This window comes from Malus domestica, chromosome 15, assembly GCF_042453785.1.
Source record: "Malus domestica chromosome 15, GDT2T_hap1".
Taxonomy (NCBI): domain Eukaryota; kingdom Viridiplantae; phylum Streptophyta; class Magnoliopsida; order Rosales; family Rosaceae; genus Malus; species Malus domestica.
In genome coordinates this window covers 49,050,472-49,111,978 of record NC_091675.1, presented here as the reverse complement: position 1 = coordinate 49,111,978, position 61,507 = coordinate 49,050,472, and the positions used below count along the sequence as shown (strand labels likewise).

The 61,507-nt window shown below is 36.7% G+C and overlaps 2 protein-coding genes and 2 long non-coding RNA genes across 13 annotated transcripts; 3 read left to right on the top strand and 1 right to left on the bottom strand.

Moving 5' to 3' along the window:
• The first annotated feature begins 8,252 nt into the window (after positions 1–8,252).
• On the top strand, positions 8,253–8,925 carry LOC139192045 (uncharacterized). The gene is made up of 2 exons (XR_011575825.1): positions 8,253–8,440; positions 8,675–8,925. It is a non-coding gene; the product is annotated as an uncharacterized lncRNA (long non-coding RNA).
• A 1,741-nt stretch (positions 8,926–10,666) lies between these two features.
• LOC103402067 (uncharacterized) lies at positions 10,667–11,459 on the top strand. The gene is made up of 2 exons (XM_029093525.2): positions 10,667–11,000; positions 11,107–11,459. The coding sequence occupies exons 1-2, from the start codon at positions 10,667–10,669 to the stop codon at positions 11,457–11,459; spliced, it is 687 nt and encodes a 228-aa protein (XP_028949358.2).
• A 19,914-nt stretch (positions 11,460–31,373) lies between these two features.
• Positions 31,374–51,767, top strand: LOC103402017 (uncharacterized). Of its 6 annotated transcripts, none has more exons than XR_011576390.1 (8): positions 31,375–32,015; positions 32,227–32,298; positions 38,651–38,710; positions 48,173–48,428; positions 48,568–49,505; positions 50,463–50,512; positions 50,610–50,684; positions 50,785–51,767. It is a non-coding gene; the product is annotated as an uncharacterized lncRNA (long non-coding RNA). The 6 variants fall into 6 exon arrangements; XR_011576387.1 differs by having other exon boundaries at positions 48,173–49,505; positions 50,785–50,952; positions 51,031–51,767; XR_011576388.1 differs by having other exon boundaries at positions 31,374–32,015; positions 48,173–49,505; positions 50,615–50,684.
• LOC103402018 (MADS-box transcription factor 23) lies at positions 38,934–60,879 on the bottom strand. 5 transcript variants are annotated; one of them, XM_070814251.1, is made up of 9 exons: positions 60,663–60,879; positions 60,159–60,347; positions 50,483–50,561; positions 45,239–45,300; positions 39,863–39,962; positions 39,739–39,780; positions 39,611–39,652; positions 39,294–39,448; positions 38,934–39,203 (listed from the first exon to the last, which is right to left on the bottom strand). In XM_070814251.1, exons 2-9 carry the CDS (start codon positions 60,338–60,340, stop codon positions 39,185–39,187), a joined length of 681 nt encoding a protein of 226 aa, XP_070670352.1. In that variant the 5' UTR covers positions 60,341–60,347; positions 60,663–60,879; the 3' UTR covers positions 38,934–39,184. The 5 variants fall into 5 exon arrangements, with proteins under 5 accessions (XP_070670352.1, XP_070670350.1, XP_008338982.1 ...); XM_070814249.1 differs by having other exon boundaries at positions 39,569–39,652; positions 60,159–60,356; positions 60,663–60,873; XM_008340760.4 differs by having other exon boundaries at positions 39,569–39,652; positions 60,663–60,867.
• Positions 60,880–61,507: the final 628 nt, after the last annotated feature.

Genomic DNA, 61,507 nt, shown 5'->3' with positions numbered 1-61,507 from the left:
AAATGGTCCTTGAATTGACCCATCTCATCTAGATAGTTCTTGAAAATATAAAACGATCAATGTAATCCTTGAATATGGGTGCCCTAAATCAATGTTGTCTTCTAGTCAATTTTCGTTAAATATTCTATTAGTGTGCTGACATGGCACATGTATGGTCCCACGTGTCTAATTAAGTAACGCCATATGGAATAAAAATAATAATTTTCTAAACTAATTCAAATTCTAAAAATAGTAACAATGAATAAAAAAGAAATTTTTTTTTTTTAATTTTTGTTTAATCTGCTCATAATTTTTTAATTAAAATTCTAGTAATCCTTATCAATGGAATTTTTTTCTTGATATCAATGGAAAAGCTTGAGATCTCATAGCTGTTTGAAATTTTCCCTTTAGATCCCAGCTAGAGAAAGTTGTTGTGGGATTTAGACAAGAGTAGTTGTCGCATGCGCCAACATATAGAGAAGTCGAGGTGCTCAAGTCGTGATGCGCATATAGAGGAGTCAAGTGGGCCGCCTCTTCTCAGATCTGTAGGAGGTCAGCCTACAAGTAACGGGTTCATGGTTTCATCGTAGGTCTTTTAGCTGTGAGTTTTATCTTCGCATGAAAGAAGTAGAAGATGACATGGCACACCTAGGGGCAAATCCATTAAGAGACCCGAGACCACCCAGAAGCCCGAATAAGTGGTGTGAGTGCCTCCGGGGATCGCCAAAATTTAGGCTTGTGGTGGAGGAGAAGAGTGCAGCGACGGGCCGACGGTTGCAGGTTCTGCAAATGATTAACGAATGAGAAGAAAATTATTCTGTTTTCTAAAGGCTTGGCCAAAACAACATCATTTTAAGCTAAGTCATTTAAAAAAAATTTAAGCAAGTCTTCTTATTAACCCATGTGAAGGATACACTTTTTAATTTAAAAAAAAAAAAAAAAAAAAGTCTATTCTCTTTCTTCCTACTCAAGATCTCCACCCAGTCTCATTTTGCATTAACTTTCCTTAATTGGGTAATTCTCAATTCCAATTCTTTTTTTCCTCTAACCTCACTCAACCGATCCCCAGGCAGCCACCAGCTGCTCTACGCCTCCACTTATCTCTTCTCCATGACCACCACCTTTTTCATTTCTTTCCATATCTCTCAAGACTTGGGTCATTGAATTTCCATTTCAGTTCTTATCCACAGTTCCATGTCTTAACAACTATGAATTGAAGAAGAATTGAGCTATGCTAATGAAGAAAGGAAATAGAAAATGTAGAAAGAAGTCGAAGAAGAAGATGAAATGAAGAGAAAGAAACTAAATATTCTTGTGTTCATTGCTTTGTAACGGTAATGAGCTATTACACATATGTTGTTGTATATAGCATTTCTTACAATTGATGACTCAACACACACACACACACACACTCTCTCTCTCTCTCTCATTCCAGCTCACTTAACAAACTAACTAATTCTTAACAACTCAACTAACTTGTAACAAACTATAGCTGACATGGCATGTAGGTACATACTAAGCTATCATACATCCTCAATCATTATCCCCTCTCGATCTCAGCTAGGGTAACCTAGTTTGATACTGTAGCAATGTCTGAGAAATGCTGGACCATGTAATCTTTTTGTCAAGATATCTGCAGTCTGGTCCTTAATTGGTACATATTGAACTTGTAGATATTTTCTTTGAACATTTTCCCTTACAAAGTGGAAGTCTGTATGTAGATGTTTAATTTGTGTATGAAACACATGATTAGAACATAATGCTAATGCAGACAAATCGTCACAATGCAATAATGGTGGTTCTGAAATAAACTGATGTAGATTTTTAAACAACAACCGAATCCACACTAAATCAGCTGCACAGTGTGCTAATGCCTTGTATTCTGCCTCTGTAGAGCTTCTTGACACTGAAGCTTGCTTCTTGGATTGCCAAAATATATAATTTTGTCCCATAAACACAACAAAATCAGTGACAGACCTCCTTGTATTTAGATCTGCAACCCAATCGGAATATGAAAATGCAATTATTGAACTATCCTGAGATGCAGAATATGTAAGATCACACTTCACAGTTCCTTGAACATACCTTAAGATCATCTTTACTAAACCAAAGTGTATATCAGTGGGATTAGTCATATATTGACAAGCCACATTCACAGCAAATGACAAATCTGGTCTAGTGAAGGTTAAGTATTGCAGAGCACCAACTAGACTTCTATAGGTACTTGGATCTTCCAAAACATTACCTTCAGTAGCTAGGAGCCGAGTGTGAGGCTTACATAGGGCTGCAGTAGGTTTGCAACCATTAATTCCAGCTTTGTTTATAAAATCTCTTGCATACTTAGATTGATTTATGAAAATATCACCATTCTCTTTATACTTAATCTGTCATTCCAAAAAATAGGATAATCTTCCCATATCATTCAATTCAAATACATCTCCAAGCTCTTGAATTACTTCCTGGACTTTAGCTTTGTTGGATCCTGTGAGAATTATGTCATCCACATATAATAACAATACAATAACATCTATTCCATCATGTTTGACAAAGAGACTTGTATTAGATTGAGACATTTGGAACCCTATTGCAGGCAAATACCCTATGAATTGGGCATTCCAGGCCCTTGGTGCCTGTTTTAATCCATATAGAGATTTAACTAATATGTAGACATACTCAAGATATCTTGAACCCACAAAGCCTTGTGGTTGCTTCATATAAACTTCTTCCTCCCACTCACCATGCAAGAATGCATTCTGGACATCAAGCTATCTTAATTCCTATTTAAACTAAGCTGCAATAGAGATAATCAACCTGACAGTGGTGTGTCTCACAACAAGACTGAATGTTTCAAAGTAATCCAAGCCATGTTCTTGATTATATCCTTGTGCCACTAACCTAGCTTTATATCTTGAAATGGAACCATCAGGATTCTTTTTTCAACTTGTACACCCATTTACTTTAAATGATAGCTTATGTGTAAAGGAAAAATTACCTCTATTTGTGCAGGATTAAGGACAGGTAACATCAAAGCTGTGTTTGGAGGAGATGAGTGAGTTGTTTTATTAGATTGTGATGATGTTGTTGATTAACTGTTGTTGCTTGACCTAATTGCACTTCCATTTGATTCAATAGTAGCTGCACTTGCTAAATTTATAGGACTTATATTCACATAATCATGAACTACATTTCCGTCTACTGAATTACTTGAATTATGCTACACTAGAAGTGTAACAATGATTGGAGTAGTTAGAGAATTCCCTATTTAAGATTCACCTTGAGATTGAGTCTTGGTTTCACAAACTTTAAACTTGTAAGGAAATAAACTCTCATCATATATAACATGTCTGGATATAACTAATTTCTGAGACTGCACATGGTAACATAAAACCCCCTTATAACTCTCTGCATAACCAACAAAAATACATTGAATAGCCCTTGGCTGCAACTTGTTTTCATTATATGGTCTAATATATGGATACACTGCTATTCCAAATATCTTGACATTTTGCAACTGAGGATTAGTACCAAAAACCAACTGATAACGTGATTTTTATTCCTAAAGTTTTACTTGCCTTTCTATTTATTAGAAACACAGAGTGTGCACAAGCATGAAACCACAAATTCTGAGGAAATGAGCAGTAGTCATTAAAGTGATTGCAGTCTCTATGATTTGTCTATGCTTCCTCGCAGCCATCGAGGAGTGTATCGACATGAAATCTTATGAATTACACTTTTAAGTTTCAAAAAATCATCAAATTGTTTACTCATGAACTCTCCATCTCCATCAGTTTGCAAGCATTTTATTCCCACATTAAACTGATTGAGAACAAAATTGAAAATCTTTCGAAACACACCAAAGACTTCTGATTTATTTATCAAAGGAAATATCTAACACACCCCGATCCCAATGTCCCTAAATACCAGGATAGACACATGCTGGCCGACATCCGAGAGTGACGAAGCCATTTTAAACATGTATACAAATAAAATACTTAATTAGAAAGAAACATGTCAATGCAAAAACATGTTCAGAACATACAACTAATCAAGAATGATGTGAAATAATTATTATAAAATGATACGAACAAAGGAATGGGTCCTACACAGAGATTACTCGAAGATACTTATGTAGAGATGTCCTAACGTCGAGATCAGATGCCTCGATTCAAACACCTGAAGGGGGTCGCAAAACAAAAGGTGAGTAGACCAAAGTTTATAATACTAATACTAATAATAAGAAAACCATTTTCTTTCTAAACATACTAACCCCTTGTTTTGAAAACACATATAGTACTACATAGTAAGTTTTCTGAAAACTCTAACTTGCCATGAAAAACATTCGTAAAACATGTGCGTATAAACCCAAGCTCAATAATGGTAATATAGCCACTCGAAGGCAAATCCGTAAAACATCCGTAAATCAAGTCAATGATGTACTCAACTAAAGGTATCATAGTAGCCCGAAGGCAGTACCTGTCCATCACCTAAAGGTTAAGTTGTACGACACTAGGTTACTCCTGTGAAGAAACATATAACATAACACACTGACACTAGCCATGGCTAGTGAAGCTGTCCGAAACTGGTTTCGCTAGTGAAGATGGGGGTATGTCATAAATATCATCAACTGTGTCCTATGGCCATAGACTTCTATATAACCGTGTTGTGTGTATGTGATGTATGATAACCCACTAGATAAGCATCGAAACATATCTCAAAAATCTCATATCAAATCCGGAGCTCAAAAACTCAAAGCCTCATCTCATAAATCCATGATAATTCATATTCGTAAATCCATATAATTTCATATATGAAAATACAATAATTTATAACCTTTTGTAAAACGTAAATTCGATAAATCATAAATATTTGTAAAAGAAATTTAAATAGGGAAGTGTTATCCACACAATCATAATTTCTCCATAAACCATAAGTATAGAAGTTCGTAAAACATAAAATAAAACATACTCAATTAGTGAAATATGAAATGCATGCAAGCCTAATATTTAATAAAAACCTGCAATTTGAGAAGAGGTCTACTCATAGTATTCCATTGCTAGGGAGCCGCTCGAACTAGGGAGGACGGAGTCACTTCCAATCAACGCAATTATACACCAATAGAGGCCATTTGATAAAACTCTACTAAAACAATAGAATTTGGAAAAACGGACATTGGATTCGGATTCGAATTCGGCATGTCGAAAAACCTAAGGAATGACCTTGGGTTCCCCCACGCGCAGCCATAGGGTGGCGGCCCAGGAGGGTACGTGCCGAGATAGGTCACCAGAAAAGTCACCAGCACTGCCATGGAGGCACTTGTGCACCACGCGCCACGATTACAAGCATACTTGCCTTCCTCGTGAGGCCAAGGATTGCAAATTTTCTTCCCAACTTTCAGAGATAATTTCTAGTTCGATACTTAACCAAATTCAATGACTCGAAAGCCAAAGTAAAGTTAAGAACGTAGGGAACAAGACTATACCTAATAGAAGCCCAGTAGTGGCTCGAGTTAGCCAAGAAAATGGTCTGAAAGTGGACAGATGAACACGTTTTCAAATTCCAGAAAAATGCATCGTGCTCCCTCCTAAGATTTCTTTGTATCCACACGCGTGATTAACTCATAAACTACCATAATCCAATACTAAACATGATCTACGGGGTCCCAAGGGTATACCTTGATCAAAGATTCAAGAAGTTTTGTCAGAGAAGAAGATGAACAGTGGCGGTAGCCACTGATAGTGCAAGGTCCATGATTGGGTTAAGTTAGCAGGCCAGGATCCAAGTTTCTAAGTTGAAGAGCTCGTAAATCATGTCGGGGTAACAAGGTTAGCGACAGTGATAATGTTGTTGGACCACCGAGTAAGTGTTTACAGAGAAAATAGGGAGTGAGAGATTAGATAGTGAGGTTAAAGGCATGAGTTTGGTGTGATTCGACTTGTTGCAGATGTGGATGTCGGTGGTGAAGGCTGGAGTTCGCTTGAGTTGATGGCAGGTGGTGTATGGCTTCTAGTTCTTTGTGTTTACAGAGTGAATGATGTGTTTACAGAGTGAAGGAAATGAGATAAATGAGAGATAAAATATGATAAGGAAGAGAATGATGAGGGATAGGGTTTTAGAGAGTCAGAGAGTACTGGGGGGAAAAGAAAGACACAGGGAAGAAAGGGAAGTCAGATGTGGGCCCCACGCCTCACAACACAGCACGCACACACAAAATATCTCTCAACTTAAAATTACCAAATTGTCCTCAAGTTCTTAAGTTCGTAAAATCTCCATCTTAACTTCAAATTCGATTCCGCTCACGCATTTATAACGACAAGTACTACAAGGATACGCCAAGGAAACGGATCTTACGTGACATGACAATGCGGTCAACAAAAGTTAACGTTTTTTCCTCGAAGGGCATTTTCATAAATTCACGCTTTAAAATTATAAAAACTGTAAAATTTGGGGACGGGTCGTTTCAATCTACTCATTTTAAGAAAATTTCGTCCCCGAAATTTGAAATAACTTGCTATATGTAAAATATTCGAAAATAAGGAGAATATATATATATATATACAAGGAAGAAATCAAGTTAGAGCGTCTATATAAAAGAGAATGCCATTCCATCGTGATTGGATTGCAATGATTCCTTTTTCATGCCTCAAAGCTCATACTTTCTTCCTTCCGCAATAATATAGTATAGTATAATACATATAAAAATATAAGGTTGAAAATACATATTATTATGTAATAACATAAGGTCCAAAATATATGCGTATAATAAAATAACGTCAAAAATAGATGTAGGATTCAAATACGTGTACTGAGTTCAACACTGAAGGTGGGAATAACTCACCCAAAATTTGTAATAACAAAAATACATATATAAATAAAATATTGTAGGTTAAAATATTTGCACGGAAAAATTCAAAACCAAAAATAAAAATGGGCCTTGCTTAAACATTCATAACATCACGTACTGAGAATAGGTGTGTCTTGAGTCGAGTCCAAACCAAAGCTAATTAATAACTATTGTTGTAAACAAGCCGACTTGCCCACTTGCTTAGCGAACCCAACAAATAAGCCATGATATTACAATCTGCAACCTATAATGCCGATAACTCATTGTTGTCTCAGTAAGCAAGTAAAAAGTCCCTGAGGATGCAAAAATACCATTTTGCCCCTCAATGTGAGAATGTGCATAAAATCATTCGATCCACACCTCAATCACGCTCATGTACTACCCCAAAGCGCACCAATCACAGCTGCTAAAAGTGCTTCAACATCCACATGCACACGAACAATAAAGTTCTGGAGTGAAGTAGTTGAAAGATGCGTAGAGATGAACACTTGTCGTAAAACATTTCTTTCCTGACTAACTACAATGATCGCTCTCCTGATCAAGAGGTATAAGAGTCTAAACCTATATTTGAAGAACTATCACTCTGTCCACTTCCTTCGAATTATGGTTGTCGTTTCAAACATTCACAGAAAATGTCCAAACAATCACCAAGCTCGGAACCTACAGTTCTACTTTCACCAATTCCTTACTAAAAGACTGCTAAATCTTCAAGACCACTTGGAATTCTTCCTGGTAAATCTGGTAAGCTTGCGAAAAGGTTATGCTCCTAATGTTTCTGTTATAATCGATATGGAACTGGGCGCACATTTCATTCGGGTCGATCCATTGTGAATTCTTCACGGATTTAGCGAGAAATCATGCCGAAGAGGCTAAAAGAACACTCAAGAGTTTAAGGGTCAAAACAAGTCCATCAATACTAGAGTACAAGATATCTGGATTGAATATACAACTCTGATGCTTAAATACGTGTAAATACTTAACTTGATTATGTGATAGCTATTGAAATGGTCAAACGATAACTCAACTTGAATGATAGTTTAATGGAAACTGACGAACAGAAATTTAGATTTTTCCTCAACCCAAAATTCACAAAAATTCGTTACAACGGTAGCTCCAAGAATATTAAACAGTTTTCTAAAAAACGGCCTAGGCAACGCCTAAGCGCTGGGCGGAGGGTGGTCAAGGCTTGTTCGTGCAAAACGGTGGAAAAAAATGGCTGGGCTCTAGGCGGTTTTTTTTTTTTTTTTTTGAAATTGAAATTGAAAAAAAAAATCCTATCTTTATTGAAGTTTATTCTAACTTTGTAAGTCCCTGTGCCCTGCAGCTACCCTAATTTCATTTCAGAAACCAAGTCCTTTGTTTCTTCTGCCTTCTTCAAGTGCAGTGCACTCACAGACTCACCTGCTGGCTACTGCGACTTTGAGAGGTTTTCTGGGTCTTCGACTCATCGTCATCAATTATCTTTTCCAATTTCCACAATCTCCACTCTCCACCTGCTCTCGCATCTTGATTCTCCATAGCTTGGCTGCGACTTCGAGTCGAGGAACTCGTCGATTACGAAGAAGAGGAGGAGAAGGCCCCTGACTCTGCAGCTAAAGTAAACGGCGAAGCCCCCAAAAAGTGAGTTTTTGGTCTACGGATTTGCTTGCTTATTTTTTTTTCAGTTCGTTGTTTAGTCGATCAGAATTAAAAATTCAACCTTTTTGTTATTCTAATTGCTTATTATCTGTTGCTTTGCTTGCATATGATTGTTGTAAGTCAAAATCCGATCGTAATGCAGAAGAGAAGTATTCTGATTGCAATTGAATATTATTTAGGTCTAATTTGGTTATCTTTGTCATTGTATTTTTGCAGGGGATACGTTGGAATTCACAGTTCAAGGTTCAGAGATTTCCTTTTCAAGCCTGAGCTTCTTCGGTCTATTGTCGACTGTGAATTTGAGCATCATTTTGAAGGTAAACTCTTAGACTTTTTTTTCAATTGTTATTTTGTAGCTGAACTGCCGAAGTCAAACCATGTTATCTTGATTTTTTTTTCCTGTTTCATAGGTGAAGTTTATGATTATGTTTTTGGTCATATATGAATATATAAGTATATTTGAATCCCCATTATGTTATTTTTATCAATCCATTTCTTTGTCGGTTAAATATTTAACTTCTCGGGCCTCTTCTGAACTTCTGATTTGTTTTCTTTTATGTGCTTACTTAGTTCTAAGCTTCATATATATTAGCAAGTATATATATAATTATAATACATGTAAGTGGGATTTCATCCCAATGTTTATGTAGCTACTGTTTGGGATATTAGCAAGTATATATATAATATATGTAAGTTCTTTGTAATGTTTATTTTATATGAACTTTAGGATTGTTTCTTGTGTGATACTGATGACTAGTACCTCATCATCTGGATCATCTAATGCAATGTTGTCCTCCTCCCAAACTGAAAATGTGTTGAAGCGTAGCTCGGAAGATGTGGGATGGGAATATGGGATCTTGGCAAATCCTACAAACTCAAATAAGGTGAAATGTAAGTTGTGTAATAAAATCATTAGTGGTGGAGTGCATAGATTAAAACAACATGTAGCCAACATAAGGGGAAATGTAGCGGCATGCACAAAGTCTTCAGATGAAGATAAAGCCAAATGTAGAGCCGTAATAGAAGAAGCAAAAAATAAGAAGAAACAAAGGGATAAGCACATTGTGGAAGTGAGGGAAGAGGTGCAACTTCAAAAAATTCAAGAAGAAGAAGAAGACATTGAAGTGGTTAGGTCAAGGAAAAGGTCTTGCACTCTTGGACTTATGGATAGGTTTGCATCCCCCATCAATCATGATTCTTCAAGTGAGGGAAGCAAGAAAACTCGGCAACAAAACATCCATGATGCAATTTCGAAGGAAATAGCATATCAAGTGGATCAATATGTGGCTCGATGGGTGTACGAAGACGATATTCCTTTCCATGCTATTGATAATGATAGTTTCAAGCGTGTGATGGAAGGGGTTGGTCAATTTGGCCCGGGTTACCTACCTCCAAGCTAATACGAATTAAGAGAGCCATTATTAAAAGAATAAGTGGAAAGAGTAAAAAAGTCACTCAAGAAACATGAAGAAAAATGGGCTTTGAATGGTTGCTCAATCATGACGGATGCTTGGACCGACCGAAAAAGAAAAAGCATAATGAATTTATGTGTCAATTGTAAGGAGGGCACCATATTTCTTTCTTCTAAGGAATGCTCTAGTGAAGCACATACCGGAGAATATATCTTTGAATATGTTGACAAGTGTATTGAAGAAATTAGGCCTCAAAATGTGATTCAAGTGGTAACCGATAATGCATCTAACAATATGGCGGCGGCAAACATGATGAAGAAAATAAAGGCCGAATATGTTTTGGACATCATATGCCACTCATACTTTGAATCTCATGCTTCAAGGGATTGGTAATCTCCCTAGGTTCAAAGGAGTTATTGACAAGGAAAAAGTTTCCACTGTCTTCCTTTATGCACATCATAAAACTTTGGCATTGATGAGGATGCACACCAAGAAAAGAGACATAATAAGGCCTGGAGTCACTAGATTTGCAACTTCTTTCCTCACATTGCAAAGCTTAATGGATATGAAAAAAGACTTGAAGGTTATGGTTGCTAGTGATGAATGAGAACAATGCAAACATGTCAAGACTACAAAAGGGAAAACGGCATATGCTACCGTAGTGAATGCACATTTTTGGAATGGGGTCTCACTTTGCTTGAAAGTGTTTGATCTTTTATTCAAGATACTTCGAATTGTGGATGGGGATAAAAAGCCATCAATGGGCTTTTTGTATGGAGAGCTACAAAAAGCAAAGATGGAGATTAAGGAGACATTCAAGAACAATGAGGCCAACTATCAACCAATTCTTCAAATTATTGACGAAAAAGTTTATGAGCGGCTTGATAGTCCATTGCATTTGGCGGGCTACCTCTTGAACCCTTATTTCTTCAAAGATCAAAGCATACAACATGATCCATTTGTCATGGAGGGGATTTTTACTTATGTTGAGAAGTTCTTCCCCAATAATTATGAGATTCAAAACCAAGTGATAAATGTTGAGATGCACAAGTATAGGGTAAAAGAAGGTGGATTTGGAAGACATTTGGCCGAAATTGGATGCATTGAGAATGATGAAAACTATAATCCGGGTATGAATATTCATTTCACATATGCTTATGTTTTAACTTTTATTTATTAAATTTGAGTTTACTACTTATTTTTCATTACTAATTGTGTGCGTTTTTTCTTCATTAGTTGCATGGTGGTATAATTATGGAAATGGTTTGCCTAATTTGCAAAGGATGGCTATAAAGATTCTCTCATTGACTACAAGTTCATCCGGTTGTGAAAGAAATTGGAGTTCCTTTGAAGGCATACATACAAAGAAAAGGAATAGACTAGATACAACAAGATTAAATAATTTGGTCTATGTCCAATTTAATGCAAGGATTATGAACAAGAAGAAAATAGAGAAGGAGAAGAAAGTGGACATACTACTTGCAAGTGAAGCTAGTATGGCTCAAGGTTGGATTGTGGAGGGTGGTGATGAAGAGCTTGAGCTTGGTTCGGGAATTGGAGAGACATCGGAGGTAGGTAGTTCCCTATAGCCTAGGGGAAGTTCCAAAAATGTTGAAGTAAGAGAACTTCATGAAGAAGATTTTCTATCGGATGAGGACACGGAAGAAGAAGGAGATGATGAAGAAGTTGAGTTTGAATCCGACACCGAGAGAGTCTTGGAGGGATATGGTGAAGAAGAGTTTGATGCCTGGTAACTTTCGTAGCTTGATTTTCTTTTCTATGTCTAATTTTGAGAAAGCTCATTCATTTAGATATATACTTGGTGGTATAGTGGTATTAATTAAAATTTAAAAATAAGGTTGACAGAAATCCCATCTCTAACTAGTGACTATCCAATTTCACATATATGATTGGATAAAGTTGCATGAAAAGGGCATTGGGAAAAAAAAAGTTATGAAAAAGTTCAAAAAATATTGGATATTGGCAGAGAAATAAGCCAATATTGGCAGAGAAATCCATGACACCAAAACCAGCAACGGCATAATATTTCTTTTGTACATTTTCTATGTGTTTTACATACAGGTATAGGTGCTAAACATTTTATGTCTTCTTTTGATTTACAGATGAAAGGAGAATGAAAATTGTGGAGATGGGTGGTGTTCCAGAGCTCGTGAATATGTTGGGGGCCGCTACAGATGACAGCACAAGGAAGACATTTTCATTCACAATTGGTACTACATGCGCCTATGTTTATACCTTGAAATTTTGTTAATTTTATAGAATAGCCGAATAGGTGTGTATCAACTTAAATTCTGGGATGCTAAACATAATTATCTTACATTACTATATTTCTTTATTTTATCTTACATTACTATATTTCTTTATTTTCCTCCTATTTTGCATTTTATGTTGTTTTAAATTGTGAACTTGTTGTACTTGTACATGTGTCATCATAATCCTACAATACTCCTCACTATGGTAGTATGGTTATATGGCATATATGCTTGATGTGTTTTTAAATTTTGGACTTGTTGAATACTCTTTTTGCATTTTATCATTCTTTTATTATCTTATCCATGGATTTCATACAAGTATAATTTTTTGTAAGTATCAATATGCTTTTATTTACAAGATATACAAGAAATTTACCTAAATCCGCCTAGGTGCTAGGTGCTAGCCCGCCACCCGACTAGCGCCTAGCGTTTTTTAGAACCTTGATATTAAATCACTAGTGGTGAAGATTTACTAGATAAGGTGCTGATTGGGTTATTCAAGGACAAACAATCTGACCTAAAAACTTCAATGTTTAAGTGGTCCTCCTGGACAGTCTGTCTACTTCAAGAATGATACGAAGAGCAGTATGGTAACCCAAGATTGACTAAGATATCTTTTAGTACCAGGAGGTGAAAATGAGATTATGAACAGAGCCGATGTAGACCAAAATGTCAGAGAGTTTGAAAAATTCAAGAATAAGGAATTCGGCCAAATGGTTCAAGGTATAGTCTTCATGGACTAATGAACAATACACCGAGTGAGATGGTCGATAAACATCGAATCATTACCAAAGTCTCCACGGAGGGGTGCCATTAGGTTTTCAAGCCAGCATGGTAGTCGTTGACCCCAGGTAGTAGATAGAACGGTCCACTTCATGTTGTTTTAACGTCGAAAGGCATAAACATTACTCAATCTTACTACATCAGCGTATGGCAAATCATTCTGTAAACATCATCGTCGGGTTTAAAATTTATTGGTGTCATCCAAGGGTGTAAGAACAATGGTTGGGTAAGACAACATATCGAACAAAACTAACTTATTCCCTAGAAAAAGATGAGGGTTTAAATTATGGTCAAAGAATCGTTGGCAACTGTCGATAGAAATCGACAAGACCAATGATATTTCATAATTCACGACACTTGAAAGGATTTCGATTCCCAACTGTCACAACCTTGGATTTGGTAAGAATATCTTCTGCTACGTTCATGTCTCCCAAGTAAGGTATGTAATCTAAGCAAGGTCGACATTTGAGCAATTTGGTATAAAGCTGGTTATTGATGTTTAATAAACTGAATTCATGGTTAGAGCAGAAAAGAAAGTTATCAATAAGACAATCACCCAGGAATTTTCCTGAGGGTCCACACGAATTCCTTAAAAGGAAACAATAAGCCTAAAGAAACTGATTTGGTCTACCCCCCCCAATACCTGCTAACTTCGCTTACTACTGGTGTTTTCATAATTTTCTCCAACACGAACTTCGAATGTTTTGAGCATTCTCCCAACAAGTATGACTCTGCCCGCCATTCCTATCGCAGAGGACCAACATCATTTTTGATCTTCAACTGGTCTCAACTAGAATTCATCCCACGATTTCCTCTAATTCACGTCACTTCTATGTAGAACTAACTCTGCCCGCCATTCCTAGGGAACACATGACGCAGAGTATCAGTCCAACATTGAAAGTCATCCATCAATCAATTACGTCAAATTTGAGACAAAATTCCAACATGGTTTTCTTATACTTCAAATAGGATGCGACTATTCAGGCAGAATGAGGATTGCATAACCGTGCCGAATGACATCGATAAACAGAAGCCGTGACATCTAAATGATATCAAGGCCAACATAATACTAAAGTGGGAAAAGATCCTAAGTATGCTATAAACAAACCATGCTCTGATACCAAACTAACACGCCCAGATCCCGATATCCCCAAATACCAGGATAGGCACGTGTTGGCCGACACCCGAAGATGACGAAGCCATTTTAAACATTCATCCAAATAAAATACTTAATTAGAAAGAAACATGCCAATGCAAAAACATGTTCAGAACATACAACTAATCAAGAATAATATGAAAGACTTATTATAAAAATATACAAACAAAGGAATAGGTCCTACACAGAGAAGACTTGAAGATACCTATGCAGAGGTGTCCTCACGCCGGGACCGGATGCCTTGATTCTAATCCCTGAAGGGGGCGCAAAATAAAGGGTGAGAAGACCAAAGTTTATAATACTAATACTAATAATAAGAAAGCCATTTTCTTTCTGAACATATTAACCCCCTATTTTGAAAACACATATAATACTACATAGTAAGTTTTCTGAAAACTCTAACATGCCATGAAAAACATTCGTAAAACATGTGCGCGTAAACCCGTGCTCAATAATGGTAATATAGTCGCCCGAAGGTAAATCCGTAAAACTTCCATAAATAACATTAATGATGTACTCAACTAGGGGTATCATAGTCGCCCAAAGACAGTACCTGTCCATCACCCGAAGGTGAAGCTATACGACACTGGGTTACGCCAGTGAAGAAACATACAACATAACACACCGACACTAGCCATGGCTAGTGAAGCTGTCCGACACTAGTTTCGCCAGTGAAGTTGGGGGTATGTCATAAATATCCTCAACTGTGTCCTTTGGCCATAGACGTCTACATACCCATGTTGTGTGTATGTGCTGTATGATAACCCACTAGATAAGCACCGAAAACATATCTCAAAAATCTCATATCAAATCGGAGCTCAAAAGCTCAAAGCCTCATCTCATAAATCCATGATAATTCATATTCATAAATCCGTAGAATTTCATATACGAAAATCCAATCATTCATAACCTTTAGTAAAACGTAAATTTGATAAATCATAAATATTTTGTAAAAGCAATTTAAATAAATCATAGTTTCTCCGTAAACCGTAAATATAGAAATCCGTAAAACATAATATAAAACATACTCAATTAGTGAAATATGAAATGCATGTAAGCCTAATATTTTATAAAAAAAAACATGCAATTTGAGAAGGGGTCCACTCACAGTATTCCATTGCCGGGGAGCCGCTCGAATTAGGGAGGACAGAGTCACTTCCAATTAACAACCTATACACCAATAGAGGTCGTTTAATAAAACTCTACTAAAATGATAGAATTTGGGAAAACGAACAGCGGATTTGGATTCAGCACATCGAAAAACCTAAGTAAGAAGCTTGGGTTCCCCCACACGCCACCATGGGATGGCAGCCCAGGAGGCCAGGCACGTGCCGCCAAGCGCCAAGATGGGTCACCGAAAAAGTTGTCGGTGTCACCGTGGACGGCTGCAGCTCACAATAGCTCCAACGGAGGCATGTGTGATACACGTGCCGGCCCAAGACATCGCGAGTACAAGCGTACTTGGCTTCCTCGCAAGGCCGAGGATTACAAATTTTCTTCCCAACTTTTAGAGCTAATTTCTAGTTCGATACTTAACCAAATTCGATGATTCTAAAGCCAAAGTAAAGTTAGGAATGTAGGAAACAAGACTATACCCAATGGAAGCCCAGTCATGGCCCGAGTTGGCTGGGAAAATGGTCTGAAAGTGGTCGGATAACCACGTTTTCAAATTCCAAAAAAATGCGTTGTGCTCCCTCCTGAGATTTCTCTGCATCCACATTCGTGATTAACTCCTAAACTACCCTAATCCAATACTAAACACGATCTACGAGGTCCCAAGGGTTTACCTTGATCAAAGATTCAAGAAGTTTTGCATGATAAGAAGATGAACAATGGCGGCGGCCACTGACAGTGCAAGGTCCACAGCTGGGTTGAGTTAGTAGGCCAGGATCCAAGTTTATAAGCTAAAGAGCTCATAAATCATGTCGGGGTAACAAGGTTAGCGATGGTGATGATGTTGCCAGACCACCTAGTAGGTGTTTGCAGAGAAAATAAGGAGTAAGAATTAGATAATAAGGTTAAAGACCAGAATTTGGTGTGATTCAACTTGTTGCAGATGTGGATATCGGTGGTACAGGCTAGAGTTTGCCTAAGTTGATGGCAGGTGGTGTATGGCTTCCAGTTCTCTGTGTTTACAGAGTGAATGAAATAAGAGAAATGAGAGATGAAATATGATAGTGATGAGGAAGAGGGTTCGAGAGAGTCCGAGAGTATTGGAGGAAAAAGAAGACACAAGGAAGTGGGGTATGGGCCCTACGGCTCATAACAAAGCATACATAAAAAATATCTCCCAACTTGAAATTACCAAATTGCCCTTCACGTTCATAAGTCCGTAAAATCTCCACCTTAGCTTCAAATTTGATTCTATTTGTGCCCACGCATTCATAACGACGAGTACTACAAGGATACGCTAAGGAAACAGATTTTACGTGACACGACAAGGCGGTCAACAAAAGTCATCGTTTTTTCCTCGAATGGCATTTTCGTAAATTCACTTTAAAATTATAAAAACCGTAATATTTGGGGATGGGTCATTACAATTTCCATACATGTCTTGTATGCTCATCAACAAAACTAACAGAGTATTTGTACCTTTGTATAAACCTAGTTGGTGAAGTACCCCAGAGATCTGAGTGAACCTTTTGAAATGGAAAACTACATGTATTTGTCCTATCTGGAAACACCTATCTTGACATTTTACCAAAAATACAAAAAGAACATACATGTTGTTGAATATCTTCTGTATTAACTATATTTGACTGCTTCATCATTTCTGAAATAACTTCATTGTTGGGATGTCCAAGCCTTTGGTGCCAAATTGTATACTTCACTTTGTGCCCAAGTAATGCTACTAACTGTTGAACTGAAGAAGATAAAGCCCTTGGAAACATCTTCAGTGGAATCCAAAACAACTCACCATCCTCACTTCTTCCTTGGTATATTACAACTTTGGTTACATTGTCCTGCACATAAAAGTTCAAATCATCACATATGAACCAACAAAAATTATCCTTACGTAATTGTTTGATCGAGAGTAGATTGACAATAATAGTTGGCACATGTAAGAAATTTCTTAGAATCAAAGAGTAAGGCAACGTTTTCAGATGTGTGGAACCAATATATTTGATTGGAAAACCTTCACCATTGCCAATTGTGATTTTGTTATTTCCTTCATATGCAGTAACTTGCTACAGTGAATGTGTCTATAATCAAATAATCATTGGGTAAGAATGTTTATGGAGCTTGAGCTAGCATTACAGTGAAAGAATAAGCATGTGGTGTCCCTTCACAGGCAAAATTATTTATGTGATGACAGTTTAATGCAATGTGTCTTCTCTTGTCACATATCTGACATTCCATTACTTATTCCACTGAGCTTGGTTGAGTAGATCTTTTCCAGCAATTAGGTGTTGTATGTAATCTTTTGGAGTATATTTGACATTCAGGCACTATATTAGGTCTTGTCTCCATGTTACCAAACCAAGATTGCTAGCTTCCTCCATTTGACTTTCCCCCAGAATTACCACCTCTATTGTTTCCATAGTTTGAAGGTCTATAGTTTCCATTCCCATTAGGCTTAGAACCATAGTAAGGTTGAGGACTATTGTTATTGAATTGCCTTGGATTATTGTGTGTCCCAACAAAACCATAAGCATTTGTAACCTTATTATATCCTTGAATCTGAGATTGTGGTAAAGGAAATGAAGAAGGAAACATCACTGGAACCTAAGAAGGAAATTTTATCTGTATTGAACCAGGAACAGGATATGACATATGTGCTGAATTCGAAGATGATGCTCCTTGATTATAATTTCCTCCAAAAGTGGAACCTGCATTTGGTATATGTGTAATAGTTCCTCCAGTAGTAATACATTATCAAAGTTGCTAGAAGACTATTGAACCATTGAAGACTGAGAACTTGAACCAGTAGTCCCTTGCATATACAATCCAGCAATATTTAGAGACAAATTGTTGATAACAGAATCAACTTCTCTTTCTGCACACAACAACTGTTCTCGAAATTCTCTTAGTGACATAATTGCATCTCTTATAAAGATTACAATCCTTATAATAGAATACTCTCTTGGCAAGCCTGACAATGCAGCAACAATGAAATCATTGTCAGTAACTACTTCACCAGCAACAATTAATTGGTCTTAGATATTTCTAAGCATAGACAAGTATTGATCAATTGAACTTTTTCCTTTTTGCATAGTCTGAAATTTTGTCTTGAGAGTATTAACTCTAGCTTTTAAGACATATGCATATCTATCTTGCAAATAGACTCGAGCTTCATTTGCAGTTTTAGACCCTAATACATGCTTAATGGACTCATCTCACAAAGTAGCAATCAACAAACTCAAGAGAGCAAGATCCACAGATTCTCATTCCAAGAATGCATTAGAAATTGTATTAGTGACTTCTTGATTAGGACTAATAACAAAATTTGTTGGACACTTAACAGATCCATCAAAATGACCAAATAACTTATACCATTTAACTATAGAGGTAAACTGAAACACCCACTTTGCAAAATTCTTATCATTCAACTTTATTGTCAACATGCCTAAAAGGCTTTCAAACTTCATAGATGATGATGACATTGTTTCAATATTTATCACAAAAACTTCAAGAATTTTCAACCAAGAAATATAGTAACCAACTATCAAACTCAATACCTCCCAAGAACTGAAAGAAAGCAATCAAGAAATTTGAACCAACAACTGAATCAAGAAATGGCTTTGTGCCCACAACAAACTTTAACTAAGCAATCAGAGATGATTTCGTCCCCACTAAAACATTCTGAGAATCAAGAATCAACTAACAATCGCTTTATGCCTCCAAACAGAAAATTTTTCACAACTATTCTAAAACATTAAAACAAAAGACTACCCAGAACAACTGGAATCACAAATCATATAGATGCTGAAGAAATGCTCAGAAAAACTCTACAACGCAATTAGATCAGGGAGAATTTGGAATATTTCACCTGAATTTTCCAAAAATATCACCAGCACTTCAAAACCTAGAACACCATTGATGCATTAGCAAGAGATCACCAGATGCAAAATCGAGAAATACAATAAACCATCAAACCTCACAGTAGAATCGCTAGCTCGATACCATCTCAACAACTATGAATTGAATAAGAATTGAGCTATGCTAATGAAGAAAGGAAACATAAAATGCAGAAGGAAGTCAAAGAAAAGGATGAAAGGAAGAGAGAGAAACTGAATATTCTTGTGTTTATTGCTTTGTAACGGTAATGAGCTATTACACATAGGTTGCTATATATAGCATTTCTTACAATTGATGACTCAACACTCTCTCTCATTCTAGCTCACTTAACAAACTAACTAATTCTTAACAACTCAACTAACTTGTAACAAACTATAGCTGACATGGCATGAAGATACATACTAAGCTATCATACATCCTCAGTCATTACCATGTTTGCCCTATTCACGTGAATTTTTTTTTCTATTATTTTCTTTAAATAAAACTTAGAATTTCATAGCAAAGATATGGTAGAGATGTACAAAGAGATAAATTCTTTTTTCTTGTGTTTCCCTCCAACCGTTAGCATCCCAAGTGTAAGACATGGAGGCAATAGTCAAGTTGATTCCAAACTATGGTTGGCCGTTTTGCAACTAGTAGTGACAGGGGAGGAAGCTTGTTTGTTAAGTATGGAGCTATCACTAATGGGCTCAACGGAGATTTAATGATAATTATTTTTTTTTTTTGGAAATCATAATATACTTATCCATAAGGGTTTAAATTTGAATTTTTTTTTTCACGGGGTTTACCTTCCAACTATCCTATAACCACAAAGGCCATTTATCCAATTAGGTCTAAATTTCATCTTGAATTAAAATGCAAATGTGATTGGTGCCACATTATTTGGTACAAAAGGTTGGTGTGCCTAGCATTATTTAGAATACATAGGTTTTGGGGTGGATAAATTAGTGGGCTTGAACATGTATAAAATACGTTGGGCCAGCTTAATCATTTTGAGCACTATTTAGTACACCATGCACCAAATAAATGGGTGTGTACTATTTATCATGTTCGATCTCTTATACGAGCTGCTAACGAGGCTTGAAACTTGAAATGATACATTGTTACTATATTTAGTCTACTGGTGTCCCTCCCTTTAATTGTTAATAGGAAGCCTTAGAGTCGATTCCCTTAGATAAAAAATTCAATACTAAATTATGGTTGGTTTATTGTTTGGCTTAGTACAAATTTTAATCCTCTAACGTTATATCAAAACTACCATATATCGATTGTGTATTAAGGTAAAAGTTTACACTGCACGTCTAAATTAACCTTTTTATCAACAAAATTCCACTCATAGAATACGATGGCGTTATTCTACATTATGGGGAGGGGATTGGATTGGGCCATAGAATGATTCAACATTAGGTATCAAACGCAACAAAAATATAAAAGAGTCATCGTCATCCATGTAAGGTAAACCTTATATCTCTCACATATAAATGAAAATAAATAGTACTAGACTACAGTACTAGTTCGTGTCCAAAGTAAGTGTTGAATATACTTAAAAAATTGTTGGGTTCAAATAGTAGATAAAGGAACACAACAACTAAAAGATGGTCTCAACAAACTGATTCATATAGAGAGATTAAATGACAGGATTAGTTTTAAATAAAACTAGAGAGCTGATTTTCAACTTAGTTCCATATTAATAAATCAAAACGCTACGATAATGATAATTAATGCCATGTCAATCGTCTCAAAGCCTTATACAATTTAGGGGTGGGCAACAGCCGGACCAAAATTAGAGGGATATGACCGAACTATTTTGGAAATAAAACAGGGTGGGAGATGCAAACCCGATTGGTGTCCGGATCAAGGCATCGGTATCCTTTAAATTGAGAGTTGCAACCTACAAAAACATATTCTTTGGTACGAGGTTCCAGTTTGTCAGTGGTATAAGCACCTAAGTGCGAGTCACACACACAACCAAATCCAAATGAACGAAGGGAGGACAAATTGGGATGACGACCAAACAACCGAAAATAGGGACTAGACCAACCTAACACCGAGGAGGGGAGAAGATTAATTATAAAGACAATGGTAAGAGCGATTTCAACCCAAAGGGAGGGTGCGAGATTGGCAGTGTTTAGAAGGGGAGAAGTGACAGTGGAGATGTGTTGGTGTTTGTGCTCGGTTAGGTCATTTTGTTCGGGAGTGTAGGACATGAGACACGGTGAACAATCCCAATGTTATACAAAAAGTTTTAAAGGAACTATTGATGTATTTTGTACCACCATCCATTTGTAAAAATCTAATCGATGAATTAAATATATTACATGCCATATTATATAGGGATTCCAAGTGCATGTAAACTTCCAATTTGGCCCACATATGGAAAATCCAAGAGTAAATGCTATAATGATCTGTAAATAAGACACAATAATGAAAACTGGAAATAGACGGAGTAGAGGACATCCAAATATCAGAATGAATCAAATAAAATGAAAGCAGTGCAACACTTTATTGGAATAAAAAGGTAATTTGTGCGACATAGAGGGTGCACATGGCTTACAAAACACCCTATTTAATTGAGACCTAGAACCTAAAGACGACTTAGATAAAGACAAATGACCAAGACCAAGGCGGGAGTGCCACAAGGAGAAAGAGACAACATGGAAAGCAGACTGACGGGATGGAGACACGGGATAAAGATGACCTTCACAACAACCTTGAAACAACAAAGAACTAGTGCAAAAGTCAGAGGTCACTTGACCAAAATGATGAATAGTAACTACAATAGAATTATCTTTAGTAAACTGAGAATGAGAGAAGATTTGCTTTAAGAGAAGAAACATATAAGACATTATTTAACTTGAACTAATGAGAACCTAAAGTAATAGAAAAAGACCCAGTGTGAGTGATAGGAAGAGAACCCTCGCCACCAACGAGAACATATTCGTTACCATTGTAGGAAAATGGGTCATTGAGAGCAGCTTCATTGTTGATCATGTGGTGAGTGGCGCCCATATCAAAGTACCAGGTAGGGTTATTAGCAACACCAGGGGAAGGCACGGTAGCCCGCAGAAGGACGAGCGGGGCAATGCAGGGAAGCAGAGATGTGATGGCCAGGAGATTTGCAAAAATTACACCACAAATCAAGATGTGCATTGAGAATACCAGATTCCCCATTGGTTAGTCTGCCAACCATCACGGCCACCACCACAACCTCCACAACAACTGCCTCGACCTCAGCCACATGGACACTGATTGAAACCATCGTGCCTTTGGTTCATGTGACGTGGTTGTTGCTGCAGCTGCAGAGCAGCCGCAGGTGATCAGGGTCGAGGGCTTGAAAGGCAACAGATTGCTGTTGTCGTGGGGAAAGTGAGGCTCACTACTGCTGTCCACGTTGTAGCCTTTGGGCCCTGGGCTGTTGGGCCTGAACTAGAGCCATGCTACTTGGAACAGTAGCTAGAAGAGCATGGGTCGCTGGCTCTACTTTTGTTTAGGCCTTAAATATCATGAGGCGAGAACACAAGTCGGGGAAGTCTGGCAAATAATGAGAATTAGTTACAGCAGCGACAAATATTGAGTAATCTGGACCAAGACCTTTAAAGACAAAGCTCACCAAATCATTATTAGAGACGGATTGATTAATAGTAGGAAGAGAGTCAGGGAGAAACTTAGCATGTTGAAGGTAGTCTGATATGGAATGGGAGCCCTTCATAAGTGATTGCAGTTGAAACCGGAGATTGATGGCATTAGCAAGCAAAGCCTAAGAAAAATATGCATGGATACATTTACAGATGACCTAAGAGGAGTTTTTACCAATAGTGAGTGACAAAATAGGCTCAAAAAGGGTGGAAGCCAAATAGCTAACAACCGTTTGATCAGTTTGAAACCACGTAGCGAAAGTCGGATTTGGTGTAGTAGGCTCAGTGTCAGAGAAAAAAAGAGTGACGGCAAGGGCCCAATTAGTGATATCCACGTAGCCAAATAAATTGTAACCAAGAAGAAACGACTTCATCTGACCAAACCAAATGAGGTAGTTGGGATTGGTTAGTTTCAAAAAGTGAGCAACATTAGGACTGGAGTGAAAGGGTCGAATGCTGGAAGAGGAGGAAGAAGCTTGAGTGGCCATAAGTGAAAGAAAGATGAGGGTTTATAACAAAAAGGGAAAATTTTTGGAAAAAAATAACTTGGGGGAGGGCTAGGGTTTGAGAAAGAAGGAGAATGGTAGGGTTTGACCAGGAAAGGGAAACCTAAATGAGTGATACCATGTAGAATTGTAATTGTATTGCTTATATTGATCTCACAAAAATACAAATATATATAAGTTAAGTGACTTGGAGTACAAGTAAACCTAGACCTATAGGGATTTATAGAACCTAACCCATGAGAATCTTAATTGGATTCTCCTACACTAACAGTTTTTTGTAGTTGACTTCGCATTAGGCTTGTTCCTTAAATCCATCTAGAGGAGCTCGTCCTCATCAGGTCATCGAGTAGGGAGAGACCTCGAGTTGAGAGGAGATTATGGTGCATGGTGGTCGGAGTAGGGAGAGAGACCTCGAGTTAAGAGAGAAAAGTGAGAGATGGAAACGGAGGAGGTAGCTCGATCGAGTTAGGAGAGAGAGAAAGGGATGAAATCACTGCAATGTGAGTCGCTAAGACTCAAAGAATGTGTAAATCTGGGATGAGAATCAAACGGTGGAGATTTATTCTCAGTTAAGTAAGATTAAGTCAACGGATGTCACAATCCGTCCTGTCCCGTTGTGTCTTTAAATATTTGAACCCAGCTCATATCCGTTTCAAACTGCTTGAATCTGCCTCAACCAGCAGATTCAGGACCCGTTTGCTTAACCTTGATGTAACTTTAGGGTGCGTTTGGTACGTGGGATGGGACGGAACAGAATGGGACGGATGCGTTTCGTCCTATGTTTGGTGCGCTAAAATTATGTGGAACGCGTGTCCCACGGAACGAAAATGGGTTAAATTTTGGTTCTCCCTCCCCCCTTGGAACGGGTTTTTCCATCCCGTGAAACAAAAAAATCATAAAATTTAAGACAAAAATACCCCTTAGCTTTTTATTTACACCTAAATCATACAACAAACCCTATTATTCCTCTTCCTCTTCTTTGCCGCAAGTTCTACATCTTCCTCTTCTCTACCGCAAGTTCTATTATCTTCCTCTTCTCTGCCGCTGAAGTTCTTCATCCCTGCATCTCCCCTTCGCAACCTTCCTCCTCATCCTCTTCTGTGTGCCTCTCCGTGAACTTCTCTGCATCTCTGTTCCAAGTTCGATCCGCATTCAGAGGTATCTCTCTATCTGGATTCATTTTTTTCAGTTCAAGTTTCGATTTTTATATGCTGAAATCTACAAATCTGATGTCTTTGGGTTTTGTTGGTTTGAATTATGTTTTGGATTTTCCTCTGTTGGATTGGGTTATGTTGAATTTTTTTCTGACACACCCCGTCCCGAATGAGGGCATGCTGGTTACGTCACTCTCACGTGACGGCCAGCATGCCCTCATTCGGGACGGGGTGTGTAGAGGTGGTTCCGACATGCCAGTCGTACAGACCATTAGAGGGGTTCCGACTGGTAGGTGACTTTAGATTATGTGCACAGATGATTGATGAGAGAAGCACTAGAGCGTATTATTTCACCATCTTAGTTGTACAGACTACTATAGGTAGTTCCGACTTATGTGCAGTGTAATGCCATACAGGTCACAGTTGGTGACTCCGGCAGGGCCGTACAGGTCACAGTTGGTGACTCCGGCTGGATGAGAGATTGAGCTGTAGAATCAGCCGTACAGGACCACTATAGGGTCTCCGGTTGATTTATTATTTCACCTGATTTATATTGATCTATTCATATTATATTTTGGCATATGGCATGGCATGGCATATTCTTTCTGAAAAGCGTTGAAGGATTGTGATTTGAGCTTTTGATGATATATATATATATGTTTATATACCTTTTTTCTGGGAAAGTATACAGGTTTTACGGCGAGGGATTAGAAATATTTTAAATGAAATGTTTTCGAAAAACTTTGTTTTACTGACCCACTCAATTTTGTTTTGCGCCCCTCCAGGTTCTAGATAGCAGAGCTTTGGTGGCCACGAGGAATCCAACGATGTTCTGACAGAATTCACAAAAGTAGGACTCACCCTCGGGTGTTTCATCTTAGTAATTGTATTTTTTAAAGCTTCCGAACTGTGTAAATGGTTACGTCACTCTCACGTGACGGCCAACATGCCCTCATTCGGGACGGGGTGTGTCATTTTCAGTGTTCAAGTTTCGATTTTTATGTGCTGAAATCTACAAATCTGATGTCTTTGGGTTCTGTTGGATTGGATTCTATTGGATCGATCATGAGTAGCTGAATAAGTGTGTATAGATATAAATGCTTAAGGAGGAAATAGAAGGAAAAATAAAAATTTAGGTTTGTGAAATTGTTAAGTTGGGGTTGGAAGCGTGTCATGCAGTACAATTATGAAACTTTAGGTTTGTGAAATTGTTAATTTTTTTAATCATTACATTTATGTGGGGATTTCAGCTCTAATGTATTAGAAATTTTCTGTTGTGGATATGAATTTTCAATGGGCTATTTGAGTGGGATTAATAAATTCATAACCTATTAAGTTATGGGTAAATTAGGGTTAATTCATTTAATTGTGAGATCTGCTAGTTAATGGTGTGAAGTACTAGTTACTACAGTTGTATTTGTTTGTAGTGATTTGGGTCCAACAAAGTTGACATTTAAACTTAAATCTTGAATGGGAGGTGTCAAACAGTTTTTATAGTGCCAGTTTTGTATCGCTTTAATGATGTTGGGCATAGCAGTAGTCAAGTGCTCTTCACAACCTTGAATCATGGGATGTGTTCATTACAGTTGCCTGAAGTTGGAATGATTCATAGTTTTGTTTGCAATTTGAGATTTGTATATCTCAATGGCTGAAAATTGAATTAGAATGTGAGAAAGATCAAAAATGAATTGTAGAGAGGCGATGAATTCATTGTGCATCTTTTCCTGATCAACAATGAATTTGTTAATGTTCTCTGTTTAAGGTAGATAGTGTTGCCTGTTAAGCATCCATGATTCTACCCTTGTCTCTGTGTGTCCTGTATAATCGATGCATGTGGGGTGACCATGTGGTTCAATGTCTTATTTATGAGATATATTGCTTTTCTTTCATTTGTGACTTGATTAAGTAACTTGGGGATGCATATTTCTCTGTGCATCTCCACTTCCTGGAGCCTTAGCATTAAGTTGTTCTGTTTTAATACATGTTTGCTTATGGCAGGAAAGCTGGAGAAGGCCCAAGGGTATTGATTCACGTGTCAGGCGAAAGTTCAAGGGATATGCATTGATACCCAACATTGGCTATGCGTCAGAATTTTGGGAGAAATTTTATTCAGGATGCTACTTTTGTTTTCGATTTGGTACTGTTGAATTTTATTCAAAATTTTACTAATCTAGTCATCTTAGACGACATGAAGTTCTACCAATTTGTTTGATTTTGCCATTTTACTGCAGTTCCTTGAGTAAATTTTCAGTTTTTATTACTTGTTTTCACTTTTACTATCTAGTGTCGCTTTTGAAGCAGCATATTCTGCCAAACGAAATGAATCCAATCGAATTATCTACGTTTTCCATTGTTGTATCCGTGATTTATGCTATAATTTGGAACATGATTAACTTGGTTGTTCACCTCTCTTGGGACTGCCTTTCTAGGAAGCAATTATGCGCATGAATGCTTATACTATAACTGTAGAAATGCTTATCTCAATATAAGGTTAGTTCATGGGAGAAAAACAAATAATGAATAAGTATATATGTGTTCAAATATGAAAAAGTTAAAAAATAAAATAAAATAAAAAATAAAAAATAAATGTCCCGTCCCATACCACACATAAATGTTGTACCAAACAATAGACGAAACATGAATAATTTTGTCATTTACCTTTTGGTTCTGTTCCGTCCATGCACTTACCAAACGCAGAACGGAACAACAATCTCGTTCCGTTCTGCGAATACCAAACATAACACGGAACATTTGTTCCTCCCCGTCCATTTCCGTCCCGTCCCGTTTTGTACCAAACGGTACCTTATTCTTAGCGCGTGCGTAAACAAGATTAAGGCTTAATAATTTGAATAGTTGTTAGCTTTCTTTCAAAGTTTAGGTACACCGTAATTCAACCAACAAACAAAACATGATAAGACCAACAGCAGATTACAATTTGCACCGCTCAAATACCTTTGTCCTTTTCACAATATTTTACTATCAGAATTCTGGACCGATACGTGTCCACGACAAGTGGGTGGGGCCCCCCAGTCTCATTCGTCCCTTTAATACGTTTTTTTTACAATCTTTATTTCCGGATGCTTCGAAACACGAATAGAATAATACAGCATCATTAGTTTAATCGTGAGGTCTAGAAGGTGGGTACGTGTCCGCTATCGATTTGCCCACACAGGCATGTTATTAAATCATTTTTCGTGTGGTCCTAGGTGATGTGGTAGGGACTTGGATTGTCTGCCATCCCATTTCATACCCTTCTCTTACCATTTTATATAAGACAAAAAGTAATAGGAATATAAAATATTGATGTGGCTTAACCATGACCACAGAAATAAAAAAGTATAAAAGGGGTATGAGGAGGGTATGAGATAAGGAGGACAAACAATCCAAGTCTAGATGCTATTGCTGTCCCAATGTGTCTCTAGTCTCGAGACTCCACACACTAGTCGGCTTGCCTCACCATCAACCGTGTGGGGTTTTTTTTTTTTTTTTTTGAAATTTAACAAAATAATAGGATATACATATTTGAACCCAAAAAAAAAAAATTGATATACATTAAATTTTTATTTAGAATATAAGAGGAGATCGCTTGTATTTTTCTCCCACAACCCTGTTTTCACGGTTTAGGTAGCTTTTATTTTGCACTCTGCTACTACGGGAATTGATTTTGCTTGATTTTCCTCTGGCTACTAAGATGTTTCAATTCATCAGATTGTCTATTTGCCTGCCCATGGATTAAGCAACAGTTCGAAAGGTTAGCTTATTCGGGAATAATATCAATTGGGGGTTATTACTCATTTTTGTACTTGCTATTTTATTTTTCAATTATTTCTTTAATTAAAATAAAAAAGAATAGATAGTAGGAATTCTCTTATCCCTTTCGGAAGTTTATCATCTCATAATTATTTATGGTTGTTTATATCTCTAACATGATCACTTGATAAAATGTGGAGGAAAGTAGGACAAATAGTCGATACTACTGGAAGGATTCCTCTTTGGATAATAGGTACTATAGCTGGTTTTCTTGTGTTTGGTTTAATCGTTATTTTCTTTTATGGTTCCTATTCCGGATTAGGTTCATCCCTTTAATAAACTGAGTTGTAGACATGAAAGCATAATCTTGAATTAGACTAGGAAAGAGGGATAAGTCCCGTTGATTCTTAATAATCATAATATTTTTCTTACAGGTTTATTTTATCATAACCCTTTTTTAGATTTGTTACGTAACATAGTGGTAGTGGACAAATAAATAGTCACTTTATTGAGCAATATAGACCTTTTTGAAACTAAATGTCATAATGATATTTCAAACGACTCACAAATGCTCAAGATGGAGCAATTTTCGGAACATCATCATGTACTGTTACGGTTTTACTTAAGGTGTTATTATTGACACTTCAAAAATTATATTGTACACTCCGTATGAATGTGTTTGTTTTCCAAGTATAGAAAACATAAAGTGCACTATCAAATTTTTAGAGTAACTCTATAAACTATAACATATATATTTGGTTTCTATACTATGATACTCTATAAGTGAGACATGTCATTCATGTCTTCCACACATATTAAAATATGTAGAATTGTACGTTTTACATGACAAGTGTTCTTGTTACATGTAAAAATTTCTTGTCTTGTTTTTACTTCTTTCTCCCCCCATAATGTCTCAAATATAAAATTAAAACTAAAACAAGACATTATCACTTGTATTACGATGTAGTGGTGTTTCTCCCTTTATTGTAAATGTGAGGTCTTAGGGTTGACTGTCACATCCCGGCCCAGGCTCCCATCACATCCCCAGCTTGACTCTGCTGTAGCACGATATTGTTCACTTTGGGCCTCAACCATGCCCTCACGGTTTTGTTTATGGGACCTCACACGAGAACTTCCTAGTAGGTCACCCATCCTGAGATTGCTCTTGCACGAACTCGCTTAACTTTAGAGTTCCGATGGAAACAGAAACAGTGAGCTCCCAAAATGCCTCGTGCTAGGTAAAGATGAGAATATACATATAAGGCATAGAGGATCCACTTCCTAGGGCGATGTGGGATGTTACAATACACCCCTCTTAGGGGCCCGACGTTCTAGTTGGCACACTTTCGGCTAGGGTTTGGCTCTGATACCAAATTGTCACATCCCAGCTCGGGCCCTTACCACATCCCGGGCTCAACTCCGTTGTAGCACGATATTATCCGCTTTGGGCCCCGATCACGCCCTCATGATTTTGTTTCTGGGAACTCACACGAGAACTTCCCAGTAGGTCACCCATCCTGGGATTGCTCTCGCACGAACTTGCTTAACTTTGGAGTTCCGATGGAACCCGAAGCCAGTGAGCTCCCAAAAGGCCTCGTGCTAGGTAAAGATGAGAATATACATATAAGGCTAGAGGATCCACTTCCCTGGACGATGTGAGATGTTACATTGACCCCGTTATATGATAAATTAGATACTAAATTATGACTCGTCCATTGTGTGGGTTAGTTGTTGACCCTAATGTATATAATTGCGTTTTAAGTTAAAAGTTGGCATTGCTCATCCAAAATAAGTGGAAAATTTGTTGACTTCAACTAGAACAATGGAATTGAATACATAATTTGTTTTTTGTAAACTCTCAATCATAGAAATTGGTAAATGACACTTATTTATATAGAATTTAAACTTGGGAATTGGAGATCTCAAATTCCAAACTCTCAATCATAGAAATTGGGAAATGACACTTATTTACATAGAATTTAAACTTGAGAATTGGAGATCTCAAATTCCAAACTCTCAATCATAGAAATTGGGCAATGACACTTATTTACATAGAATTTAAACTTAAGAATTGGAGATCTCAAATTCTAAGTTTTTTTTTTCATGCGGAAATTCTAAATTTCTATGTTTATCAATCCAAACAAGGGAATTAGTGCATGTCAATTTATAAATTCTGACTTTTATCCAAATTTCAAGCTTATTTCTCTCATCCAAACATAATATTAATGAATATTTTGAATTTATTTAATATAATCATTAATATTTAAAAATGACATTATTTGTTCAAAAAAGAAAAATAACGGTATTTATTCTTCTACATATATATTACCCATTGGATAATAAACTGACTACCACTGCCTTCCACTACAACCACTAACCTTATATACCACCACCGCTATTGCCACCACCGTCATCGCCAACCCCAACCCCCACCACTTCCCACTACAACCACTAATCTTATACTAACAACCACCCCCCCCCCCCCAAATTCCCCCTTCATGACATTATATTATTAAATCGAAATAGTCTAAAATATCCATATATCCCGATATTTCAATCGAAATTTCTGTGTTTTTGGACTACCGATATTTCCGATATCATCGATATTTTAGACCTTGCTAAGTCACTCATGTATCTTACCATGCAATGTATAAAGTGTAAAATATTGTACTAATTCATTATATATAAATGATTATGGTGTGTTTAAACTTCTTTCATTAACTACTACATATTTTCTATACTCACAATGTTTGCCAGCTCGCTATATAATCAACTTAAATTAGTTATATCTATCATGCAATGCATTTCCTTCCAATTTTTTGTGATAAACTAATAGATAATTGACTAAATAAACATCCTGCAAAGTTTTAATAAAAATTTCCAAATTTTTCTTACAATTTCCGTGGTTTTTATTTAATTTTTATCGATATCGATAATATCCCGATATTTCCATAGAAATTTCTGTGTTTTTAGACTACCGATATTTCCGATATCATCGATATTTTATACCTTGGTCATGGTTCAACTTTATGAAAGTTGCTCCGAGTTCCCACTACAACCACTAATCTTATACCAACAACGGCCCGCACTTCCCCATTCGTGACATTATATTATTAAACCGAAATAACATGTAGTCATGGTTCAACTTTACGAAAGTTGCTCCGAGTTCAAGGCTGGGCTGAGCCAATAGATTGTAGCTGCTGGTTTTGGTGAAGCGGAAACCGGTGAGTAATACACCTATGCCTCCAAAGGCTCCTCCGGTTTCAGAAAGCAGCTTGGGAGAATTCGAAACCCTAGATTTATCTAATAATATTTAACTAGAGAATCAGCAAATGAAAGAAGTAAATAAAAAAGAAAAGGGCATTACGTGTTAGATCGAGTGGGGGCATCATAGACCTCCATAGCCCCCACCAACACTCTCTTCCTCTCAGGGTCTCCCCCACCATCATTTCCCCTCTCTTTTTTTAATTCGTTTCCCTCTCAGATATTTTTCATCCAACTCTCTCCTCACACGACTCTCACCTTCTTCTTCTTCTTAGTCGTCAGGCATCCGCGCTCTTCCCCTTCCCCTCCATCGAAGCAGATCTCCTCCTCCTCCGTTCGTCCCCTTCCCTCCGTCCGATTCTCCAATGGATTCCACCGACTCGCGATTTCCTCAAATCACCGCGTTTCTCGGCCTGCATTCTCCTTCTTCTGCTCTATTCCATATCCTCCACCTCTTCCGAGCTGTAATTTTTCTGTTTCTTGACGAATATCCGTTCGTCTTCCACGGCGAACCGTCTGTTTGGCTGCCAAGAAAACTATGAGAAAATTCGAGAATAAGCTTAAATGGAACTGAGAAGCGAGTATCGCGTTATAATCAACTTATTGTAAGCCCTACGTCTTCAACTTTTAAGATGATTTATTTGTTACTGTGAATTGCGCATTGAGCTTCTTATATATAAATATGTATGTATGTATGTATATTGCAAAATTTGAGAAAATATATATGTTCACTGCCACTAGTTTGTAATCTATATTTATATCGGTTTATGCGTTGTTTAAATACTTGTATTTTTGCTTTGGAATGTTAATTTTCAGAAAATAATATTCTTATCGAGGAACAGTGGTTTTGTTTTCTAGACAGATACACGCCTTCACTTCGCAATTCAGGTACAAGATTTTACTACTGTTCATGCTTTTATTTGGATCGGCCATCTTTGCTTTTTTATAGCTGCCGTAAATTGTACAGTGTTCACCACTAATTGCTTTTAATTTGGTTTAGTCACTGCTTTGATCACTTTTAACTTTAATTAAACTTTACCTTGTTCAATGCACCTGTATTTTTCCCTTCTCGTAATTATGTTAAATTCATGTCATGTGTTACACGTTTCGGTTTAGATCCTAGCTTTTATTAGGCTGTCTGTGATCCATCATTTCTTGTAAGTGTTATCTTTATGATATATAGGGTCTATAGTTGACAAATCGAGGTAGTAGTTGCTACTGATTTTGTCGACTCGGTCTCTGGTTCCGTTTCTTGGAACATGTAGGCTTCCCAGTTTCTCTTTATTTCATGATATGCCGATGGGTAGCCATTACTGTATGCAATCTTGTACAAGTATACTATAGTAGTACCAATGCTTTATGGGTTAACCCCCGAACCAATTAAAACTCTTGCTATTATGATAACAATTCAAGATTTGTTCGGTTATGTGTGTTTATCAGAAAAACACTCCATTTGTTTGCGTGTTTGTCTGGTGCAGTGCATCGAGTTCATGGTCTAAATTAGGAATGTCTGATGTTCAATCATAGCTTTAAAATACAACTTAATGTTCATCCTTATTAACAGTTGCAATGCATTAGGAACTTATATTAACGATCCATATTAGATGATAACTTTAAAACATTATGAATTTACGTTCTAGATGTGCATCCATTAGTTGAAGTTAGTAGAATACGCCTAAAAATAAGCCCTTTTCTAGCCTTCAGGAGCCATCTAGGCTTTCATATTTTCTTAATAAAGTTTGTCAGATAGTTATCATCAACCATCAGATGAACTAGGTACATGTGGCCAGCAGGCGGTAGTAGTACTGCTGGTGTCAACAATCGCAAGTGGTGATGTTTGTTTCAATTGAATCGTTGTGGTAATGGTGGCGGATTGTATAAGGTGGTGACATGATGATTTTAGTAGTACAATCGCATTAGTTCATTGGTGGAACCTACTAGTGCACTAGTGTCATTGCAGCGGTTATGTTAGTGTCCATACAGTTACAGTTGAGGTGGTGATAAAGTGATGATTTTATAGTTAGATGTACATGGTGCTATGGCCGAAATGTGATGTTTTGTTAGGGCGATGGCATATATTGAGTTGATATCGTGAATAATTCAAAACATCTTCTTACTTAGAAGTGGTTGACCTTGATCTTATATCTGTAAAAGGTCCTTGAGAATAAAAAAAAATTGAATTTTAAATCTTGTAAAGAAACAATTACTGAAAGTAAAGGTTTCTCATGGGAAAAGACTGGTAATTACAGTGATGTGAAAATATCTTTTGTGTTTTGATTTTCTCCTTTTTCTCTTAACGTGTCTTCATTTGACAGATTGTGGATTTTAAGGATCCACAAGTTTCATCAGGGTGGTTATCACCATATGTAGATTAGCATGATAGTTTGTGCAAATGAACCTATAATTTGAATTGAGTTGAGCTTGATTCTGAAAGATATAGATTTGATTCTTATTTGCGCCTAAATTTTGAAGTTAAATACTCAAACTATTCTCATAACTTCAAAAAATTACTCAAGTCTTGCTTAGTATACATTGTTGGCTCATTTCCTATTGCCCTCCTTTCAAGTGTTTGCTGGGAAGTGATAATTTGATAACCAAATACGGCCTATGATTCTTGTTCCAAGGCTCAGTTTGTGAAATAGTAGGACTAAATATTTGCTTAAAATTTCAATAATATTTAACCTTATAAAAAACCAAAATTTTTAAGGGGGAAAATATATTTTTAATCTATTATAAGGGCAGTTTAATCATAAAAAACACAATAAATGCATTTCCGAGGCATGGGAAAAGCATATATTCAAGAGGCCCTAGAGTTTCAGTTTCTCCCCCTAATGGTTAGGGATGCCCATCTAAAAGGCATCACATTCCCAAGGGTCTGCTTACTAAACATATAGGCTTCACAATCTTGCTTTATTTCATGATATGCTCATAAGTAGGCATTAGTGTATGCAATCTTGTACAAGTACCAAAGTAGCTTGTAAAGTATATTAGTACGGATATGCTTTATGGGTTAATCCTCAAACCAATTATAAACCTCTTGTTATTATGATAACGACTCAAGATACTTGTTAAGTGTTTGTCTGACGTAGTGCATCGAGTTCATGGTCTACATTAGGAATGTCTGATGTTCAATCATGGCTTTAAAATACGTTATGTAATGTTCATCCTTATTAACAGTTGCTATGCATTATGAACTTACATTCATGATCTATGTTAGATGATAACTTTAGAACATTACGAGTGTACATTCTAAATGTGCATCCATTAATGAAAGTTATTAGAATACGCCTATAATGAAGCCTTTTTCTAGCCTTCAAGAGGCATCTAGGCTTTCATATTTTCTTGATAACGTTTGTCAGATAGTTATATCAACAATCAGATAAACTAGGTACATGTGGTCTGGCAGGCGGTAGTAGGAGTGCTGCTGTCAATGATGGCACGTGTGATGCTTGTTTCAATTGCATGTTTTTGGTAACAGTGGCGGATTGTATAACCAAGAGGTGGTGGCATGTGATTTTAGTAGTACAATCACATTAGTTCATTGGTGGAACCTAGTATGTACTAGTGTTGTTGCAGTGGTTATGTTAGCGTCCTTACAGACTTATGAGGTGGTGATAAAAATGATGATTTTATAGTTAGATGAACATGGTGCTAATGGCTGAAATGAGGACGTTTTGTTATGGTGATGGCATATATTGAGTTGATATTGTGAAAATTGGAAACATCTTTTTACTTAAAATCGGTCCACCTTGATCTTATATTAAGTCCTTGAGAATAAAAACATTGATATTTTAAATCTTGTGAAGAACTAATTACTGAAAGTGTAGCTTTCACATGGGAGAAGACTCGTAATTATCAGTGATGTGAAAATTTCTTTTTGTGTTTTGATTTGCTCCTTGTTCTCTTTATGTGTCTTCATTTGGCAGCTTGTGGAGTTTAAGGATCCAGAAGTTTTATCAGTTTCAATTAAACTTTATGTGGTGAGTGGTTATCACCATATGTAGATTAGCATGATAGTTTGTGTTAATGACCTTTAAATTGAATTGAGTTGAGCTTGATTCTGAAAGATATAGATTTGATTGTTATTTGCGCCTAAATTTTGAAGTTATCTACTCAAACTATTCTCATAACTTAAAAAAAAAATTGCTTAAAAGTCTTGCTTAATATACATTATTGGCTCATTTCCTGTGGCCCCTTTCAAGTGTTTGTTTGGAAGTGATAATTTGATAGTCAAATAAGGCCTTTGATTCTTGTTCCAAGGCTCGATTTGTGAAATAGGACGACTAAATATTTGTTTAAATTTTCAATAATATTAATACCCTTATAAAAAAAACCAAAAAATTTGAGGGGAAAAAAAGTATTTTTAATCTATTATAAGGGTAGTTTAATCATAAGAAACACAATAAATGCATTTCCAAGACACCTTAGAGGCCTAAGAGTTTCAGTTCTCCCCATAATGGTTATGGATACCCATGTAAGAGCAACTCCACTGTTGCTTATTGCCTTAGGGAAAGGCAACCCAATCCACTCTCCCCTTCCCCAAAACACTCCAGCCCACTTGGGCAATTGGACCCAAGGCGAGCCTAATGGAGAAGTCAGTCAATAATTGCCTATCCCAGCGCTCAGCCTATGTGACGTTATCATGACGTCAATCACAATTTAAATTATTAAAAAATTATAAAAATGAATTATATATTATAAAAAAAACTAATTAAAAATATAAAAAATTATAGTTTTTTTCTATAAATACCTAACCATGCTCTTCCACTTTACACTACATTTCAATATTTTCAAATACTTTTAACCAATCTTTTATTATTATTCCAAATTAAAAATGAAGTTATCTTTTATTATTTATAAAATAAAAAATACTAATATTTTAATACGAATTGCCTTGGCTATTTAGTTTAGGGGTAGAGATGTACTTGGGCAGTTACTTACTGTTCATTAAGGGGTTTGAGTTGCCCTTTGCCCAGTGGGGTCTTCCTACATGGAAGTTCTCTAAAAGGCCTCACATCCCCAAGTATCTGCTTACTAAACATGGGAATTGAATCTTATGCCCACTTTCAAGTCTTTAGTCCCCAAGCAAATGAGACCTATAATTATAAGCTTATGAAGTCCAGGGGTTTAGTGTATCCAAGAAGGTTATTTACTAAAAGAGAAACCGGACAAGCCAAATATGAGCATTCATGTTCAGTCTTGGCCGGGTTCGTGTAGATCGACTCTATGATGATCTTAGGTCTCCAATAATGCATACCACAAGTTGACATTTGGATTCATAGATCATGGTTCAGTATCATATACTTTCCATGTCATACATGAAGTACGATTCAAGATTACCTTCTCCCCAAAAGTTAGGCCTGTGTCCTCACTAAGATAGGAAACGTACACATAACATTTATAAGTGGACGAGCCTATCCGATGTGTGATGCCATTTCTTACCTGCTTATGGATCTCTGTCACCTTTGGTAAAAGGTACCATTTAAGGCCTTCTGAAGCTTAAGTTAACATTGGATTTCATAGGCTTTTCTTGAGTAACTTAGACCTCCTCAACGCATGCATGGCTGATGTAGGATTCAGAGTATCACAATACAAGCTTTCCTCCATGAATAGTTGTAGTTGTTCAAGTTGACATTTGAATTTCATTGCCTTATTTACGTATCCTAAGTCTTCTCAACACATTGCCAATATATGATTACAGATCATCATAATCTCCTCTCCTTTAAGCCTTCATATTTTCGCAAAGAAGTGGATCATATCATAGACAAGTCTTTTGGACCAGATTTTTGAAATTCAAAGGTCAATTTGAGTTAACAGTGTTAGCTTTGCACACTCTTTTCTTGATTTCTGAACCAATTTCAGTGATTGTGAGCATTGAAGAGTCCTTGGCTGACACTACAATGTTACCCTACCTCTGGTAATTTCATTCTTGTTCTATCTGCAGGGCATTGAACAGCTATTTCTTTTGTGGAAGATTTTAGCTTTCAAAGTCCTTTTGACTCTTGCCAAATACAACAGCATATGCTTCAATTTTGTTGAATGCATTATTTTTTTCCTGCTAAAATACTGTCTTATCTTGGAATATTGTTTTGTCCTTCAAAGTACTATTATTGTTTCAGGAAGCAACATGAAATTATACCATTGACTGTTGTATTCTTAAACGTGCATTTTGCGTCTCTTGAAATAGCCATTGAGATATTTGACGCAAAAAAAAAAAAAAAAAAAAAAAAAAAAAAAAAAAAAAAAAGAAAAAGAAAATCCATTGAGATATAGTGGCAAATAAAACATATTGTCAGATGTTCGTGGTTCCTTTTTTATATCTAATTTATTTATTTTTGTTGTTTTAAGAAATAGCATTGAGTTCTGGAGTTATGCTTGAAAATGCTCAAACTGTTATCATACTTTTCCTTTCTCTTTAGAATCCACTGGTCTGACAGGAGTTGAATTGCATATTATTTTACAATAAAATGAAATGGCCCAGAATCATTTGAAGACCAAGAATTTTTATTTTAACATGTTTCTGATCCTTTCCTTGCAAGCTATGCTAGGCAGGCCTTAGTTGTTGATATACCTAATCTCATGAATTGTTATTTTTCCCTACTTTCCAAAAGTTGAATCTCAAATGTGGCATGATTATGCGGTCTTCCCTATCCAATAGGAAGTCTTTCATATGTCTTGGTAGTACTTTAGAATTCCACTATGGGATTTGCATTGCAGTCCATAGATCTCTTGTAACTTTATCCATTTCTGTTGTTTATTATTTGGTGCATGAATCTGTAAACTTGGAAACATGGATCTGGCTATGGTTATTAAGAACTATGTCTATGAAAACAAATACCATAGAGTGGCATGGGATATTCCGAAGTCTCGAACCTGGGCATGTATAGTCTACTAGTCCTAATTTGATATAAGATACTTTTTCATAGTCCCGGAGGCCTAATATTTGTGGATTGCACTGCATTGTACTCACCTGTTTTATGTTGTTTCAATCAGAAATGGTCCAGAATCTACATGTGATCATAACCAGCATTTTTATAATTTTTTCTTCGATTTGACTATGCATGATTTTCTTTCCAACTGGTTTGAATTTATTTAATTAGATGTCCTAGAGGTTTTTTTTATTATTGTATCAGAGAATTCTGTGTACATTTAATGATTGTTTCAGTGAATTTATATATGGCTTGATTTTGCTTACTGTGCTTAACTACCTATTACTTCCTTGCTGAACATTATATTGCAGTCAGGACGGCAAATCATTGTAGATGCCTTCTATGTAATATCAGACTGCGTGGACAAGAAGGTAAACACCGCATACACCATTTTTTGAAATTCAGTACTTAAATGGACTGAACTTTAATGCAGTAAGTCGAATGGTTTTGCTTCTTTCCCTTTATATTTTCATCTTTTTTCAAACCAAGTGCTGGTGTTCACATGTTTTGTGTAGAAAAATTGATGACATGCATATAAACATCGCAATATTTTTCAGAGAAAGTTTGTTTCACAGATGCTGATAGACTTAGAGATTTCTAAAAGTTGAGCTGCACGGGAAGTGCAAGTCAATTATTCTTTATTATATATTGATCTCATCTTTACATATGTAGCTGGTTTCATTGATTGTCACACACACATCAAATCATTGTTTTCAAATCAAGGTCCTTTTGCGGATTGTTCTGCAGCTCTTTTACCACTAGTGTGATAGAACATGAATTTGAATCCATCAGCCTTGTTCTTGAGAAATAAAATAACATTATCCTAATATGATGCATCTTCTTTGCTAGTGTAATTGTAGTCTGCTGTAGTCATCATAAAACAGTTTGATCAATAAATGGAAAATTGAAAGTGGTAATCATAATGGACAGTGTAGTTTTAGGAAGAAGGTATACCCCAGATTTGTTGCCCTTGCTGGTGGCTCGTAGCTTTGCTGCTGTGGCTGGCTAAGCTGGAGACGGACAGGTCCATTTGAGTCCTCTTCAATACCTTGACCATTTGTCAGAAGAGTGTTTCGATTTGCTTCGTTTACATTCCTTGTTCCATAAACCTGGGATGTGAAACTTCTGTTAAGGTGTTGCGGAAAAAATGTTGCAATTTTTTATAGGTTGGATTATAGATTTTTATTACTCTTGGATAGTTGAAGTTTATTTAGTTTCAAAACCAGTACCTTCTTAGATAACTCCATGTTTTCTTGACGAATTAGGTTTACCTTCTTATACAGTTCTATATTTTCTTGGTGAATGAGGTTCCCCTGCACACAGACTTTAACATTTAGCTCCTTAAGTAATAAAGAGGAAAAAACTGAAAAGTAGTACCAAAGTTTTGCAAGATTTTAACCTTTCGGTTTAGTTCTTCTATTTCATCCATTAAAAGTTGGTCCTACAGAAGTCAAAAGTGATTTAGCACCATGGAAGACATTACGTAAATAGATGATTTTCAGAAATTGAGTGACTGCTCGTACCTTTTTTATTCGGACACTCCGAAGACTCATTTCCAATTGGTTCTCTAGATTCTGTAAGTCTTTCACATTTAGACCAGAAAGCTCTTCTCCCATCATTTGCCTGTAGTCATGACAAAAGCATTATTTAGGCCCTAAACATGGACTTTGGACATCTTAAATCCAATAGTGACGTGGATTTATGAGATGCATTGCAATTCTGTTTGATGCCAAACATCCTTATCCTAGATAATCGCTTAATTTTCACCTATACCTAATCCATTATTTAAGCATCGGATTGTCCTCTTCCCGTAGGTTGCAGTGTAGACTATCTTGTATGAGTATAAACAATGTCACTTCGTAGGGAAAATTCTATAGCTTGTTATGAAGATTTCTCAAGCCCTCATAATCTAGCATCTGGTATAAAATCATGGAAAATGCCAATTGGTTCAACGCAGTGCATTCAATGTTAAGAAATGACTGCCGGAGTTCTATGACAACATAAGATCATTCCTTTTTCCCTTTTGAGCTATTTCACGAGTTCCTTAAGTAACAAGATAGATTCTGTACTTGTTTGTCCGAGAATAAAATCATACGCATGGTTATGGTGCCATTGTGTAGGCTCCAGTTTTGGAGGGCCCCCAGCTCCAGTTTTGGAGGGCCCCCAATTTTATTTTTCTCATGTACTTATATAATATATATCATAGCTTGCAGTAGAATAACAAACTATGCCCCTAGCTCCAGCGGTTTGTGACTAGCTTGTTTGTTTTCCTGTAGGGAGTAGGTCCGAGCCCGAGCTCTTGCGCTTTTACTTTTCGCATGTTCTGTTAAATACAGACTATAGAAAAATAGATTCAAAACAACAATTAGGAAGAGCAAAAGCCCTAGCCTCTGTGCTCCAATTCCCTTATTTTAATTTTCTCGTGGGGTTTCTATTTAAACTTAAAAACAAAAGCAATAATTTCAGTTGCCAAAAATTCATTTTGGATTTTGCAAGGGCCTCAATCTAGGTTCGCCCTCTAAGTTTCCAACCAACCAAACTTTCAGGTTCTCATCACTTAAAACTTAACCCACTCTAGTTGGTCAGTCACTATCACCTTACTTAGTACGTCATTTTTGTTAGGATTTGGTTCGTCTTTCGTTATAGTCCTATTTTGTTTAGGATTATAGGAAATCTAAGGTGCACCCATTCTTGTCCTACAAGGATTAGGAGAGAATAAGTTTTCTTGTACAATTAGATTAGAATCCTAAAAGCAGAAATGAAATAGGAATGTAAGTGTGCTTTCCTATCCCAAATAGGTTAGGAGACCTAATCAGATTATAGGAGTGTAAAGCGCACCTTATACTTAAAAATAGAGTGTGGCAAGGGTTGAAAAGCAAGCAGAAAACAGAGAGAGCCGAGAGAAGAGACGGATAATATATGTCATAGCTTGCAGTAGAATAACAAACTATGCCCCTAGCTCTGACTGTTTGTGACTAGCTTGTTTGTTTTCCTGTAGGGAGTAGGTCCGAGCCCGAGCTCTTGCGCTTTTACTTTTCACATGTTCTGTTAAATACAGACTATATAGAAAAAGAGATTCAAAACAACAATTAGGAAGAGCAAAAGCCCTAGCCTGTGTGCTCCAATTCCCTTATTTTAATTTTCTCGTGGGGTTTCTATTTAAACTTAAAAACAAAAGCAATAATTTCAGTTGCCAAAAATTCATTTTGGATTTTGCAAGGGCCTCAATCTAGGTTCGCCCTCAGTTTCCAACCAACCAAACTTTCAGGTTCTCATCACTTAAAACTTAACCCCCTCTAGTTGGTCAGTCACTATCACCTTACTTAGTACGTCATTTTTGTTAGGATTTGGTTCGTCTTTCGTTATAGTCCTATTTTGTTTAGGATTATAGGAAATCTAAGGTGCACCCATTCTTGTCCTACAAGGATTAGGAGAGAATAAGTTTTCTTGTACAATTAGATTAGAATCCTAAAAGCAGAAACGAAACAGGAATGTAAGTGTGCTTTCCTATCCCAAATAGGTTAGGAGACCTAATCAGATTATAGGAGTGTAAAGTGCACCTTATACTTAAAAATAGAGTGTGGCAAGGGTTGAAAAGCAAGTAGAAAATAGAGAGAGCCGAGAGAAGAGACGGATTAGTTTTAGGGTTTGCAACAGTACGGTATACTCTATTTTTAATCAAGGAAACTGCGGTTTCTCTACCTAGAGAAATCACAACTAGGTGTAGGCAAAAGTTCTGCCGAACCAGTATAAATATTGTGTGTTTCTAGTTATTCTCTTTTGCTAAGTTTACTCTATTGCGTTATACATCCAAGAACAAGTTCCATATTCAGAATAACAACAATTGGTATCAAGTGCTTCGTTCAAGGTGTTTTGCGATGGCAAGAGGAAAAAGTTCGTGCTCCTAGGAAGCTTAAGGCATGCGTTAAAACATTTTGATGGCAAGGATAACTTCACAGACTGGCAAAGGATGAGAAGAGCGTACTGATATAGCAGGAGTTGGATGATGCACTCCTTAGTAAGAAGCCTAAGACCATGACAAGCAACATGGACCAAGATTCTCAAGAAGGTCAAAAGTTCTATTAGGATTCATCTCACGAAATCAGTTTGGTCCCACATCATAGAAATGATGACTACTAAAGCATGGGACATGTTGGAGAAGGTTTATATGGGCAAAACAGTGTCCAATAAACTGTTTCTCAAGGATGAACTATTCGGGCTTCGACTTGAAGAAGGCGTAATATTGAACATCATGTATGCAGGTTCCAAAATTGCATAGCCAATCTTCAGAAGGTCGAAGAAACCAACAAAGATGATGATATGGCTATCATCTTGCTAAGGTCTCTACCCTCGTCATTTAAGCACTTTCGAACAACTTTAATGTTTGGAAATAGTTCCTGCGGCTTGAGGACATAATTCAAGCACTTCAGTCATATGTTAAACTGGAGGATATAACTGAAGGCTCTTAAGATCTTTATGCCAAAGGCAAGGAGAAAGGTCGGGAAAAGACGAAGGCAGAGAAGAACAACAACATGAGTAGGTCGAAATCCAAGAAGAAAAAGGAAAAGAAGGAAGTTTTTTTGAATGTGGTTCTACGAATCATTGGAAGAGGAACTGCAAGATTTGAGATTTGGCGGGATGAGAAAGCTAAAATGGAAGGTAGCTCAAGCTTAGTTGGTACTGTCATTGAAGAAGAGAGTTAGGGGGGAGCTTCTTTCAGTAACATCAGGCTCTAGGGTGTTGGGATATGTTGATACCAACTATGCTGAGGACTTAGACAAGAGAAGGTGAACTTTTGGTTATCTCTTTACATGCGCATGAGGACCAATCAGTTGGAGGGCACTACTGCAACCTCTTACAATTTTGTCGACCATTAAAGTAGAATTCAAAAAGGAGGAAATTTGGCTTAGTGGCTTGGTAAGCCAATTGAGGATCACTCAATATTATGTGAAGCTGAAATGTGACAGTCAAAGTACCATTCACTTGTCAAAAAATCAAAATTTTCATAGAAGATCAAAGCACAATGAAGTGAGGTATCACAGAATCCGGTGTTGGGATATGTTGATGCTGACTATGCTGAGGACTTAGAAAAGAGAAGGTCAACTTCTAGTTATCTCTTTACAGGCGCAGGAGGACCAATCAGTTGGAGGGCACTACTACAACCTCTTACAGTTTTGTCGACACTAAAGTAGAGTTAAGAAAGGAGGCAATTTGGCTTTGTGGCTTGGAAAGCCATAATATTACCTGAAGCTGAAATGTGACAGTCAAAGCACCATTCACTTGTAAAAAATCTGGTTTGTCATAGAAGATCAAAGTACAATGAAGTGAGGTATCATAGAATCCGGAATTAGGGGGAGTCCAAGGAGATTTGGGTTAAAAAAGTTAACACGAATGACAATGCCACATATTCCATTACAAAGATAGTGTTGGCCAAGAAATTCAAACATTGCTTGAACTTGATCAATCTTGTTGATTGCTTGGGGTGGAGCACCTTCTCACTTGAGGTGCAATGAGGCAAGAAGAAGTTTGCCAAGGTGAAGGTTCTTGAAGATTTATAAAGTTGCTTAAAGAAGCTTCGAAGATACTCTGGGTTGCAACAGTCAAGACTTGGTTCGACTCACCAAGGTGGAGATTGTTAGGATTTGGTTTGTCTTTTGTTATACTCCTATTTTGATTAGGATTGTATTAGGAAAGCTAAGGTGCACAGATTCTTGTCTTACAAGGATTAAGGATTATGAAAGAATAAATTTTCTTGTACAATTAAATTAGGAATCCTAAAAGAAGAAGCGGAATAGGAATGAAGGGTGCTTTCCTATCCCAAGTAGATTTGGTGACCTAATCAGATTAATAGGAGTGTAAATTGCACCCTATACTTATAAATAAGGTGTAGCAAGGGTTGAAAAGCAAGCAGAAAACAGAGACAGCTTACAGAAGAGAGGGATTAGTTCTAGTGTTTGCAAAAGTACTGTATACTATTATTAATCAAAGAAGCCATGGTTTCTCTACCTAGAGAAATCACAACCGGAGGTAAACAAAAGTTATGCCGAACTAGTATAAATCTTGTGTATTTCTAGCAATGTTTTAAAAGGCATGCCTTAGGGCGCGCCTAGGCGTCCTCTGAGGCTGGGCGTGAGGGTTGCCGCCTCTGTTTTGAGGGAGTGGGCGGAAGGCTTTGCTGGAGCCGCCTAGGCGTGCCTTAGGGGTTTTTTTTTTTTTTCACTCCCAAACCCAAATTTTGGGTAGGGTTTTAACTGCCTCATACCTCTTCCTTGCACCATCGTCTCTCTGCCTTTTTTTTATTTTTTTATAAAATGGATGTATGTGCTGTCTGCGTGCATTGTTATATGTGTGTTCATTGTGCTTTTCATCCTTTATTATATATATATATATATAATATATGTATATATATGTGTATATATTTATAATATATGTGTGTGTCCAGGATGATTATTGATTAATAATATTTTTTTTTCAATATAATATATGTGTACGCTCACTGTATATATTAAAAAATTTAGGTCCCGTGAGGCTTCGCCTCACTCCTCACGCCTAGGCCGGGCTATCCCTCGGATGCCTCACCCACGCCTCACACTTTTAATACATTGATTTCTAGTTCTTCTCTAGTTGCTAAGTTTAGTCTATTGTCGCATAGATTAAAGAACAAGTTCCATAAGGGAGTCAGAAAATGGTGTTTAGACACATGCATGTTAACTTCTCGTATCTAAGGGGCAAGGCCTTGTAGTTATAGTGTACATGGCACAAAATATCCTAATTGCATTGTGAAATTTTAACTTCTTATTTCACTTCTTATTTCTCGTGCATTGTCTTTTGCTAATGATAGTGTGTCTCCGTTATAATATGCTACAACGTTTTTATGATAGAAAGGAAAATCATAATACCTATGGCTTGCTTGCAAGTTTTGAAGTTGTTGCCTCAACGTTGCTGCTTCCCTTTGCCATATCTAGGAAGTAAAAAAGGACTATCTTTAGTCATAACTATTGGAATGAACAAATTTGAATTCGAAACTGAAAATTTCAGTACAATTAAAGCAATAATCTCATTTGTATAATATTACGGGTTGTAACTATCACAAACTTTTGTTCATGTACCAATGATAATGTGCAAGAAAAATTATGAGCTTATATTAACCTACAAGAATATTCTTACTCATAACATCTTTTGATTTCAACCAACAGCTAAAGTTTCTTATATGTAACTCCTATTTGGACGTTATATTATGTAGTTCGGTGAAGTAACCATTTCAGATTTTCACTACCATTTTTCTTGTACGAGACTATTGAATGGATAATTGTGTCCATCTATTGACGTATAGCTTTTTTTATCTGTCTTTCATCTTCTGAGTCAGTTTTATCTTCTTTATTTTCCCCTTTCTTCACTCTTTGCATAATATAGAGAATAAGTCCCATTGTAATGTTTACATGTATTAAGTGGTGCCGAACAAAGAAAAAGGACAATGTATTGAGAAATGACTACATGTAGACTTTCGGATACATTTCATGGTGAAAGGCAGTCTTTCTCAAATCTGGTAAATTAAGGACAAGTTACTTTCTACTCTGTTGGCTAACTAAGTGAAAACCTATTTTGCTAGTATGCAATGATGTTCGTTCGTGTTGTCACTTTGACATGCATTAGAAAAGTATTTGGATATTCCCTTCAAAATTTTAGAATTAAACGTAATTCTTAAAGCCGATTGTAGCGTAATAAATATTTGAATTCTCATTATTCGTCATGTATACATATATGTGTGTGTGTGTGTGTCTCAAATTACCTTTCCAAATTTGAGTTCTTTGTTTTTTTATTTTTTTTCAATCTTATATTCAAGCTCAAGCCTAAACTGGGGTTGTTTAAAAACTCATGAAGTAAAAAAGAGAGCTTGAGCTTTGTCATTTTGGATCAGCTGAGATCCAGCATGAAGTGGGGATCACTTATACGCTTGTCTGAGACCATATCAACTAGTCTTGACTCATTTGCACTCTTCTTGCATGCATCCTTTGTCCTAATGAGTCAAATACCTCGACAAAATAAAAGTTTGTTTCGTATAGGGTGTTTGTAACTATATATTGAGGTTTGCACTTCATATTTACTGTAGGTGTAGTATGGTTCTAGGTGTGAAATTTCCCTTATCCCTCTTGGAACGATGGCTGGACATGTGACAATGTATGGTTTTTTACTTTCTGTAGCTCTGTCCCTCATGCCAAGTCAGGTGCATGATAACATCAACACGTTTGATAAATTTGGGTCGATTAACACTAGGCTGGGGGAGATATGAACTTTGACATTAAACATGTGTAATTTCCTGCACTACAGCTAGCAAATATTAGTTTTATTTGGTACTGAACATATATGAATCCTTATTTATTTGATTTTTTTTTTTTTTAGAATGATAGTTGGAAGCTCAAGATTGCAATCCTACATCACATTGCTTTTTTCACTTTAGAAAATGTTGAGAACATGGACAAAAAGTCTCAAACCTTAATTTTATTGCCCACGGGTGTTGGAGGAGCAATATATCTGAGGTCTTAGGTATTTAGTGGGTATGCTTTGAGTTGGTTAGTGGAGAGACGGGAGAGCCAAGGTGGCTCATTTGGTGAGGGTCTTTCCCTCTGAACCTAAATCGAGAACAGAGATGAAAAGTCTCAAACCTTATATATTTTGGCCCTTGGGTGTTGGAGGAGTAATATTTGTGAGGTCTTATGTATTTAGTAGGTATGCTTTGAGTCGGTTAGTGCAGAGACGTGAGAGCCAAGGTGGCTCGTGGTGAGGGTCTTTCCCTCTTAACCCTAAACCGAGAGTAGGGATGAAAAGTCTCAAACCTGTAATTGTTTTGGCCCTTGGGTGTTGGAGGAGCATTTGTGATGTCTTAGGTATTTAGTGAGTATGCTTTGAGTCGGTTAGTTGAGAGATGAGAGAGCCAAGGTGGTTCATTTCGTGAGGGTCTTTTCCTCTGGACTGTAAACTGAGAACAGGAGCGCAATGTCTCAAACCTTAAATATTTTGGCCGTTGGGTGCTGGAGGAGTATTTTGCAAGGTCTTAGGTATTTAGCTGGTGTGCTTTGAGTCAGTTAATGGAAAGACAAGAGAGCCAAGATGGCTCTTTTGGTGAGGGTCGTTCCCTCTGAACCCTAAATCGAGGACAAGGACGGAGAGTCCCAAACCTTAATATTTTAGCCCTTGGGTGTTGGAGGAGTATTTAAGAGGTCTTAGGTATTTAGTGGGTATGCTTTGAGTCGGCTAGTGGAGAGACAACGGAACCAAGCTGGCTTTTGGTAATGGTCTTTCCCTCTGAAGGTAAGACTGGTTTCTTTAGGGTTGCAATAATGACCAAGAAGTTGAAGAATTACTTTTTGGTAATATTGTTTGGTAGAAGGGAAGAAGAATCTTATTATAAGCTTGAGCCAAAGTGTAGTCCTTACAAATTCCTTTCACATAAAATTGGTTTGAGCAGATGTCCAAAGAGTTCTAGCATATTCCAATGGCCTTACTCAGTGTGGTGCCTATTATAACACAAACCTAGGAGCCTATTTGGAAAGTTGGGAACAGTAATGCAAAGGAGGAAATTTGGCTGATTCAGAAACGAAAGTTTTCACTACATGAATGTCTCTATCGACAAGATTAATCCGGGAATATGAGTCATTGATTGATTAGCATTTTGGCACATGCATGCACATATAATGCCTTTGTATGCACATTGAACTCGATTTATCTGATCAAGGGAAAAAGGGAGCCAGCAATACCTTAATGTTTTCTTGCCCTATATTCTTTCATTGATTTCACATACCTATATGCACTCATTTAAAGAGGAATTTTTGTAGGGAAAAGAAAAGTGGAACTGGAAAAATCCTCGGAGCGAGGTTTTTACTGCCTCTGGGATTAGCCTTACCAATAATTGCATTCGCCCTCGCTCAGAGCTCCATGATTGAATTGAAACACCCCAGAGTAAGAAGAGATGCCCTGTAGATCAGGAACAAATTTCTTATTACTGAAGCAACTTCACTCATATGGGAGCCAGCATATGTGATGCTTTGTCATATCAATAACCTCTTGTCCCATTGTTACTGAACTTGGGAGGTTAGCAATTCAGCCTTTGCTCCTTGGTTCCAATATTGTGTTTGGAATTATTAATGCCTGAGCTTCCAAGATTTTGCAACTTTCTTGCTATGATTTGTCAAGGATAACGAACTATCTTTTAATGGAATAATTTCTAAAGGTGTGCATCTATTGGAACTCCGTCCTTGTGATGCATCAGTTGGTTTCTTTGCCGGTTATTTTCCTCTGCAATTGCAAATGAAGAGCATCACGGCTTTGGCTGATGAAACAACATTAAGTTCTGAACTAACTTTGGCAATCTACTTCTTTCATAGTCTTCCTGCCAATCCTGTTCTTGATTGATCTCTACCTTTAAACGAAGACAAAGTCATTGGAGTTCTTCAAATCCATGAGCTTGACTTTTGGCTCGCGAAACAGACATGCACATTGAATTGGCAATTAGTTATGCAAGGAAGTCCTCTTCTATCACAGTTTTCTTTCTGTGACCAACCCTTAACCATGACTTCGTATGCAAACGAAGGTGGTGAAATTGAGTCGACAGTTTTGAAGGAGTAAGTAGTTTGAAGCTGTATGCTCGCCGTATGTTCTTTCTCGTGATAGCATAGAAGTAAAATCTGGATGTTTGTTTCTAAGGATCCAGAAACAGTGTTTGTTTTCTGTATAAAATGGCTTCTTGGATGAATACTTATTCATATCCTTGAAAGAACCTCAACATATCTATTGAGCAGAATAATTTATATTTTTTCATTTTTACTGGTACCCTGTATTTTTTTTAATAGATTTTGGTACGTTTATACTCATCTGGACTCCCAATCACTTTACATCTCCGTTTTCTCATCTTTTATACTATATTATTAATTTAATATTCAATGCAATGAAGCACTTGTATTGTGATTCAATTTCGGCATTTGTGATTGGAAATGTACTTCTGGATGCTTGAGATTTTGGATGCTTGTATATCAAGGAAGAATATGCAAGGAAGCCTTTTCTAGTATTCTACTAACAAATAAAAGGAATGGTGTTACCGAAACTTAAAGGGAATATGTTTCATTTTAACTAGTCGGACTCTGGACATCTTGGTAGGCTTCACATCATATGGTAAGGATTGGTCCTCTCATGCTATCTATTCTGATTAGAAAGCTGTTATAAATTACTTTTTTTATTCCTTTCTGTTTTGTCGTTCTTGAGATGGATGCAATTCAGTAAATACCTTGTCCCCTATTGTCTAGTTTCTTTGTCTTTGCTACAGAAATATTTGTTTTTCATCAAATAAACATTAATTATCTGCCGACCATATGTTTTTAGAATGTTTATTAATAATATAGGCCATTTATTTCTTAGGATGGGTGAGGGTGCAATCTCACTCGAGCGCATATACAATTTACCAGCAGAAGTTTGTATACCCAGTTTGGGGGGCTGATATGAAATTCAATACCACCAATGGGATGACTTGAACTATTTATATGGAGACTTTATTTCAGATGATTTGTTCCAACTTCTATCTTCCATGATACAACCACGAGTTTAGGTTGTGTATGAAGAATAGTTGTTTCTTCGTTTGCTTTCATTTTTGTGTTTTGTTCGATTGTAGAAAAGTCGACTAGCATAAGTTACAGTTGTGAGTCATTCTGAAATGTGTTTTTCCTGAAAAGCAGCGTCATTGAGATGCTATGCTTTATGTTCGAGAATAAGCTAGAGCAACCATCATTTCCAGTACCCTTTGGCTGTCCTACCAATCTTTGAGGTGGCTGCTGTACTTCATTAAATTACTTAGCAATAGCTTTCTGATGCGTTTTAATCAGCATAGCACAAGAAGATTTATAGAACAAAGATATAGAGTTTAATTTCCACTTTGTTCTCACATATTTTTTTAAAATCTAGTTAGTCATTAGATTTATAGAAGAAAGATATATGTCTACATACATATCTTGCCGTATGTTTTGATGAATATGGTTTATTAAAAAATGATCTATTTGTTATTTCTGAGCTGTCTGTTAGAAGAAATTCACATGTTAACAATGTTTTGAAGATAAGTTATCAATGAAACTGCTGCAGGACAGGGAACTGAAGAATACCTTAACCTCAGAAGCTGGATTCCCAAATTGGTAGTGCTCCTCTTTTGCTCTGTTGTATCGTTCGATTACTGATTTTATGCTGGTAAGAGGATACATTTACGTCAGATACTTTTTTGCTTTTTGCCAGCTTAGCACAAGAAACATTTGGAATATGTTTTCAAGAATCTGTTTACGGACAACAAAAGAAAATTGATATATCATGGTAACATTTTAGACTAACTTTTTAATCCACTTCCCTGCAAGCAATATGTTTCGTAAGCTGTTGTTACTGATAAACATATGGTTTTCATATCTGCTTGCAGACAATGTTGTAGCAGGGAACTAGAGAGAAGTTTCCGATTCCTTTGCTAACTACTTGTTAGACAATTCACTTTGAGAAGTCTAATCTAAACTCTTAGTTCTATAGCTGGGATTGTTAAACGGCATTAGTCATTTCACGGCAACTGAAGACCACGACAACTAATTTTCTTGTAAGCTTGCTACTTTATAATTTCATCTTGCAAGTTACAGTCATTTCCATATTAAAAATAACTGATATATATGGACAGGATTAAATGGACTGCATACTTTATAATGATGTGAGGTCTTCACACAGATGTACAATAGTTTTCCTTAGTCTCTGAACTACGTTCTACAAGGAGCTTATATAGTTCCTCCAAAGTTAAACCGATAATCTGCATCGCTCTTGAGTAGAATGGGCACGGGAATAGGTCCACACTTTGAACTGTTGTGGTGCAGGGGTGGTTGCTTGTGAGGTGAACCTTTAGTACGATTGAACCAGTATATCTACGGAAGTACCTAGGACTTGATTTTAACTTCTTCTGGACAGGGCTAGGATACGATAATAGTGGTAATTGGTAAATGTCGTATATACTAACACTGTTGATGGAGGTCCATATTTTGTTTTTGCACCTGCGGGTGTAAATGTTTCTGCAGTTTCTAATTTGATTCCATAGAAGCTCATCAGTTTTCAACTATGTCGCTTTTCTACGTGCTGCGGGTTCTACAAAATGGTAGTGAAGTTTAATCAGGTTAAAGTGTTTTGCTTCTATGTGTAAACGACATGTAATATTATTCCAGATAGGCAGCACATATGTTGGCATGAATTAACCTAATACATATGTAACATGTTGCTAAATGCTAGTGTTAGTCATCCATGCGTACACATAGGCTCAACCACACACGCACACATACAGACAAAAAGACAAGAAACTTCAGTTCTAATTTTATTTTCGAGAATTGCCCTTACAAAGAAACCACCAAATAAAAAAGTATATCCATTTGACTGCAAGAATTGTCCATTTTAACTGAAGCATTGTGCATACAGTGAATATGTGGAAAAATTGTCCATTATAAACCAATCCTAAAGACCAAATGAGTCCCTAAGGTGAGGTTGAAGTGTCTAACATGTAACAGGTGGGATAAGATAAAGCCCTAATTTAATTCCTTGTCAAAGCACTCAAACAAAAATGCATACATTGGGAATGGATGCGTCCCGATAATGTAGACGTGCATTGTATATGTACGTAAACTACTGTGATGAAAGCCTCATGTGTTCAGTTAGGCCTCACACACCACTGTTAGGAATGATTTCAATTTTTTAGGAAAGAGTCTTACAGTGTATCAAACAACTTGAGTCTTATAGAAGTGATCTTCATTCTTGAGTTCAATAAATTATACCATGAATCTTGGTGGTGGAAGGAGGAGGTATAGGAAAAGGTTAAGGCTATGAAAGAATGTTGTAAAATATTATACAAGGATATAACAGATGGAAACTGGGAGAGGTACAAAATACCGAAGGAGGCGAAGAAAGCTATGAGAGAATAGAAGCTAGCAACTTTTGACGATATGTTTAAGCAATTACATACCAAAAAAGGAGAGTTGGCTGGAAAGGAAGACAAAAGACTTGAACCAAGTAAGGTGCATCAAGGATGAGGATGAAAATATTTTTGTTACGGAGAATGCGGTGAAAGATAGACGGAGAGTTTATTTTCATAATCTTTTCAATGAAGAACACGAAAAGAGAACTTTTTTGAGTGAGTTGAGTAACTCGAAAGAGTGTAGAAATTACTCCTACCGCCGAATCATGAAAGAGGAAGTGGTTGTACTTTTGAAAAAGATGAAGCATAGAAAAGCAGGTGGGTATAACATGGCTAAAAAACCTTTTAACAAGATTTTGGAAACGAAGAAGATGTCAAATGAGTGGCGAAGCAGCACTTTGGTGTCTATCTACAAGAATAAGGGCGACATAGAAAATTGCAGTATTTTGATAACCATAGAGTTACACCAAGGCGCAACTATAAGTCTTTACCTTTTTGCATTGGTAATGACTGAGTTAATAAGACATATTCAAGATGATATCCCTTGGTGTATGCTTTTCGTATATGATATAGTGCTGATAGATGAAACACGAGATGCTGTAAATGTGAAGATCAACCTTTGGCGAGAAATGTTAGAATATCTTCAGCTAAGTAGGTCGAGGCAGGGTATATGGAATGCAAGTTCAGTGGGAATGGGGTCCTAAATGAGGTAGGGTGAAGATTAGAGACCAGGAAGTACCAAAGAGTGAACACTTTTGTTATCTTGGATCTATCTTGTAGAAGAATGGAGAATTAGATGGATGGATGAAGTGGAAGAGTGCATCGGGTGTGTTATGCGACCTTCTTATGCTACTAAGCTCAAGGAATTTTTTTATAAGATAGCAATAATGGCAACAATGCTTTACGACACATAATTTTGGGCGTCAAGCATCAACGCATGCAAAAAATGAGTGTGACGGAGATGAGAATGTTTAATTGGATATATGGGCACACGATCAAGGACATGGTTAAGAAAGAGAATATCCGTGGTAAAGTAGGAGTTGCCACATGAGAGAAAATCGACTAAGGTGGTTTGGACATGTGAAACGAAGACTTACAGATGCTCTAGTTAGAAAATTTGAATTTGAGATAGAGGCCCAGGGCAAAATGCGGTAGAGGTAAACCTAGGAAGACTTGGAAAGAGACTTTAAGAAAATACATGAAGTATTTGGAGTTAACAGAAGGCTTGGCGCAAAACCTAGCGAAATGACGTTTTATGATTTATATCGTCGACTCCACTTAGTGGGATAAGACTTTGTTGTTGTATGAGTTTAATTTCCATATAATAAGGGACAATGCTCATCTCTTAGTTACGTCTAAGAAAGAAGTCGTATCTAATTCTTGCAAATTGCGTTTTAACATATATTCTTTCATAAATTACTCCTAAAAAATACACAATTTTCATTTTATGCACGCATATGTTAAATTGTGATTCTTATATTGTAAATGACTAACTATTTGAAAGAGAAATGAGAACAACAAAAAGCAAAGTGGAAAAACAAGTAGACGGCTCATTGAATTAATAGATAGAACACACCAACATAGCAACAATGTTATAGGAATCAAACATCAAACTTAAGGTATCTAATTCCTATATGTAAGAATCAAACTCACTTAAACCATCTGAAAGAAGCACTTCAAATGCATTTTTAGAATTCACATGCATTTTTACAAATGATTGGTTCTTAAACAACTTTAATAAAAAAACGTTTTTAGCCATTTTAAAAGAACTTCCAAACCTACTCTAATTTGAAATAAAAAGCACATCGGCGCTTTCGATCAACACTGGAAAGTAGATCAAATAAAATTGTGCAAATGAGATGAGTTATTATCCATAAAATTGTATATTATGTGGTAACTCTTTTTGGATTACACCGGGGTCCTTGTTGATAAACCCCACACGTTCAAGTTTTCATAACCTAGATCAACCATGTATTGAAATTGTGGTTAAATTCGAGACAACATCTATATCATCTTCATGAGTAATGAAAAAGTAAAAAGAAAAGTGGATCCTAACACAACAATGAATCATTGATAAGTTTTTAGTATTTGTATAATGTAAAGCACTCTTCCTTCTATTTGGTATCCCTTTTTTGCGTACATATTTACCGGAGAACCTGTATAATGGAGCCCGGGCAACCGCTTATGTAACATCGAAATTGACCAATATTTTTTAAGTCAGCATGCTTAAGAGACAACCTAAACCGCTATTTAGTATTATTGTCTAGTGGTATTCTTGTTCACTTATGAGTGAGAGCTCATAAGTTCAATTCTCACTAAAAGCAAAATTGAACAAAATTATTATAGCTAACTTATTGTGATGCTTAACCCACTCCTTAATGTACATAATACCGTATGTATTAAAAAAATTGAACTGAACCTAGCTTACCACTTCAGTCCACAGTTTTTGTGTTAAAATATGTATGAACTGAGTCGAACGGGAGGGTTTCATAGTCTTTATCTTGCAAGTGTGGTTGGTTCTACTAGAAGTTGAATACCCTGTCGCTTCTAAAACTCAAAAATATCAAAACCAAAATCCTTCTTTCATTAAAAAACTATTAATTGCCATTTTCTTTCTTCTACTCTCTCCTTTTGTTTCTCTTCCTTATCACTTTTCAACCTCCTTTTTCTCTTAATTGAATAATGTATCTTTTTGGAAGAGATTTTTCAGTGTAACCGGCACACGAAAATCCTTCTTTCATTAAAAAACTATTAATTGCCATTTTCTTTCTTCTACTCTCTCCTTTTGTTTCTCTTCCTTATCACTTTTCAACCTCCTTTTTCTCTTAATTGAATAATGTATCTTTCATTAAAAAACATCAAAACCAAAATCCTTCTTTCATTAAAAAACTATTAATTGCCATTTTCTTTCTTCTACTCTCTCCTTTTGTTTCTCTTCCTTATCACTTTTCAACCTCCTTTTTCTCTTAATTGAATAATGTATCTTTTTAGAAGAGATTTTTCAGTGTAACCGGCACACGAGATGTGATGTACCACTCATTTTCTCCTTTTTGGGCCCTGACCTCTGAAAGTAGCCTTGTGCCTACTCTCCCCGAAAATCTAGATTTGAAAGCCTCCTAGCCATCGCCCTTTGCTCCAACTTGGGGTTGGCAGCAGCCTGCCTCCCACCTTCTTCTGGCCCTCCTCCCTCTTCCCCTTCCATTTTCACCCTCTACATTTTCCTTCTTCCACCCATCCTTCCTTATGATTCCTTCATCCTTTTTCTCATTGCTTCCCTCTCCCTATCTCTCGCGCCGCTTGCGAGAAACATACTGAGAAAAGCTTCAGCCTGCTTCCCTCCCTCCATCTTTCCCATCCCTCCCTCTGCTTCCTTCCCATTCCCTCAAGCTTCCTTCTCTACTTTACTCCACATCTCTCTCTCAGTTTTCCCCTCCCTTTTCCCTTCTCCCGTCTTTCTCCTATTTCATTTCCCTATTTTCTGGCTAATTTTGCTCCATCTCTCACACGATGGTAGCTTGCCCCATCTCTCCAAATGGTGGCTTGCCCCATCCCTCTTCGGATGGTGGTGCGCCTCATTCCCTGATTGTCAATGGTTGTGGGTCTGAGAAACATTTCTATTCAGGAACTCGATTTCCCATCTTTTGGTTATCCTCTAATTTCTCCCTATTTCTTGTTATTGTGTACCAAATTTGGAAAAAAAAAAAAAAAACCTCAAATCCCTAACCTTTACTGCATATCCAACCCTAAAAACTCTCTTTTGCCGTCAATTTGCCCACTTTCTATTGAGAACTTCGATTGAGTTCCTGTGTCTGCTGCCCACCCCGAGAGTGAGTCGTCGCTCATTCAAGTGAAGGTGTGCGAAACCAAGACCTTGGTTTCAAAGTGGAGCTTTGCCCCACCTCCTTCTATGGTTCTGAATTCATGTCCTACTTTGCCGACATTAGAACTATGTTCTCACTAGTACCCGACGGTGGATATAGTTATGAGGTTTAGCTGCTCCTTTCAGTTTGTTGGTTAATTGGTGATAAATTTCTATTTTGTTTGGGGTATTTTGATAATGTATATTTTGACATTGTATGTTTGTGGTTTAGCTTTGTTTATTACGTGGGGCTTTTGAAGGTCTGTATATGACATGATGTATGGATGAACAAGTGTTATTTTGTAATGTGGAACTGGCAGTATAGGTTGTTAGCCGCTTCTGGTTTTCGGGAAGTTGTGTCTGTTAATCCATCACCTACGCTTCTAGGGTTTCTTAACTAGCCACCCTTGGGCCTCTATGGAGGATTAAAGTTTGAATCGTTCAGATTTAGTCAAACATGAGTGTTCAAATCATTCTTATTCCTAACTTACTGCAAATTAAAGTTTGAATCATTCAGATTTTAGTAAAACATGAGTGTTCAAATTTTTCTTATCACTAACTTTCCTTGTGTTTACTAACATATATGGAAATAATGGAATCGAAAAAAAAAGGGTGAGTTTTACTTTAAAATACGTAATTTAATACTTAAAAATCTGGAAATCGTATCATCTAATTTTATTTTTTATTTTTTATGAAACGATAGATGATCCCATTCATATTTCGTTCTCTTTCCGGGTTCGAGAGAAGAACGGCCTTTGCACTAGTTCTTTATAGAAGACAAATGACAAACTTCTATTTCTGCAGTGTCACACTAGACTCTCACACTAGACTCAATTTAATAATTCTTACAGCGGAACTAACTAGCTTTTTGTCTGACGGAATACTTCTCTTTAAAATATTGAAAGAGATTTTAATCCCGTCCAAATGAATCCGTCCAACCAATTGCAGCACCATGCATGGCGCATTGGTGATACAATTGGAGAAAATAAAGTTTTTGTGAAATCTAGGTGGACAAAAAAGGTCACTAGCAAATTGGTAGGCGGTCAAAGGTTAATGACTATTGCAAGTCGCGAGTCTAAAATAAAAAAAGTCAATGTTAAAATAAGGATCGATGAATTAGCCTCGATTGGCTAGTTCTCCTGAAATCATTCCTCCAGAAGAAAGGATTTAATCTAAATTAGATATAAAACCAAGTCCGATTAAATTATATCAAATTCTCAACCAACAAAAGTATGAGAATTAAAGTCATAAAAAAAATAAGGCCTGATATAGGACCAATCTACGTTTAATTATGACTTTATTTCTCATACTTTTGTGGGATGAGAAATAGATAGTATTTAATCGGGCGACCGCTCTCACTACTTTGCAATCGTCCGGGTGCTTGGACTTGATCCTCTTCAAAGCGTGTCTGCCACATGGATGCCCAGCTTCGGGAATCTCTCGCTTTCTTGAATAGCAAGAAATGCGTCACCAGACACGATGGCACCACAACAATCATGTGATGCATCGTAAATCCCAGCAGAGAACCACCAACCAAAAATTGTAGCTATTGTTAGCATCAAATAACCAATTCAATCTTGCTCCAGCTCAACAATATGATCGAGATTGCTCTTCCCCATATGCCTATAAATAGTACCATATGCCTTCAAGCTCGAGACCTTCGTCGTCCATTTTCAATCTCTACGATTATACAACCATCAAGTAATTCTTCAATCAACCAAACTACTTTTAAGCACAAACCAATTGCTTTTCTGAAACTCTCTCAGCTCTTCATCTACAAACCCAAGCTTTCTTCAAAGAAAACGTTATCTACGATCACCTTGAGATCTAAAACATTTTTAACTCTGCCACCCTATGGTATGATTCAATTGATGAACATTCCAACCAAACTTGATCACCTCTTTAAGGCAATGTTTTCCCTTCAGTCTAGTCTGACATGGACTCTTCTAGCATTATCTCTCCTTACATGATCTGAATCTTGCTAGAGTTTACTACTTTCTTTACATTTTCAAGTTCATTTACTTTTCAAGTTATGTAGACCGGCTCATCAACCTACATTCACTTTTGTAAATGTTTGTATTTTTGACTATCATGAAATGATTACATCCAATTTCTCATCTATATTTCTATTTCACTTTTGTTTTTAATTTAGGCAAACACTTATTTCGCATTGGATTTCAAGTCCTCATTCACTTGAGGGATAAAAGAAAACCTAACTGAACCAATTTCCCACTCTATCCACAATCATTTGGTTGAGAAGCCAAATCTACTCGCAAACACAACACAACTATAAACACATACACTACTTTCTGTTGGCAACCTCCAACAGTGGCACACCTATTCTCTCTTTCTCTCAAGTCATACTGTAGCATTGAGGCCAAAAGCAACACTCGGGACACATACTATTGAACCTAGTCAGGCTCTGTCCAATAACAGTTCCAGTTTGTTTTAGATCAAGCCTCAATAGCCTTAGGTTTGAGAGGTTGATAATGGCAAAAAGCCACAATTCTACATGGGTAAATTTTGAGGAAAGGCAAAAAGAATCACAATGACCTGCATGATTTAACTGCTAATTTTTGAAAGTAATTTTGAGGCAATTCAAATGGTTTAAAAAGCTAAGTTTTAGAAAAACGACTTGCCGCATTAATTAAATGGTATAATCAATTACCTCTTGTCTAATGGAGGCTAAATGTTACTTAATGCCAAGGCCTTTTTCACTTGCTGGTTTCTCATTAATAAGTATTTTTTTCGCAGTCAAATTTGAGTCTTTCTTAAAGAAATTGATGATTGTTTGGTCATTTTAAAGCGAAACATTATTAATTTTTGAAGTATGAAGTAAACGTACAAGGAAGGATCCTCAACCAATCCTATCCCAAAATAACTCAAATTATTATGAAATGTGTGTTGAAATAATTAAAGTATTAGTTACCCGTATTGTTTTAAATGGTACACATAGTTAATTAGGGGTGTTTTTAGGAAGAAAATAATGTCATAGATATCATGCATTAAACTTGGCTTCTTAAATATCATGCATGCATGCATTTTTAATAGCATACATAGTTAACTAGGAAATAGTTGTTCAACCATAGGTATTATGCATGCACTTTCCTCTAAGTCTTTGGTCATTTTAAACTTCCAAAAAAAAAAAAAAAAAAGCAGAAGCTATTATCGTATAGTTTTATAAGTTTGTCACTTAATTTAAAATTGGCTTTTTACATTTCTTGTTAAAATGAATGCAAAGTCTACACAATAGGGTTAGTGAGAACTAAGTTCACTGGTTTTGTCTAAAAGTAAAGTTACTAACAAGCAATTAGAAATTTCCTTCACAGAGGCATAAAAAGATAAGGGGCAACAACGTGAAACAAACCCTTGGTTAAGTAGTCATTAGAACTAATTTACCTTTTTTTTCAAAGAATGTATTAGTTCACCTTTAGTCAAAACAAAAACTCTCCTTAACATAAGGTGACTTTGCCAGTAGAACAGGGTGTAATATTCGTTTGACCTAAGACTAAGCGGTGTCTTGGATTGACTATGTACTCCCTTAGTTACAAGTCATATCTAATTTTTCTTACTTTTTTTCTTAGAAAATGATAAGAGATACCATTATGGTACACAAGAGGAAGTTATTATGAGATCTATGTTAATTTTTGTGCCAATAATCTTTGACGAGTAGAAAATTAGAAAAGGAATTTAAATTTAAAAAGACACTGCTCAGTTAGTGAACAATGAATTGCTAGTTCTAATATACTAATGAGTAGTCCTTGCATGTTATAATTTATGCGATTCCCAAGCTAATTGCAGTCAGAATCTGTCGGGCATTTGTGAACAATGCAACACCACAAGGCATGCATTTTTACAGGCTAAATATCAACCATATTAACTTCATTTCCACATGGATCTCAAGCTATGAATGAATGCCATATCATCAAATACAATGTATAACAGATGCAATCAAGCTTAAATATTGTTAAATTAAAGTTGATAGAATTAGTAAGACCTGGTGCTTGCAAAATCGTAGAGCTTGCCAGTGCTGGAGAAGATCATGACTCCAACCTCAGCATCGCACAAGATCGCCAGCTCCTTTGCCTTCTTCAACAGCCCGCTCCTCCGCTTTGAAAACGTCACTTGCCTGCTGGTCGAATTGTCGATCCTCCTTATCACAATCTTACCCCTCCCCATCGATGACCTACCAAATCTGGGTTAATTAATTAATTCATTCACTACTTCAAAATGAATCATCTAACTCCAATAAATGTATATGCACAAGATGAAGAAGAACAATACAGATTAGCCGGCTATTTGAGGAACCTAATTCATTTTTCAATCAGTTCAAGATCGGACAGGTATGAAGTCAAAATGGTGGATTTTGAAACAAATTTTCCAGGAAATAGAGAGAAAACAATGAAATAGAATAAAGGAATCAATTGAGGAGTTTAAATTTATGGAAAAAATAGAAAATTAAAGGGAATAAAAGAAAGAAAAAAATGGACTTAAAACTTACCTGGTTCTCAAAGAAGGAGCTACAGCTTTTAAGGAATGGAGACAAACCGAGGTTTCGCCCAAAATAGCTTTGGCTGGACTGATGATTCACCTCAGCAGAAAGCTATATAAGGAAAGTGTACCTGAGGACAATGAAACCACTATCTTTTAGCGTACAAAACCACTAGTGGTTTTCATGTTCTGGGCACGTGGACCAATCGGTGCTAGGAGACCTTAAGCCACACATCGTGTAGATCGCTGACGCGTGTGTATACGCACATCCTATTTTTAGGAATTTTCTCCTTTTTCAAATGACGGGAAACGTTGGACGAATAGACATTTAGCAGACAAAGTTGCCCAAGCAGAGTTTTGGAATGGCCGTGGTGTCCCCTATGGGAGTGCTCTCTAAACTTACATGTGGGTGCTGTCATGCCTGTCAATGTCAAATTATGCAGGCATTTCTAGATCTATGTAAATACATTTTTTCACTATCGTTAAGTGGTGATCACCCCTTATTGATTGTTGTCAAATGAGCATGATTTCGGAGTTTGGACAGTAATAAATTAAATCAAACTAAATTATCGGTAATTAATAAAGTGACGTACTTCACAACTAGTTTAGAATAGTGAGCAAAAATGCATTTTCAAAACAAATATAATGGTTTTTTTAATACTTTCCTTCTCTGTCAACAATAAAGGAGGACTTGTATCTTATATATGCACATAAAATATCTCATTATTTGGTTACTTAGGATGGGTGCTATCCATAAAGAGATAGGGTGGGCAAAGTCTAAACCATTTTGGCATTTTTCAAAATAAATTAACACAAGTGGTACTTTTAGCACATAATAAAAATTGGCACACTTGC

Coding starts and splice junctions, on each gene's coding strand:
- LOC103402067 (XM_029093525.2), top strand. CDS start 10,667: ATGGAGATTAAGGAGACATTCAAGAACAATGAGGCCAACTATCAACCA. Junction 11,001..11,106: donor TGATGAAAACTATAATCCGG/GTATGAATATTC, acceptor TTTCTTCATTAG/TTGCATGGTGGTATAATTAT.
- LOC103402018 (XM_070814249.1), bottom strand. CDS start 60,340: ATGGGGAGGGGTAAGATTGTGATAAGGAGGATCGACAATTCGACCAGC. Junction 45,301..50,482: donor ATCCAGCTTCTGAGGTTAAG/GTATTCTTCAGT, acceptor TTTACTTCCTAG/ATATGGCAAAGGGAAGCAGC. Junction 39,963..45,238: donor AACTTGCAAGCAAGCCATAG/GTATTATGATTT, acceptor TCATGACTACAG/GCAAATGATGGGAGAAGAGC.